General features: G+C 46.7%; 6 protein-coding genes across 9 annotated transcripts; 3 read left to right on the plus strand and 3 right to left on the minus strand.

Annotated features, from left to right (window-relative positions):
- Positions 1–7,418: 7,418 nt before the first annotated feature.
- LOC112876011 (60S ribosomal protein L23) lies at positions 7,419–10,002 on the plus strand. The gene is made up of 4 exons (XM_025940039.1): positions 7,419–7,490; positions 7,607–7,891; positions 9,601–9,642; positions 9,729–10,002. Exons 1-4 carry the CDS (start codon positions 7,478–7,480, stop codon positions 9,809–9,811), a joined length of 423 nt encoding a protein of 140 aa, XP_025795824.1. The 5' UTR covers positions 7,419–7,477; the 3' UTR covers positions 9,812–10,002.
- A 167-nt stretch (positions 10,003–10,169) lies between these two features.
- On the minus strand, positions 10,170–14,462 carry LOC112876010. 3 transcript variants are annotated; one of them, XM_025940036.1, is made up of 5 exons: positions 14,343–14,462; positions 11,184–12,002; positions 10,919–11,092; positions 10,690–10,809; positions 10,170–10,606 (listed from the first exon to the last, which is right to left on the minus strand). In XM_025940036.1, the coding sequence occupies exons 1-5, from the start codon at positions 14,391–14,393 to the stop codon at positions 10,502–10,504; spliced, it is 1,269 nt and encodes a 422-aa protein (XP_025795821.1). In that variant the 5' UTR covers positions 14,394–14,462; the 3' UTR covers positions 10,170–10,501. The 3 variants fall into 3 exon arrangements, with proteins under 3 accessions (XP_025795821.1, XP_025795823.1, XP_025795822.1); XM_025940038.1 differs by lacking the exon at positions 14,343–14,462 and adding an exon at positions 12,827–12,954; XM_025940037.1 differs by lacking the exon at positions 14,343–14,462 and adding an exon at positions 12,102–12,954.
- A 6,119-nt stretch (positions 14,463–20,581) lies between these two features.
- Positions 20,582–28,701, plus strand: LOC112876703 (pre-mRNA-processing factor 19). Its single transcript, XM_025940870.1, has 18 exons — positions 20,582–20,773; positions 20,874–20,959; positions 21,050–21,121; positions 21,886–21,948; positions 23,045–23,131; positions 24,404–24,545; positions 24,698–24,816; positions 25,055–25,171; positions 25,591–25,686; positions 25,781–25,840; positions 25,930–26,004; positions 26,657–26,761; positions 26,856–26,972; positions 27,068–27,145; positions 27,223–27,319; positions 27,559–27,610; positions 28,124–28,194; positions 28,284–28,701. The coding sequence occupies exons 1-18, from the start codon at positions 20,761–20,763 to the stop codon at positions 28,412–28,414; spliced, it is 1,581 nt and encodes a 526-aa protein (XP_025796655.1). The 5' UTR covers positions 20,582–20,760; the 3' UTR covers positions 28,415–28,701.
- Positions 28,702–32,995: 4,294 nt separating this feature from the next.
- Positions 32,996–35,194, plus strand: LOC112873125 (54S ribosomal protein L19, mitochondrial-like). The gene is made up of 2 exons (XM_025936146.1): positions 32,996–33,176; positions 34,443–35,194. The coding sequence occupies exon 2, from the start codon at positions 34,455–34,457 to the stop codon at positions 34,920–34,922; it is 468 nt and encodes a 155-aa protein (XP_025791931.1). The 5' UTR covers positions 32,996–33,176; positions 34,443–34,454; the 3' UTR covers positions 34,923–35,194.
- A 443-nt stretch (positions 35,195–35,637) lies between these two features.
- LOC112876187 lies at positions 35,638–38,153 on the minus strand. Of its 2 annotated transcripts, XM_025940241.1 has the most exons (7): positions 37,932–38,153; positions 37,684–37,801; positions 37,520–37,563; positions 37,204–37,314; positions 36,596–36,688; positions 36,393–36,511; positions 35,638–36,018 (listed from the first exon to the last, which is right to left on the minus strand). In XM_025940241.1, the coding sequence occupies exons 1-7, from the start codon at positions 38,015–38,017 to the stop codon at positions 35,894–35,896; spliced, it is 696 nt and encodes a 231-aa protein (XP_025796026.1). In that variant the 5' UTR covers positions 38,018–38,153; the 3' UTR covers positions 35,638–35,893. The 2 variants fall into 2 exon arrangements, with proteins under 2 accessions (XP_025796026.1, XP_025796027.1); XM_025940242.1 differs by lacking the exon at positions 37,204–37,314.
- A 23,134-nt stretch (positions 38,154–61,287) lies between these two features.
- LOC112872840 (uncharacterized mitochondrial protein AtMg00810-like) lies at positions 61,288–62,256 on the minus strand. The gene has a single exon (XM_025935878.1). It carries the CDS (start codon positions 62,254–62,256, stop codon positions 61,288–61,290), a length of 969 nt encoding a protein of 322 aa, XP_025791663.1.
- Between the last annotated feature and the right edge of the window lie 7,859 nt (positions 62,257–70,115).

A 70,115-nucleotide genomic window follows, 5' to 3' on the forward strand; every position in this document is an offset into this window, starting at 1 on the left:
AGGGTTTAGCTAGAGGTGGTGGTCCACTTGTTTTCCTCTAGGCTTGTAGAAAGGCTCATCATGATGAAGCTTTCCGTGGGATCAAACTTGACAAGTAGATCTTAAATTCTCGCTATGCATTTCTTGTCATATAGTTGTGCATCTCATGTTTACCTTTCTTTCGCATGTGTTTGTAATTTGCATTATCATTGCATGCGTAAAGGTCACAAAGGAGATCACTTGATGAAGATGAGACTTGTTTTACATGCAAGATCTTAATTCATGAGAAGTGAAGAGAGTAAAGTGTTATGTGCGTTATTGCCTAGTGAGCAATGTCAGTGTGAGTTTGAAGCTTTTCTCCTTCAATATTCCTATGACATGGCTCATACATTTTAATTTGGCGCTTTGTCTCTCTTGCGACTTATCCTTGATTTTGAAAAGAAAAACTATTTAAGTTATTAAACTATCCTATTTTGAGGGGTAAAGTCGCCTATGCAAGTCTATTAACTTGAGTTTAGTTGAATCTTATAAGTTCATTGGACTTAGCATAGAAAAGTGAGCTGAGGGAGGGTTTTTGGGTTCACCGGTTAAACCGACGTTCAATGGATCTGTACCCATCGGTTTAACCGGCGTTACTAAGTGTCAGCCACAGCTCAGTCATTTCAGGCGTTCAACCGGCGTATACAAAGCTTGCAGCATCGGATCAACCGATGAACAGAACACAATTCTGACCTGAAAATCAACTGTTATTTGCATCGTTCAACCGACGAGTTCATTTTTCAGATCATCGGTTCAACCGACGTACAGATACAGATTTGGCTGGGTTTCTGGGAAACTACACCGATGCAATCAACCGGTGTTCAAAACCTAAGCGTCGGATCAACCGGCGATAAGAAAAACTGCGGGGTCCACATGTCATATTTCCCTCTTGACCGGTCACAACCCTTCACTCGCGTTCGTGTCTAGCGCGTCTTCTCGCCTTCGCCCTCACTGCCGTCACCGCCGTCCGCCGCCTTACGCCACCGCTCGCCGCCGCTGTCGCCGTCCACCACCGTGCCGCCGCCGCCCGCCGCATTCCCGCGCCGGCCGTCGTCGCACCACCGCCTGTCGCGCCCGCGCCGCCGCCACCGTCCTTCACCATCTGCCGCGCGCGCACCCGTGCCACCGCCGCTTTGCTTCGCCCGTACGCGCCGCCATCCGCCGACCGCACTCGACCGCGCCGCTGTCCGCCGCCCACACGCAACCACCGGTCGCTGCCCGCACACACACCTTCACGCCATCACCCGTGCGTCGCCAACACCACCACGCCTTGCAACGCCTTGCATTGCCCTTGCGCCACCGCGTCGACGTCACTGCCGTGTCACCGCGTCTTGTTGCTATCTGTGATCGTGATGGGCCGTGACAAGAGGAAAGGAAAGGAGGTAGTGGTCGAGGAGCCCGCGCGCAAGCGGACTCGCGCAGCGAGAGAGGCCGAGAGGGCCGAGATGGTGGCTAAGGCCGCCGAGGAGCAGGCGTCTGGGCGTGCTCGTCCGTTCGCGATCAGGGATCCGGCAGCCAGGGGCAGAGGCAGAGGCAGAGGGATGGGCCGAGTCAGAGGTGCCAGGGCCACCAGAGCCACAGCCGCAGCAGCAGCAGAGTCAGAGCAGTCAGTCTCAGCGGCAGAGTCCGATTCAGTTTCAGAGTCAGAGCAGTCAGAGCAGTCTCAGGGGCAGGGTACACAGCAGTCACCAGCTCTACGACGTTCTGGCCGCACCCGGCAGACGTCCTCCGCAGAGGAGACTCCACCTGCGACCGAGCGTCGCACCGGACCTAGGACGCGAGGAGGCCACCAGCCACAGGAGCCTCGCAGGTCCACAGCAGCAGCAGCAGCAGCTCGACGAGCCGAGGCCCTAGCGGCCGAGCGCGCAGTGTTCCGCATGGACACTGTCGTGCGTCTGGAGCCAGGTGTGCTGCTCCAGAACTTGACCAAGGCCAATGCGGCAAAGGTCAAGAGGCTCAGGTGGAGTGTACAGGAGGAGGAGTGGTTCCCGGTGACACGAGACAGCAGGGTCGATCGTAGATTCTGGACGCTACTTCAGGCTAGTTTCTACGAGACCTATCAGAGGCGGGGCCACAGGATTTTCCCTCACCGAGTACTGGACTGGGTTTCACTGAGGACAGCTGCAGGGGGAGCCGATGTCCGCGAGCACTTCGATCACTTCAGAGGTCTGCCCAGGTTGCTCTCGATTGAGAGGAACAGATATATTGAGGACTGGGTCAGAGTTTTCTACGCCACAGCTTGGATTGCCCCAGAGCGCAGAGCAGTTCACTTCATGTTTGGGGGGCAGGTGTTTGGTTTGTCCAGGGCGACACTCGCAGGGATTCTAGGAGTTGACTTGGTTGACGTCTCCCTGCACGAGATGGTATATGGTGATGCTGATCCACCGCGCAGAGCCATGATTGGCGGAATAGCACCTTCTCACGAGGCTATCTCACAGTGCTTCCGCCAGCCCTTCCCGGCTTCCTACGCCAGAGTTCCCAGCCTGCTGACCCCAGAGGCTTACGCAGTTCACATGGCACTCCGGAGGACTTTGCTCCCGAGGAGTGGCTACCTAGAGGGGTTCACTGGTCTGCAGCAGCTGCTACTACTTCACATCCTCACTCACGAGCCGTTCGATATTGTTGATTTTATTCTGGCAGAGATTGAGGATGTCATCACTGATGGGATGGGAGTCGTGCGTCAGTTCTCATATGCTCACTGGATCAGTTTTATTTGCTCCATGATTGTGCCAGCTGAGTCACCCATCAGTGCTGTCTACAGACAGGACGAGACTCCCTGGTTTCCAGTTTACCGACCGACTGCACCCTCAGACAGGAGGAGAGGGAGACAGGCAGATCGTGCTGCCATGGCACGATTGTCACCAGAGGTACAGGCCCGAGTGGCCCAGGAGGATGAGGCACTGCTTGCCGCAGAGGCACAGCTTCCCGGAGGAGATGATGAGATTCATTGGTCAGACCTAGAGTCAGACTCCTCCGAGGATGAGGAGTACTTCCCTGCACCAGCCCCAGCTAGTCATGATCATGAGGCAGGAGGTTCCGGAGAGCCAGCTCCAGTGACAGCTGCTGCTACTACAGTTTCAGAGTCTCAGGTGTCTCAGCCGTCTGAGCTCACCGCACTTCTACAGCAGCTGGTCACACAGCAGAGAGAGGATCGCCGTGCTCAGGAGGAGGCCAGGAGAGCCCATGAGGCCCAGCTTGCACAGATCCAGAGGGAGGCCGCCCGAGAGCGAGCTGCTACAGAGGAGCGTTTCGTCGGACTTATTGACAGAGTCTCTCAGAGGACGGACGCTCAGTTTCAGCAGATGCAGCAGGGCATGATGGCGATGTTCGGGATGATTTCACAGCTATATTCTCACACCGGACTCGCCCCTCAGCAGCCAGGACAGTCAGGCCTTCAGGGCACCGGAGCACCTCCACTTGCAGTCACACCAGCTCCGGCCACTACTGCTCCAGTTTCTTCCGCGACCCTAGAGATCATGTTCTCACTGTCAGCATTACTTGGGTCTGCGAGTCGTCCTCTCTTCTCTCCTCTGCCTGCGACCTCACTCTTCCAGGAGTCACCCTCTGCAGTGCAGTCCGTTGGCCTCCCCGTCGTACCACAGCCATTACCTTCAGGGGGAGGCGGAGAGGTGTCCCTACTTCAGCAGTCGTCACAGCCGGCAGCATCAGCACTCACTACTTCAGATGTTGACACATCTTCTGCTGAGCCGGCTACTACTTCCACGGACCCTCTCCCAGGCAGTGCTAGCACCAGGGCCTCGACGACAGCCTCGACGACAGCTACACCTCCGGTCAGCTCAGCACCAGCAGGCCCATCAGATCAGCAGCTACCGTCTGTCACTGAGGATCCTCCGTCTGACGACGACGACGACGATGATGACCCGGATCGCTTCCTCGCCGTCCCGCGGCACCCGGATCAGTAGCTAGCCTTTTTGTGCTTTGATGCCAAAGGGGGAGAGGGAGTCAGGGGGAGGGTAGCTTTAGAGAGAGCTCGATCAGAACCTTGTTGTCTCTTATTGTATTATATATTGTCTTATATTTGGTTTTAGTTCATGGATATGTACATTTGTCGTTTGAGCATGCTGAGCTTTTGAGACATATCTATGGATTTCGTTTGAGCCTTTGAGCTCTTTGGTTCCTTTCTTTCGAGTTTGCCTGTGTTTATTCTTGCCATATCTTTCTCGCTCTCTCGTTATTTATGTCTGTGTTGTCATCAATCACCAAAAAGGGGGAGATTGTAAGTATCTAGGCCCTTAAGGTATGTTTCGGTGATTAATGACAACCATTATTGTGACTAATAAGTTTGTGCAGCTTTATAGATCATTATTGCTCATTTGGTTATATGTCAAAAGAGGCCCCTAATTTTCATTATTCAAAAAGGCGATCTCGGCATTCAACTCTATAATGTGTCAAGACTAAGGATCTTTCTAGTCCTAAGTGTCATAAGGTTGAGAAGGACACTTAGGTCAGTATAGGTTTTATAGTTTTGTAGTGATCGCACTATTAAGAGGGGTTTAGGCTTAGTAACTTGAGCATGGACATGGTCATTTGAAAATGGATGCACACAATGGTCACTCAGGTTTCTAGAAGCTCAAATAAGTGGTTCTCAACTTATATCTCAAAAATATTTGGATTTCATTCAAGACTCAAGTCAGAAAAGGCAAATTCAGAAAAATCCTTATCACCGGATTAACCGACGTCTAAAGTTTTCTATACGTCGGTTAAACGAGGTCACCATGTTGGGACAAGTCAATACACCGGTTAAACCGACGTTATTTGAAATTGGACGTCGGTGCAGTTGTCCAGAGACTCGGTTTTCAGTTGATCAGTGGACAAATAGACTCACCGGTTAAACCGACGCTATTTGAAATTTGACGTCGGTGCAGTTGTCCAGTGACTTGGTTTTTCAGTTGTTCAATGGATGATTACACTCACCGGTTAAACCGATGCAACGACGGTTGATCTGCCCAAGCTGTAACGGCTATTTTTCAGAAGTGACAGTTTACATACACCGGTTAAACCGATGATGACTATTGGAGGGACGTCGGATTAACCGGCGCTACGCAGTTTTTCTGGCAGCTTTTTCTCCAACGGCTCTATTCGTGTGAGCTGTCTATATATACCCCTCCAATGGGTCATTCTACTACTCTTGACACCAGGCAACATCCAAACACACATACTATAGTCAAGAGCCACCTTGAGCTTCAACATTTCATACACTTGTTCATTCAATCATTCAAGAAGCAAGATTAAGGACTTGAGTAGAGAGAAGCTTGTGTGCATCCATTCTTTGTGATTGGTTCTTGTTCAAGTGAAGGCCTTAGCTTGTTACTCTTGGTGATTGGCATCACCTAGGCGATCTTGGTGATCGAGGTGATTCTCGCGGAGCTTGCCAAGGATTGTGGAAGCCCGGAGAAGAGATTTGTACGTGGCTTGATCTCCACCACACCGGGATGGTAAACGGAGACTCTTAGTGAGCGCCCTCGTCTTGGTGACTTGGGAGGTGACAATACTCTTTGTGAGTGTCACAACGTGGATTAGGGGTGTGTGCCAACACATCGATACCACGGAAAAAAAATCCGGTTGTCCCTTGTCCACTTTTCTTTTTCAAGCATTATCTTTCATGCAATTCATTCATGTGCTTGATTTAGGAATCACTAGTTAGCTCTACCTTGCTAGGCTTTATCTCTTTTCATCTTAACTAGCTTGTGAAGGTTGTTTAGTTATCCGGTTGGTGAATTGGAGCCTTTCTAGTTTTTGCATAGGTTAAGGTTGTTTTATCTTGTTTTAGAAATTGAAAAAGGCCCAATTCACCCCCCCTCTTGGTCCATCGATCCTTTCACCCACCACGGACACACCTCCTTCACACATACCACATCGTACTTACGAGATTTGCACTCGACTGTTTTAAACTCTCGCATAAGAGAGAAACCAACACTTAACGGCTTCCTTCACCTCTTCAATTGAGTGGTACCACGCACCCTGGATAATTTCATTCTCCCTGCAATCCGAAGGCCCGTTAGATCCGTCATCTACGACAAGATGACTGAAGTCGCTGCTTACCCATTCTTCAGGCACATTATCATCATCATCAGACGAATCGGTATTCATTGCTTCATCCAATTCACGTTCTTCATCTTGCAGCTGTTCAACAATAAAGGGTATGTTCTCCCCTTCATCAACCATGCATTGAGGTGCTGCGGTGCCACCTGCCTCAATGTTTACCTCCTCAAATTCTTCATCAATATTTTCATCCCCCAGAGCAGCTTCAATATTTATCAAAAGGTTCTGGTGCACACTGACAAGGAGTACCAGTGGCCATTGCCAATAACTTGCATTTTGTAGATAAGTTAATCAGTCCTCGTTGCTTGCAAGTGGCATCAGCTCCCAGATCAAAGCGTGAGTGGTACGATTTATGACGCACTGAACACTCATAGTGTGTGTCTCCTGATTAATTCTTAATCCCCTCATTAACTAGTTGTATAGGGATTCAAATGTCCTCTCGTGCGGTCTGGTAATTCCTCTGACCGCACAGCTGAATTCACTTAAATCTACCCCATTCGGCCCATAAATCACATTTCTTTCTCCGTAATATATACTGAAAACATATTAATACACAACGACGACCCTAAGTTTCAGCGATTCTCAGATTATATTTTACAGATTCTAAACTATTCAGAATATAAATTATACTAAAAATAAATAAAAATACTAAAAACTATTCAAAACATAACTACTCTAAGAAATATTTCCTAGATTATAGTTATTTTCAAGTAATTATACGGCTAGAATGAGAATATACCTCCAAATCGACGTGTGAACAGGGTTTCGCCGCTTCCTCTTCTCTCTTCCTCTCCTCTCTTTCTTTTTTTTTCTAATTTTTGCTGGATAAAATAAAATTTTTAGGGCAGGTTGGGGCTTATATAGCCAGGGGGGCCTCCCGCCCGACCAAAGGGTGGGATGCCCCTCAGGACCACATCCCGCCCGTTGGATGGGCGGGATGCCCCCGCAGGGACCTCTTCGCGAATAAGATAACTTTTTTATTTGCGAAGAGGCCCTCGGGGAACCTCCCGCCCGCTGGATGGGCGGGAGGTCCCCGGCCCCACGCCTCCCGCCCGATCAGCGGACGGAAGGTAACCATTTTTCAAAATATTCCCAACCGGCACCTCTTTTCCCAATTTTTTATCTTTTTTTTAAAAAGGTCTGCAATGTTTCATGGGTCATGACAGGAACGTGCGTGGCGGCTCGGCTCGATCGGCCTCAGAGCCCAAAAGGTTGAGAAGGCCGAATTCACAGAACGGGCCTCGCGGATGCCACCAACACAGCACGCCCCTCGTGCGGCCCGCTTCCCGAGCCCAAGCCCAACTACCACCTCGCCCTCTCCCCCCTATAAGGCATGAGCCAGCGCAAACCCTAGCCGACCCCTTCTCCTCGCGCTGCCGCCGCCACCGCCGCCGCCATGTCGAAGCGCGGTACGTAGCTCCCTCACCTCCGTCCGCCCTCCCGCCGATCCGGTTCCTTCCTCCGTCGCCCGTCTCTCGTCTTTGCTAACTCAGCTGTCCACTGTGTCGGAATGGAACGCGCGCAGGGAGGGGAGGGACGGCGGGGAACAAGTTCCGCATGTCGCTGGGTCTGCCCGTGGCGGCGACGGTGAACTGCGCCGACAACACGGGCGCCAAGAACCTCTACATCATCTCCGTCAAGGGCATCAAGGGCAGGCTCAACCGCCTGCCGTCCGCCTGCGTCGGCGACATGGTCATGGCCACCGTCAAGAAGGGGAAGCCCGACCTCAGGAAGAAGGTGATGCCCGCCGTCATCGTCCGCCAGCGCAAGCCGTGGCGCCGCAAGGACGGAGTCTACATGTACTTCGAAGGTAACCAATGACGCCTCCTGGTCCTACTACCGCTCGATCTCGAGGTGCCCAACCGGAACCATAGCGGGGTCTGTTTTGATTCTTTGTTTATAATCTGTATGTAGTGTGCGTCTCTGGAGTTCTGTTGCTTGTAGTGAATTTCACTGACCGCTTTCTGTAGTAGGCACCTCATCGATTTATCTATCCTCTGCTTGGAACAAGCACCTCATTGCTTGTTTCATTCTTTTCTCTGTGGGCTTATAGTAGCATGTAATGTAATGACATTTAGTGACGGAAGGACTGCGAGGTTCTTCAGCTTTACATGGAGCAAACTCTTTCCATGTTTGCATATTCCTAAGCAAACGTCATAAATGAAGCTTCTTGGAGTTGAGGCTTTCTTCTTTGTAAGAATTTCTCCACCTGGGAGTGGTCTCATATTCCATTGCCTTGGGTAGCGGCGTTGCCGCCATTAAACTTTGGGACTGGCCATGAGACATATATTTCTTATATGCCACTATATTATGTCTCTTTCAGGGGTATCTACATTATAACTTTGTTGCACAATGTCATTCCTGAGATATCATTGTTATTTGTGCATTTAGGACATTTTGATTAGTCTATTGCTGATCCGCAGTTTGCTTGATTGTGTATGTTTGAATGTTTTACTTTGTGAATGCGATTTGCTTGATCTGCTGGTTAGAACCAAGCATTTCATAGCTTGTTTGTTCTTTTTTTTGTTGGATTTTAGTAGTATATTGAACAACACTCAATGACGGAAGGACTGCGAGGTTCTTCGGCTTTTTATGGAGCAAACTTTCCATGTTTGCATATTCCTAAGCAAACGTCATAAATGAAGCTTCTTGGTGTTGAGGCTTTCTTCTTTGTAAGAATTTCTCCACCTGGGAGTGGTCTCATATTCCATCGCCTTGGGTAGCGGCGTTGCCGCCATGAAACTTTGGGACTGGCCATGAGACACATATTTCTTATATACCACTATATGATGTCTCTTTCAGGGGTATCTATATTATTACTTTGTTGCAAAATCTCACTCCCGAGATATCCCTTTTATTTGTGCACTTAGGGCATTTTGATGAGCTTACTGTTGATTCGCAGTTTGTCTGATTGTGTATGTTTCAATGTTTTTCTTTGTGAATAGGATTTGCTTGATCTACTCTTGGCTATTAGCATTTCATAGCTTGGTTTGTTCTTTTTCCTGTTGGCTTTTAGTAGTATGGATTGAACGACACTAAATGACGGAAGGGCTGCAAGGTTCTTCTGCTATATATGGAGCAAACCTTCCATGTTTGCATATTCCTAAGTAGACGTCATAAAAGAAGCTTCTTCTTGTTGAGGCTTTCTTCTTTGTAAGAATTTCTCCATCCGGAAGTGGTCTCATATTCCATCGCCTTGGGTAGCGGCGTTGCTGCCATGAAACTTTGGGACTTGCCATGAGACATACATTCCTTATATTTCATTGTATGATGTCTCCAATGTAGGACTAGATTATTTGTTTGATACAAAATGTCAATTGTCACTATTATGTAGGACATTTCGAATATTCTCTTGTTGATCGACCTATTCGTGCATGTTCTGTTAATTAGATAGATGCCAATGTCTCCCAGAAGTTTCAGGAGGATGTACAAATCATGTTGCTGTTTATTTTAGCTGTTAATTCCATATTGTGGTATTTGACTTCAGAACTGAACAATTGTTGTAAATTGCTTTTGCAGATAATGCTGGGGTTATTGTGAACCCGAAAGGCGAGATGAAAGGTAGTGTGGCATGCTACTCGATGCAATCTCTTAATCTTGGGGTCTTGGGTGCACAATTGCTCAACACATGGTTTTTCCTTTTGCAGGATCAGCTATCACTGGACCCATTGGCAAGGAGTGTGCTGACCTTTGGCCTAGGATCGCTAGCGCAGCAAATGCCATTGTCTGATATCAGGATTTGGGGAAATTGAGAGTTTCGTGTGCTCCTTATTTAGGTTTACCTGATGCAGTTTTGTACCCGAACATCTATGGTAATGTACTTGCGAGTTATCTGTTCCTGGAAATGTTTTATGATAATTGAACTCAAGTGGAAAGCACACAATCAAGGGAGAATTGTGAACCTCCTAGTCATTTTGGCAATGGGCTGGCTGGTGCTGTGACTCTTGTTTTCCTGTCTGGCTCGGGCTCAGATTCCCATTTGTGCTTTCAGAGACTCGACGATTCAGCTTGCGTTTTCTCTGTTTGGTTTCAGTAATATAATATTTCTGGTGATGGTTTCTTAGAATGGAAACTGTCAAATTGATGGATCTGGACATGAATACCATGTGTGATCCCAGGAACTGTCTTTCTATTAAGAAGGTATATAAATTTGATACATGTTATTTTCATCAAAACTTCGAATTGCCCTGGTTCTTCTGCATGATGCAACTATGGGCTATTTGCAACAAGTTGAAATAAGACTGGCATACAGAAGCAAGACTACTAGAGTAGATCTATAGCGAGCAACTCAAGCTGCGCACTGCACTTTATAACCTATACAGTATAAATTATTCCATGGGACCAAATAACAAAAATACTGTTGAAATCTGCACAAAATTTGGAAACAGAAACGGGAAACGTTTGCCAGGTCTCGCTTGCACTACATCCAGGACTCGACCGTGTGGTTGTACATGTAGGAATTCATCCCGCTGAGGTGCGCCTGCAGGGCGTCAGTGTCGAGCATATCTTCCTCCTTCAAGCCGGCCTGGAAACAAGCAATCCGATCGTGTTCAACCAATGTCGTCCAGAATTTCATCGGATTCGTATAGTTTCGTGAGATTTACTTACAATCTGATCATATTCGTCGTGGCTCTGCATCGCCCTTGACGGCTCGCCGTAGTCGTCGTTCTTGGCGAATCTGCCGCGCACGCGGGGCCTGCTGTCCGCCAGGGTCTTCCTGCAAGCGTACTGCCATTGTTGCGGCGCAACAAGAACACAGCAATGCCGTCAGTAACATGCATGGTCCGAGGTGAATTTGAATCCATGGGATGGCGCTTGCGTTCGTGGCGTCACCTACCTTGATCTTCTTGCTGAAGTTGCGCTCGTTCCGCTTCTTGATGTACCTGTGGATCTTCTCCCGTCTCTCCTCCACGCTGATTTTTGCGATCTTGAAGCTCGCGTCCTCCAGGCTCGACGCCTCCGTCGCCGCCGCGCCCGCCGGCAGCCGCCCCGGGCTCATGCCGCAGCCCATCTGGCGCGCACCACCAAGAAACGTGTCATGCCTCGTGCATGCGTGTTGTGCGCGTTCGGTTCATGCCGCGTGTTCCGGCGCTGAGCTCTACCTGCATTTCCCCGGCGTTGACGCCGAACGCCATCTGCGCCACGGCGGCGGAGTCCGCGTCGGGGCTGTGCGTGGCGGCCAGCGCGGCGCTCGCGCTCTCCATCATCTGCTGGTACTCGCCGATCTCCTCCATCCCCATCATGGACATCACCATGCCGGTGCAGCCGGCCCCGAAGAAGCCGCCTTGCGCCGCCGCGTCCTTGCCGAAGAAGCATCCCTGCGCCGCGGTCTCCATGACGCCGGCGGGGAGCAACGCGCCGGGCTGCGGCGGCTGCTGCTGCTGCTGGCACAGGGCCTCGTCCAGGCCCACGTACCCTCCTCCGGCCATCGCCGCCGCGAAGCACTCGTCGCTGTACGCGGAGGAGGTGAGGTGCATGAGCTCGGACGCCGTGCTGCTCATCTGCGTCTGCAGAGCCGGTTGTTCAGCCGCGGCGGCCAGTGGGAGCACCACCGGGACCTGACCAAACTGCTGCTCCGGCTGGGGCTCATCCCCGGCCACCGCTGCCGCGAACTGGTAATCGATGGGGAGGAGGATCTCGGTGTCAGGAACTGGTGGATCGTCTTCCTCGAGGAGCGCCGATAGGGTGGAGTCCAGGGACGGCATGGGGGAGAAGGCCGAGGCAGCGGCCGTGGCGCCCGACGACACGTTGTCGCCGTGGCTGCAGGGCGCGGGAGGCGTCGTTACGGACGACGACGAGGCGTCCTCTGAGGACGCCGTGAACATGTCCGAGGCCGCGTTCACGGCCGCGAAGAGGTCCCCGCCGCTGCCATCGTCGCAGAAGTCGAGGATGTGCGCCGCAATGGGGCTCGAGATGTCATCCTGCGAAAATTCAGAGGGTAACCAAGAACTTGTCAGCAACATCCATTTCAGACCAAGCTTCTTTTTTTTTCATCAATAGAACAACTGTGTACTGCAAACCTGTAGTGTACAAATACTAATCGTCATGTTAATGCTAAATTGAGAACTTTTTTCAAGAACACACAAAAGATTTGCACGATTCGAGATCGAAATCGCAAACCGCTAACGACTCTGTGTTGTGAAATTATTTCTGTGATTCTTTTATAGTCTTTTCTTTCCAGGGGAATCAAATGCCGCACAATTGTATTTGCAACAGTAATGTTCCATTTGCCATCTCTCTGGGGATGGCAAGAACAGTATGAGGGTACGTATGCTGGCGAATGTTACTATTGGGATTGGGGAATTTAAGCAAAAGAGATGTCCCAATAATCAAAATTCCCGGCGAAATGGATATAAAGTTCATCCAGACCAACAAGCTAAAACAATCAAGTCGGGGCATCTATTCTCTTGGTACCGCAGGGGGGTCCAAAAGCTGAAAGATTTCTTCCTGATCTTGCTTCTTTTTTGCTTTTCTTGGATAGGCACCAAACAATTATTGCACCACATGCCCGTTGGTCCAGCAAGATCAAAGCGTGCATGGCCATTGCCGATCCAATGGATTCCCGATCAAGAACAAGCAAGGGCGACAAGGGGGTGGGGGGCATGCATGCATCAAACCATGCGTCGACCGAAAAAAAGCGTTGAAGAAAGGCCCGAAAACTCCTTTCTCAGAGGCTCTGAAACTCTCAAACAATTCCAGGGAACACATTGAATTGAGCCTAATGTTGTTAGTCCAGGAGATTTACGGCAAAGGGATGGTCGTCGTCAAGCATGGTGGATCTCCGACCCCAGAACCGCTAGGGCGAACGATTTCTCTTCTCTCTTTCGCTGTTGTTGAAGGAGGGTGATCAGATTGGAGAGGATTGAAGACAAGAAAGGATGTGAAAACTCATAGATCATGCAAATGGCAACAGCTTCTATTTATAATGCCGAGAAGACGAACAACAGAAAGTTTACAGGCTATTTATAGCCCATAAGAGACGGCAAGAACTTTGGATTCAACAAGCAAACAGTACTACTTGCTTATTTAGGAGAAGGGTTTACAGATATGTCATATTATTGGCCAAATCTTAATTTACGTGATCTTTCAGCAAAAAATCGACGGGAAATTAACTATTTTTGTGCATGCTATGTGTTGTAATATAGCTCATGAGCAACTACTTAACCACCTCTTTGCCTATCCAAGATTAGTTTCCCTTACTCCTAGCTCGGTTTTGACCGAGACATCGTTTTATTTTCTTTTACCCTTTGTAGGTAGAAAGTGGCATTTTTTTAATTACTCATGTTCATCGACAATGAAAAAATATGCTGAATTAAGCTGCGCATCACCATGCCTCGAACTAGCAGCTCGGGCAATGATTAGCACCAACTGAAAGTTCTCATGGGCAGTGATGTTTAGAGAGGCTACCAACTGAAAGTTCTCATGGGCAGTGATAACATAGAACTCTTTATATTCGTGTATAAATTTGCAAAGTATATTTTTCCATATTTTCAGATAATTCCTTGTTATGTATTGTATCGTAAGACAGAAAATATCAGTTGAAATGTTGTGTACAAGGACCTAGCTAGAGAAGAAAAGTGAAAAGACATTCTCGCTTTAGCGTGAGCATCAGCAACCCTTAGGTTGGTGACATATCAAGCCAAGCCATCAATTTTGGCAGATGCTTCTGAAGAACTAGATGCCAGACGTCACAAAAAGTAGTGAAGCGTGCACACGATGAGTACGTGATTATGCAACAAATCGTAAGCGACTCTATCTCATGATTTATTCATGTAATAGTGTAACATGATTCTCTAATAGGTCTAGAGGTTTCGACAAATAACCAAATCCTTCAATGAAAAATAGTATGGACCTTACATGAGTGTTGATGGTTGCAAAGATAGTATAGAACTACAAAGAAGGTGCACACATACTATTGCAGAATTGCATGCAATCTTCTGGAGCAAGGCGCAACATCGATAATAGCGCATATAATAGATGCCTAAAGCAAGAACTCCTAAAACAAGACCTTGTTCTTCCTCGTGAACTAAGTGAGATGATAACTTCATAGTACTTGTTAATTAGTTTAAACAAAAGCATTAAAACATTTGCTTAAGAACATGATATATCCACCTTAATAAGTTACAAAATATACACTAATTTATGAGTAAAAATGCATCTAAATTTCAATAAAATAAAAAATCAATTCAATTGATAACATCATAGTGACATTAAAACTAGGAGAGATAGACAAAATTAAAGAAGATGTTGGAGCAAATTACACTGCATATCTCATTTGAAGATGTCTTGATCCAGTTCATCACAAACATCATCTTCACCTATCAGGGGCCACTAAATCTTCCTAACGATGGTGTTAATAAGCTAGAGAAAAGGTAGAGAAGGTGTAGGAATTGAGAAACAAGGTCGTCTTTAAGACATGTATCAACTATATGAGAACACAACCAACTATATATAGAGTTTAGGCAGATGCCTTAGGTGGAGGTACCGTTTGATACCATTGCTCCTAGGTTGCATCTCCAACATAGACGTGTGTGTGACATGATTAAATTTACACCAACTAGATACTTTATTCCATTAAGTCACCGAGATCAAGTCTGATAATAATTTTTACTCGATGGCAATTTTCAAGCTGTATCCTAGCCTAGACATGTGTATACTTATCGTTGTGACAACAGGGCGTGCTGATGATTTAATAGGTTTACTTCATAATAGAGTTAAATGTTATATTTTGATCACTTGGTTGTATATATTTTACTTCATTAATGAATTACACTGAATATGAGATATTTTCATTTGTTATTTTCTAGTGATTGGTAAGTTCTCATTTGACCCAAAGTACATATTTAGTCAACCACAACATAAACAAAATCAATATATGTCCACTTCATTAAGCCAAACTCGAATTTTATTTTTCATAAAGCATACCCAATTATTTGGATAATATTATAGTTTAAAAGGGAGAAACCTTATTCTCCAAAACTTAAATTTCAATGTTTTAGATTTGTGTTATGGGGTAATGAGTATATAAGTTAAAAAAATTAAGTGTAATAAAATTGCCTTAGTACTTATATTATTATTTATGCCTTTTTATCACTACAACGTTTGTAGTTTTCTCCAACAGTTATAGTGATTGTCAACAGCCTTTTTATCACTTGTTTTCTGTAAATCTTTAAAGGTGTAAGAGGCGCGATAGCAATCTACTCTACCGCCTCTGTCTTATAATATATCTACATTACGGGTTCAAAATTTGTCTCAAATATAGTTACATTTTGAGTTATCATCCCACCTTTTACATGCGAAGGGACAAAAATACCCTTAATCCTCTAAACCCCCTCCGCATGTGAGTTAAAACGGATGTGGTCATTGACGTTAATTTTGGTGCACAACTAATCTTGCCTCAAGTTTTTGCCAGTGAAAAAAATTGCATCTCGATTGCCTTCACAATTTAACCAGGCTGAATCTGGCGCCAAATGAACTAGATTAGTGAGAACTTATTGTTATCCTAATGCATATCTAGCACGAATCTAACAGAAAGGAAACATGGGTAGAAAAATAGCGCTAGATGCGGAGCCATGCAAAGCTGATAGCGTGGCCAAGAAATTGCCGCGTGATTAGTGCACGATGCAGCGGTAGAAGTTAACCTAGAAAGCAAACGTGGGCAGAAAAATAACACTAGATGCGGAGCCATGCAAAGCTGCTATTGTGGCCAACAAACTGCCGCGTGATTAGTGCATGATGCAGCAGTAGAAGTTAACCTAGGATAATTTGATATTTTTTTTACTTTTATCTTGTGACTGTATCTGCAAGCACATAGGTTGTAGATTTTTTTTTTGTCTTGTGACTGGAACAACAAACACATTGGTCCGTATATGTGAACAATAGCTACAGGGAATTGACCCCTAAGTGCTGGCTGAATCTAGAAAATTTAATATATACGTTCAAAATATAGCTATGTTTAGAAAACTTTCGAACAGATTAAGGAGGCTGATGAAAAGAAGCCTCCTCTAGTCTCTCGAAAAGGTTGATTCTAAGCCATGTGTTAACAAAAAATAAATAGATAAAAAGTTGCACCATTTGTACCTAAAAATATGTACCACCTGTAACTAAAATACCGTACCACTACCACCATCTACAGTTGTTAGTTATTGTGAAAATATGTATTTGTTGTTTATTTTTTTCTTGCTTTCTCCACATAGATAAATTCTTATACCTCCTTTAGCAATATTCATATCATTGTTTTTTTCCTTTTCTTACCTGCTATTAGAAAATAAACATAGATATGCTCATTAATGAGCAAAACTACTACAACACTAACAGGCTATAAATCAAAATTGTCGATGATAGTTGACAAGGTCACCAAGATGGTAACAGATTGTTTGTTTCTCCACAATATCCCATATTTACTCTCTATATTTTATTAATATATTATTTTCACCATTTACTTTGTTAATAAATCTTTCACCGTCTTCTTTCTTCTTTCTTAGCCCATTGCTCCCTCCAGTCCGTTTTTTAGGCAGCTAGCTAGCGAAGGATACGTACACGAAATCTCGACCGCTGCTCCCAGGCGGGGAATAGTCATAATGGAGGTATCTCACTTCCTGCTGGTGAAAAGACAGTGGCATTAGCACGATTCGTACACATCTCTCGGTCCTTTTTTACATCTGCACGTAGAGTCCCCGCCATCGACGCGCGCACACGCGTCGCCGAATCTCACCCTGTCTCTCGCTCAAGATATTTGGAGCAGGGGCTCGAGGTATCCGGAGCCGAAAGCGGAGGCGTCGATCGGATCGGCGCCTGTACGTCCCGATTCGTACGCGAGCATCAGGCCACGAAAGCTATAGCGTGGCGCCGCCGGTGCCCCGGTCGGGAAGTCGGAGCTGACCCGGCCCGTCGCGATCGGTGCCCGGCACGAACCCCCAGGCCAGGTGATCTCCGATCCGGCGGTCGCTGCCGTCGAGCGGTCTCCGGGGACTGACGACAGCGCGCGACATGCCCCGGAGCGAATGGAACCCGGTCGGGTCGGCCTCCGCCGCCGTGGCGTCGGGGGTGCGGTGCAGTTACCGGATGGTCAAAGCTCGTACCGGCTGCGGGGCGGCGGGGTGCGTACGTGCGCTTTACGCGTTCGCTCCCACTGGCCGGCCGGAGGCGGCGAGGTCGACCGGAGACGGCAGAGACGGACAGAGATCTTCACCCCGAGGAGAGATGCAAAAGGGGACGAGACATCCGATGCGATTCCTCATCGCTATGGATTGGAGATCGACGCCGGGAGATTTTATTGCTGGACCGGATCGGAGCGTTTCGTGCAGGCAGGAAAACGGGAAAGATTTGGATCGATCGGGTCCGGAGACGAAGCATGCACAACACGTTTATCTGGTTTTTTTTTTTTTGCAGAGAGGGACTCTGCCTCAAAATTTATTTTCTAAAAATAAATAAATTTAATGATGATCCCTTTACTTTCAAAACACACGCACAAAAAAATATTACTCTTCTCTCAAAAAAAATGTTACTCCAACAGCACGCTGCAAGTACGCGCACCAATTCAACGAAACCAATGCGCGCGTGCCTTCCGGGCCGGCCTTATCTTTTCCGATCCTCGCGCATGCAGCGCACGCACGGATCGCAGCTAGCGCCGGCTGGGAATCCGTCTCCGACGCATCACTAGGCCAACTCCCCGGACCCCAGGACACGCTCAAAGCGCCACCCTTTTCCGTTACACTGGAGGTAACTTGCACGAATAATGCACGCAAGCAGCCAAAGCCGACCCGCTGCTGTCAAACTTGAGATGAGAGGTAAGAGCCGTGGTACGTGTAACGAAGATCAGAGATGCATGCGCCGATGTGCGGGGCTAGGCCACCCAGCTCAACGATACGTGTGGAGGTTTGGGAGCCATCGACGTGACACTGACTGAAGCGCCGTTTTGCGTGGAAAATAGAAAGGTGCAAAGTTCGTATGGGCTAGAAAACAAATTTTATCTGTAGTATCCGCCTCTTTCTTGGTAAAAATGCATATGCGGTAATCCGTATTTATTTTCTTTTCGCACAAACCATGCATGTGTGTTTGAACAACCACTATATATATAAATAGGAGTAGAACCTTTAATTGTGTTTCCCTATATTCTTCTTAAGTGTAGTATTGCTGGTTGCAAAACTACAATTCTCCCCTCCATATCTTCGTCGTCTCTCCCTACTTTGAGGTTCGTGCAAAACTCTAATACTTTTACTTTTGCGCACTCGTGCATTTAAAAATTACGAAAAAGAATTTTATGAGTACATGTACACGATGGTAAAATACGCATCTCGTACAAATTTGTGCAAAATAAGTACAGCCTACATTCACTTTTAATTTACAGGACGCTTTGGACAGCAAGATTGAACTGGTTGCAGCTTGCAAGTGAAAAAATGATGCCTAAAACAATATATAGATTTGGCCGGATGGGGACAAATATCTACGGAATCATCCATTGCAAAAGTCTCGTCACCGCCGGTTGACAGGTTTGACGAGTATCACCGCCGGATCGTAATACGAGCAGGTGGTGATACGCATCACCACACTAAGATATTTTTCTCTCCCTCTTCTCTCCCTTTCATTATCCATTCTCGGTCCTTCTCTCTCCCCGTTTCCTCTCCTTCTTCCACACCGTGAAATCCCACTAGCGCCCCTCACTTTCCCCGCCGCCCCTCCCTTCCCCAACGCCGCCTCCCCTCCCCCTTTCCCTCTTCCCTGGCCGGGGTGTGGATCTGCAGCGGAGCAGCGTGTGGCCGTGTGGAACTGCGGTGCTCAGGGCGGCGGCAAGGAGTAGCGCGGCGGCGCATGGCAGCGACGCGGGGCGGCGGTACAAAGCCATGGTGTAACAACCTGCTAATTAACTCTTTTATGCTTTCGTTCTCACTTCACGCAAAAGGTTGCAACCGCGCACGTGCACTGGGCCAATCCTCGGCCCAACAACCACACTGGGTTGTGCTTCGCGCAAAAGGTTGCAACTGCGCACGCGTGCTGGGCCAATCCTTGGCCCAACAACAACACCGAGCTGTGCTGTTACAACATACCTACCTTCAGGACTCGACGTCCTCGTCTAGCTATTGAACAGCTTACCTGTATAGGACATGACACAGGTCAGGATCGACTTTCCTGACTACATCCGTACATCCAGTGCCGGTGTATGTGTCGTACCGTGACCACACATGATCCATACGTCATGCACAACATGCCCGCGCATCTGACCATATGCGCTTGTGACACAGCGAAAGTTGGCTCTAAAAGCAAATGTAAGTATAAGAAAATGGCTGAAGTCCACTTTACACGTTGAATGGACCACACATGCTAATTAACTTCTTGCGCTTTCGTCCTCGCTTCGCACAAAAAGTTGCGACCGGAGTTAACTAGCTTACTCAGACTACCTATTTAAGTTGGTCCGCCTAGTCAATATGGGACTAAAGGTCCTTTGCTGCTGCGAGTGCTCCTAGCACTGGTACGCGCGCTGGGCCAATTCTTGGCCCAATAGCTACACGGGCTGGGCTGTTACACTCGGCGCACGGTGGCGGCAAGGAGCAGCGCGTTGTAGTGCGGCACGAGGCACGGAGCAGCGCGGGGCCGCGGCGCACGGCGGCGGCGAGGAGAAGCCTAGGGCGGCGCACGAGAGCCTTTATATCATTTTATTTCTTTTTCTAATAAGGCATCACCATCTGTTCTAGATCTGACAGTAATACCTTACCCATCACCGTTGGCTTAAAGCCAACGAGGATCCAAACCGGCAGTGGTTACGAAGTTTACAAACCGGCGGTGATATGCCTGTTTGTAATAGTGTATGTCTCCATATAGTGCGCATAACGATAAATAATTAAGCTGTTTTTAACAGTAGTGAACGTGGGTTAATCAGGGTGTAGCCCGTCAAGGCGTGTGGCCGGACGTACGTGTAGGGGTTTGCTGTTCCATGTGATATGCGCGAGTATGGAAGCAGAAGCACGCTAGAATACATTTTAGATTGGAGATGCTGGGTGGCGTGGCATCTTCGTGGTTCGCCTTTGCCTTTTCGGTCACGAAGATGCCAACCGCGGCGCGGGCGTGCCGCTGCACGCAGGATCCGGTCCGCCGCCGGCGGCCGTGGCGAGAACGACGCCGCCGATGATGCTGGCCCTGCTGCTGCCGCGGCGATGGGGACGGGCCGACGGTGCCGTTTGAACTCGCCTCAGCTTTTGAGTTGTTTGGGCCCGCCCAACGCCACGCAGAGCGCGCAGCAGGAGGAAGGCATCGGCCCAAGGTACCTTGCTTTTCAGCCCATTTAGGTGGTCCCTTAACGGGCCAGCAGCAGTAAAGAGAGAGGATCAGGCCTACGAAGCCCAACAAAAATGTCCAGTTTGCCGGCCGTGTGCCACTCAAAAATGGCACCGCGAAATTCGCAAGGGCATGCCTGTAAGTTTCCAGAAGTTCAGAGAGCTCCCAGAAATTTCGCCCCGCCACCCGGCGCCAACTGAGGACTAAAATGAAAAAGAACCCTGGATGCCAAAATTTCCCACTCCACTCGAATTAGAACCCTAGCGGCAAAAACCTCGCTCCGCGCCGCCGCCGCCTGCTCCTCCCGTCCCGCCGCCGGCGCCGCCACCCGCTTCCGCCGAGGGGCTCGCCGTCCGGGGCGCTCCGCGCGGCGCCGCGCCTCTCTACGCACCGCCGTCCTCTGCCGCCATGATCTGCGCGAGTAAACGCCCTCCCCCTCTGCCTCGCTCTCCCCCCCGTAACCCTAGCTTGCCTGATCCGTCGCCTCGTGAGCTAACTCGTCCCGTGTCGCTTCCCCGCAGTCTCCGGCGAGGTGCCGGACGAGCCGGTGGTGTCCAAGAAGTCGGGGCTCCTCTTCGAGCGGCGGCTCATCGAGCGCTACATTGAGGTCGGTAGCTCCGTCCCAGATCTCGCGCCGCAGTTTTTTATCCGGGAAAATTGTTTCTGCTAAATTCATGAGGCGGCGGCGACGTTGCAGGACCATGGCAAGTGTCCGGTCACCAAGGAGGAGCTCAACATGGACGATATCGTGCCGATCAAGACCAACAAGGTAAGGCATCTCTGGTATGCTAACAAGTTGTTGAAACAACATTTTACAATAGCACTAGCATACGTGTGGGCTGAAGTGTATCACAAGCCATAAGAAGTAACAAATTAACAACAGGTAGCACATTGTCAGCATAACTTCCACTACTTAAGCAGGTAAAAGCCTATGAACCATACATCTGAGATTCAAAAGAAAACATAAAATATTGTGAGGTTTGGGATCAGTTCGTAGCTGCTGCATAATCTTTTATCTATTGATGTTTTCCTTGGTCGGGTGATGTGTTCACTTTAGCTGCCCAGATACAAGTGGGAAAAAATTCTGTTAGGGTTTTAGTTTACTGTCATAGGAAATTATATACATGGCCAATCCTAGATCCATATTGGGTTGTTTAATGTTTTCTTTCTCAGTATGCTGTTAGAACACTATATCCGATAGCTGCAAAGGAACATACATATGCTTAAGTTGTAGTTCTTCTGCTACTTGCAAGGCAAAAATAATTTCTAAAAAGTCGAGCTTATGAAATCCGTGAAAATTTAATTGATTCTTTTGTCTGCAGCTTTAAAACATTAGATTGCTACTCTGAAGTGTTGAAGAGCTGAATTTATAAACTTTTGCATTTACATTGATTGATGTATTTATTTTTGGACTACAACAGTTGTCTTATCACTCATTAGGTCAATGACTCTGATGGTCTCATGCAAACCTGAAATATCTTTTTACTGCTGTCCCAATATGCCAAAATTCTTAAAGAACTCTATCCTTCGCAGGTCGTGAAGCCGAGGCCTTTGCAGGCTGCAAGCATTCCAGGACTCCTTGGGATATTTCAAAACGTAAGGGGTTCCAACCTTTGCCAGTTATTTCTACCAGACATATCTTAGCATATCTAAAATCTGATTCTGAGCTGTTGATGACATTTCTTTGATTTTTTATTAGCATTTGTATCCTGTAATGCAAAAAGCGTGTGTCTGGGTACAATGCAGCATGCCCAGCGCATTTGCTCACGCCATTTTGGGCTTAAGCGCAGAGCGGCAGGGTGCAAAGTGCTTGCCTTTCCCTCCTCTGACAACCTGTGCATTTTTAACTTATCTGTGACCTGTATGCTGTTGCTATTAACTATACACGCATTTTAAATCTGCACAAGTCTAGCCTCTTCTATCCTTTTTACCGAGGTTTTAAACGGCGTTTATAGGGCCTTGCAGCGTTGTACCAGAATAGACTGTACCACTTATAGCAGCATGCATCGCCCCGCTGTAGATAGCTATAGAGGATTACAGAATCAATAGCTGGCTATTTAGGACCCTGCTATTTATATTATGGATGGACAGATTAGACAGCTCTATCCCATTGCATCCATGTTTGTCCATACTACTATTAAATTTTGCAGAGCTTACCCTCTTCTATTGTGTAGTTAGTAGCAACAGCATGTTACAGAAGCTTTATTTTCATCTACCTCCTACCAGAAAGCTGTTTTCTAAACGAAGCGCATGCTACTGATCCATAATTGTTGGGTAGGAGGCAATTCTACATGTTAACATATGCCGAATTGTGATCAATCAAATATTGCTCAAGGTTATGGAATGAATTCAAACACTACATGCTGGTGAAACATTCCTATTTAATACTTGCACATGATGTTGCTCGGGCACATGCTTTTTGCACCTTGCACCTAAGGCGATTTGAGGACCTTTCATCTCAAGTGTGCTTTCCACCTTTGGCTGCACCGAATGTTCTACTTGAAAGTGAATATGACAGTTGACCTTTTCTTATGAATAACCCTGAAATAGTTTGATGGTTCCTTACTATCTTTAATCATCATGAAATTTAATATCTTTATGCGATCCATGTCATATTACTGTCCTTCCTAAAAATTTTGAATCATGATCCTATCTAGCACTAAGCAGGACTTGTTTTTCTTGAATTTTGCAGGAGTGGGATGCTCTCATGCTTTCTAATTTTGCTTTGGAGCAGCAGCTTCACACAGCAAGACAAGAACTTAGTCATGCACTCTATCAGGTCTTTCTTTTACCTATGCATTTTCTCCATATCCTGTTTATGGAATATGTTATAGTTTGCTTGAAACAATATAACAATGTTTGTTTTTAGCATAGCATAAGTCTGTTACTTTGATTGGTCAAGGGTTTGTTTGGCTTTATTGGAGCTTCTCCATAGCTTTGTAGTTGGAGCATGGTAGATTCATGTTGAACTTACCACTTCAATTGAGGAGACTGAGTTTCCCTCCTCACACTAGTTGTGGTAGGATGCCAAATCATTCAGTAGCTGAACTATGTTTGCTCGCTCAATTCATCTTTAATGGCTTATAACTCTTTTTTGGATATGTAACCTTTGTTTGAAGATGACTTTTTTGAAACAAGATTACGATCTATATTTTGATATAATAAAAAAAGTATAGTTTTGCATGTTGCCACAAGCCCGAAGCTTACTCTGACAGTAGTTTGTACTAGATGTATTTTTTTAAATATGCTGAGATTATAGTGAACTTATAATATCATGAAAATATTTTTTTGCTGAAAATATACTCATACGTGTTTCAAAATTCAGTCGCAATATGCAAAAAGGTTTACATGGTTTCATTACTAACAACCCTAGGCATTTTTCTTATTTGTGACTGGAGGGAGTGTCAATGTTTGCATTTGTTATTCTTGTAGGTTTTCTTGCTTGTTGACCTTACGAGGAACATAGGTCTTGCATTTCAGTGCTGAAAAATAGGCTTGACTGCCAAAATTTATATTGTTTACTTCAGCAGTGCATGTTTTAATGGTTGTTGACTTAATGGCACTGGGCATTTAGCATTTATTTCTGATATTTAAATTGGTCTGTTGATTATGTTCCTGTATGCTGAACTATTGATAAGGAATTCTATTTTCGTTTCTGTTTGCATGATAAAATATACGAAACGATGACAATGGTTAATCTGCATTAATGCTCAGCTGAAACTAGGAGGCAACTAAAGTACTAAACCATAAATATTATTAGTGTAAACCGCTAATTCATTTTTAAAGATGCATGTCTAGTGGTCAACAAGTCTCTACTACCGAGTTCTTTTGGTAAAGAGCTATATCTACCTTAGTTTCTTCAATTTTTGATAGAAAAACTCTGTATGCTCACATTCTTATTACCGCTAGAATTTTCTGCTGTATCGAAGTTCAGATGTTAAACTCTTTCTCAACTAAATGGTTTGGTTATATATGTTTTTTTTTCAAAAAGAAGAAAGAAAGAACATTATCTGGTAACTGATCTGTGTACTTGCTTTTTTGTCCCTTCCAGCATGATGCTGCCTGCCGTGTTATAGCCAGATTAAAGAAGGAAAGAGATGAGGCTAGAACACTTTTGGCTCAAGCTGAGAGACAGATTCCTGCATCAGTTGTAGGAGCTGCTCCTGCAGCTGTAGTTTCCAACGGGAAAAGAGGTATCAGCTGTTCAATGTGATCCTTACTAACTTAAGCTCACGCATAAATGGAATTCCATACCGTGAGCACAACTGTATCTACAAGTTCAGATTCTCCCTATAAATTGATCATTTAAGTTTTGGGTAAAATAATTCATCTTTATTCGATACAGCAATGGAAGATGAAATTGGCCCTGATGGCAAGAAGATTCGTCCTGGTATCAACCCTGTCATGATTGAAGAACTTACAGAGTGCAATACCATGCTTTCTGCACAGCGTAAGAAAAGACAGGTATACACTGTGCTCCTTATCAGTGTTAAAAGTAGAACAAGGTCAAAAACATTCATTATGGTAGTTATACTTTATCAAAAACATTACTACTCCAGATTTAGCATTTTCATGAGCTTGCTGCAAGTTTTTAAAATATGATACATTGTTAATGTGCTAGTTCGTACCCTTACGTGGTAGGTTAAGCTTTATTTGCATTTTGTTTTTCAGTTAGTAACCATTTCTTTCTGTTTTCTCTTAGGTTCCGCCAACTCTGGCGCCGATTGATGCCCTTGAGAGATATACTCAGATCAGCAGTCATCCCCTTCATAAGACAAACAAACCAGGCATTTTGTCCATGGACATTCATCCTTCAAAGGTTAGTTTGTTACTGTGCCTTGTTCGGATATTGTTATTGCTGAACATATTGAATCACACATTGTTGTTACTGGACATATGGTTAGTTTGTGGTACTCCTCGTAAACAACCACCAATAGGGGGCATCCCATGACATTTCTTGTCATTTTGTTGCACATTTCCCTTATATCAAAATTTTTGGAGTGTACTTTGCCTTGATGTGGTATATCAGTGAACAGGAAAACCCGTGTTTTGTTCTTGAGGCAAGAGCCTTCTGCGAAAATGTTGAGTTATACTCCGCTATGTTCACTAGTTTCAGTTATCATGATGATATTATCGATGTACCTTTATATTTAATTGGAGCTTTGCTTATTTCAACTTTAGATTAGTTAAATTGGTGGAGAATTTTGTTCAGTTACTTTATTTATGATGGATTCACAGGACATTGTTGCAACTGGGGGTATTGATACAAATGCAGTACTGTTTGATCGGCCATCTGGTCAAATCTTGTGCACGCTTACTGGTCACTCAAAGAAGGTCCTTTCCCCGCTTTTTAAATTTTACTGTATCCTCTATAGTTTTTCCCAGATATCTTTCTAAGCTCGTTATAACACTATATTCCATCACACAGATAACCACTTTGAAGTTTGTTCCACGTGATGAACTCTTTGTAACTGGATCTGCGGATAAGGTAATTTCCAATTATTATGGGTTTAAGTAATCGCAGAAATAATAGGTCATAGTAATATTGGATTACTGACTTATCCTCAAATGTTGCAGACTGTTCGCATTTGGCAAGAGAGCGAGAATGGGAACTATAACTGCATCCATATATTGAAAGATCATACTGCTGAGGTTAGTATTTAGGTTGTCTGGTTTCTGTAATGGTTCTTGCATTGTTAATTCCACAATTATCCTGTCTTTGGAAGAATAGCTTCTTCAGACAGCATTGATATGCTATTTAGATTGTATGGTTTCTGTAACGGCACTTGCATTATTCCACAACTTTCCCATCTTCTGAAGACTAGTTTCTTCAGACAGCAGTTAATATGCTCCATGCATAGATCTATATTACTTTCTTTGCATTCAGATTGCCATTGCTGTAAATTTGGCAAGGCTTACAAATTTGCTATTGTTACTTTGAATATCTGATTGAAAGACTTCATGGTTTGAGGGAACAATAAACTGAGGGTAAATTTATATGGTAAATTATAATTTGCAAAATCTGATGGATACATATGATATGTTTGTATCACAAAGTCATAGGAAATATGACGCTTTTCAATCAAGTTTTCTTGATTGTTGCACTCTGAACTGTTTTAGCTAATTTATCAATGCTATTAATTACAGAAATGTGAAATGCTCCGTCTTTGTTCACTTCTATACCACAACAGTTCCTGGCACCTTTTTAGTTAGCAGGAATTGTAGTGGTACTTCAATAATTTCTTTTAAATTTTTAGAAACTTTGTTATTAAAAAGCCTATTTTTCCATTTTGTATTCTCGTAGGTTGAAGCTGTTACAGTCCATGCAACTCAAAAGTATTTCGTGACAGCTTCCAAGGATAACTCCTGGTGCTTCTATGATATTTCAACAGGATCTTGCCTCACACAGGTCACCTCCCCCCTCTACAGACATGAACACAGCACTTGCACATATTCTTACTGCACATGAATATGCAAATAAATATGTGTGATTATTTCATCAGGTTGGCGAGGCTTCAGGACAAGAGGGATACACTTCTGCATCGTTCCATCCGGATGGTCTTATCCTTGGAACTGGAACCACTGATGCTGTTGTTAAAATTTGGGATGTGAAAACTCAGGTACAATTTGGTATTATGAATCACTTTATTCAAGAATATTTTTAGGTGATCATACTCTTGAAACACGCCTGATAATGAATATTTTCTATCTGTAGTCAAATGTCGCAAAGTTTGAGGGGCATGTTGGACCAGTCACTGCTATGTCCTTCTCTGAAAATGGTTACTTCCTTGCAGTAAGTACTTTTCCATAAAAGCAGTGCACACAATGTTGAATTTATTTGGTGGCTGATATTCTCCCATTACATTGCAGACCGCTGCTCATGATGGTGTCAAGCTTTGGGATCTTCGGAAATTGAGAAATTTTAGGACCTTCTCTCCTTATGATTCAGAGACGCCGACCAATGCTGGTAAGTAGGTTGTGAGCAACCACAATGGTGCGCATGCTTGCATCTTTATAGTTAGAGCTAATTGAACAAGGTCATCTGAATTATGAAATTCACTATTGACATGTTACCTCGATATTGTACCATCCTTTGTGGAATTCAGAATGTGCCTGTTTTCTGTAGTATTTATTGTTCTTTTCAGGTGGAATTTTTTTGTTTTTGAAATGTGCTTAATCATATGATATCACTCTTTTGTCCTGCAGTGGAATTCGATTTTAGCGGAAACTATCTTGCAACTGGTGGTTCAGATATAAGGTTCGTTCCATTAACTTGATTCCTATTTGTACTGGCATTTGAGAGTAAATGAATTTCCTGGCAATGTTATTTTGGGGATTCCTATTTGTAATCTAGTTAAGGTATATGGACCTCCAGTTTGCAGGCTGGTTACTTGAGCGCCTAGTGGTTGCTGAGTTCCTTTAGATTGTTTTGCTACACTGCCTGTTACATGTTTAAACGTTGCCGACTTTCAAATTTGTTGCTTTTGATGTGTTTTATATAGTATGGTCGTACTTATTCCACGAGAGACTGCTTGAAATGCTATGGTTTCTTCCATCAAGTCACTTAAAAGTGAGATGCAATCATGCGTTGGTCTCTGGGCTTCTGGCTGGTACAGATGTTAACTTGATAGACAAGACCACACGTGTATCTGTATTATTTTTGTTGCATAAATAATATGAACTCCTTGGTCCCCATATAGAACTTGACAAATATTAGAATTATGCTTTCAGTGTTATGCCTAGTATAAATGCCTTCTGATTGTGTTTGTAGGGTTTACCAAGTAGCTAATGTCAAGGTTGAATGGAATCTTATCAAGACATTACCAGACTTATCAGGAACAGGTATATCCCTCTTTTGTCGCAATCTTTGAGTACCATCCCAACTTGGAGCACACTGATGACCTACTGTTGTGACATTTATCCTTCCACAGGTAAAGTAACTTCTGTGAAGTTTGGAGCCGATGCGAAGTACATTGCCGTAGGTTCTATGGACCGCAACCTACGGATATTTGGACTCCCTGGAGATGACCAAATGGAGGAATCAAACACAGCAGCCGAGTGAGGAAAACCATTGTACTTGATTTATTTCTTTTTGCGATGCTCCTGCTGTCGTTTGATGATAGGGCTGCGTGCGCATGGATACATCACCACTACAAGAGGGAAGGAAGATCCTCGCAGGGAGCATTGGTCTCGGCTTCGGTCGGTGTAAACAAGCTTGTGACATTATTGTATTGTAGGGCTTACTAATTCGTCTGATGAGGATACGATTTGTTTTGTTTTGAACACGAGTACGATGCTAAAGTTCTCTTGCGGAGAGTTAAGCGATTCAAAGGTCCTTGTTTCTCTGCATCTTTATTACATAGGCGCACTGTTTCAGTGTCTAGTTTGCTAGTGCGGCCCAAGTAGTCTGGTCGGTAACGGGCTCCGCTGCAGGTTATCCGCTGTAGCCAACGTATAGGTGTCACTGTCAGTTTGAAACCAGGGCTACAAGAATTACATTTCTATATGTTTCTTTTGTTTCTAGAGGAGTCGAAAGAACACAAACTCTTTGCGTAAATACCTACTTTGCAAGACGAGCTACTGTGCAGCTCACCATAATAGGGTCGATGTCGTTCACTGGACGCTGAGTCGCTGACTATGACCGTGTTTGGCATAGCTGAAACAGAAGCCAGTTGGTGGCTAGCTGGTCAGAGAAGCAGCTGGTTAAAGAAGCAGCTGGTCACAGACTCTGTTTGGCACAGCTGAAACTTGTTAATAAATTATTAACAATTAATATATCATACAATTAATCATAAATTACTCTTATTTAAGATAATGATAACTTAATTATAAATTAGATAGCATAATAGAGTGTCATTAGACAAATAAATTAGGCCGGCGCGGGGGCCGGAGGCCGGCGCGGGGGGCGGAGGCAGAGGCCGGCGCGGGGGCGGAGGCAGGCGCGGGAGCGGAGGAGGCCGGCGCGGGGGTGGAGGCAGAGGCCGGCGCGGGGGCGGAGGCCGCGCGGGGAGCGGAGGCAGCCGACGCGGGGGGCGGAGGCAGAGGCCGGCGCGGGGGCGGAGGCAGAGGTGGGGGCGGAGGCGGGAGCGGAGGAGGCCGGCGCGGGGAGCGGAGGTGGAGGCCGGCGCGGGGGCGGACGCAGCCGGCGCGGGGGGGCGGAGGCCGATAAGCTGCAGAAGCTGGTCCGCTCCCGCTGCTCACCGTACGCGCGTTTTGTGAAGGAGCTGCGTAAGCGCTGCCAGGAGAAGCGGTCAAGAAGCGTACCGTTTGGCCAGCCCGCGGCTTAAAATTGGTCAAAAACTGATTCACAAGCTGTGCCAAACAGGATCTATAACACAACTTGAACTTTTTTCTACTGTATGAAATGATAAAAAAGGAACTGTTCTACATTCGTCAAAGTCTAGTGATTATCTTAGGCCATAAAAATTCTTCTCTAATTATATTTGGACTAATTAGGCCATAAAAATTCTTCTCTAATTATATTTGGACTAGCAAATATGTCCATGAGTTACCATAGTCGAAGGTCCTGGTCGTGGCTGATATTTTTTTTGTGTGTGATGGGGTTTCTTTCGTCATGGATTTTGTTGTATTTTCACTTTATCATTATATTCGAGTTCTTTTAGGTTAATTATATTCGAATCCGCTTAGGTTACCATACAATGTTGTTGTTCGATTCCTATAATATACGTTTCGGGATTCAGATCCATTCTTTGGTGATGCATATTGGACAAAACTAATTTTTTTGGTGGAAATATTATGTGCTTTTCCAAAAATTTGATCCTTGGTTGAAATATCATATTGAATGACTGGTTGCCACCGCTTTTGTTTAGCATTTCCCTCATTGTTCACTATCTTTCCCCTCTATCTGCACATTTACCCTTTATGAGTTGGCGCTTTAATCTTCTGAAGCCGTGCCCCTCCCTCTCACATCTTCTCTCTTTAGGACTGGTATGGCATGATGATCCGACGGGAAGCCCTAGCTTGCATTTATGGATAATTCTAGGATTCACTTACGCTTTGTATTATCTTTTCACATTTATAACCGATCAAATCCTAATTCTATTTTTTTGATCCATCATTGGATTCGACAAACTCTACCTCCAGCACTCGCTGGCAATCTCCTGTGAGTTTCCCATTCTCTCTCTATAAGGGTTCCTCGTTCTTGATCTAGTGTTCCTTTGGATTGATCTATTGTTTACCATCAATGGAGGATCTAGACTTCAAAGATTAGGTGTATATGATCTCTAAAAATATTTTGGTATCCCGTCATATTCTAAATAGAAATTATTATGACCAGTTTGAAATATAAATTATTTCACAAACTAAATGATTATTTTCTTATAATTTTTGTGCATCGTTACATATATAATATTTATTTATGTGATTATGATATGATCATTTAAATTTAGAAATATGGTATTATAAATATAAAATGTACAAGTCAATATATATATATTGTATATAGTGTGCATTATTGTTTTGAATCTTCCACTTCTACGAAGTTTCTAAATTGTTTTTCCTTATGTTGATTCTATCTGAAAGTTCAGTATGGTTTACTACATTTCATTTTTCTTTAGGCAATAACTTCTCAAGACCATATAATAAAGATCCCACATGTCTTATGATCATCTAGTACTTTATTTATAGCTTATGTTTGTTGTTACGTAACTAGCACATAAAATATCTACCAATATGATTTTTTGCTCCACTATATAATTTTGAAACGTAGTAGTACATGTTTTCTAACACTGAGGTAGAATAAGATTCTTTTAGATGGGATAATTTGTTATAACAGTAGCAAATATGTCCGCGCGTTGCTATGTATGATACTTTGAAGCATTTTATAAACTTATCTACTTAAATATCATCATGACATAATTAAATTTCTTCAAATGACAACATCAAATTCCAAATTCCTTCAAATAAAGTTTTCATCTCTAGCTTTCATACATGCCACCCATCCTCCTTCCTTAAAACATCCTCCCGCCATCCTTCATGGTGCTACTGGTCGCGATCTTTACCTTAGCAATAACGAGGGTGCTCACCATATTAACACGTGTGCTCATTTTGACACTATGGTCTGATAAGCGAGCCAACCCTTCTTTTGTGTGGTTACCTTGCGAAGAGCGCTCCGTGTCGGTGGCATGCTCTACTTCATCGTGCTCACGCCCTTTTCCTTCCCCTCTTGCTAATAATCTCTCTATAAAGAAGATAAAGCGGCCTCAATTCCAAGTTGGAGGAGACTACAATTTAGATGTGAACTCCGTCCACTTTCAATCTTTATCAGATGAGAAGTTTAATAAACAAAATCAATAATGAACTAAGGAAACTGTCCGCTCTTTAGAAATTGATAGAGATATTATTTAAAATGTTAGGATCCAATACTTAACAAAATTGTATGATAAAAGTTAATATAGTGTAACTTTCTATACTCCCTTTTAAGAACACATTCGTTTTATTGCAAAGCACTATGCTAAAAAAAAGATCAATGTCAATAAGATGTTCCAAATGGTGCATCATAAGACGTCAATCTTTTTAATATTTCCGATACTGTCATTCGAAACATCATCTATTATAAGCACTAAATCGATGGTTGCTCCTAACTTCGTATCATTATTTTCCTTAGTCATATTTCTTAAACCAACGTCTAAAGTTGAGTTGGAGAAGATGGAGCGGTTTCCTAACTTGTTTGCTAGATATATATTTTGCAGATATGTGATCTCTTCTTCGTTGGAATTTTGCTGATTAATATTTGTATGGAATGTTATTTTATCGCCTTATTTGCTAAAGTTCCATGTTGTGTGTACCTGTGTAAAATTTAGATCAAAAGTTAATATTGAAAAAGATTGGCCCAATACGATAATATTAGAGAAGAGTCAAATTTAATTGGTATGACATATTTTATGTAGCTAACTAGATATTTTTAGTTATAAAAAGATGATCAACTATTTTATTATTTTATCTATTGTATTAGAAATAAAAGATAGGAGTATTAAAAAAAGAGAGAAAGAGAGGTAAAGAAATAAAACGCGTCATGAGTCACGGCTAGCTGATTTATACCTGCTGACCTAATAAACATTCACATTTCACCCCTATCTCTCAAGGACTATCAGAAAAGCTCGAGACTCATGAGCTATTTAAATTTAACTTGCTAAAACTCAATTCAACCTGGGCTATATTAGGAATCAAGTTGGGCTTGGACCTAACCTACAGCTCGTGACCTCCAACGATCCAAGATCGAGCTATTCGATGAAGCTCGAGTATTTCTATTTTGTATAGCATGTACATACACCTTGTTATCTCTATTAAATTTCCAACCATCCAAACTTAGAATAATATAGCTGGGGACTTAAGCCTACCGTTAGCTAGCGTCGCACAAGTTAAAATAGACACAAAATAATAAATCTAAATATCTAGATATACTTCTCTTTTCAACTTCTATTTTTATTCATTCATCGAATTAATCTGTCCTTATATGCGTGTCTTCTCGTTTACATCAATGCTGCTTACTGTGAAATTACTTTGTCGTGGTCTCCAAAAAGTTAAACAACTTAGGCTCTGGTCGATCTCGGCTCGTGATGCTCCAGCTTGAGGTGGGAGGCTCGCTCGAGCTCGGCTCATTGACACTTGACAGCCCTCCCTATCAGGGCTCTGCTCAGACCTCAGGGCCTCAGGTTCTTCTCCTCCCTCTGTTTCTTAAACCTTTCCCTTCTCTCGGACTCTCCTCCCTTGCTCTTCCTTCCCTGTCGGCGACGCCTGGGCGAGCGGCGGCGCCATTTGTTACGTCTTCGCCCAGCCCTTTGCCGGCGACGAGCATCCACCAGGTATGGCCGCCCCTTCTCTTTCATTCTGCTGTGCGAGACGGAGCACCCCTAACCCTAACAAAACTATTTGTATTCGGATCTGAATCCAGTTACGATATATTACCTACTAACTTCGATTTCGTTTGCAAGAATTATCGGGTGTACATTTGGACACCCATGTCCTATGCTGGGTCCGCCCCTGCTTCCCATTTGGATCTTGAGAGTACTGAGTAGTGACTTCTTGATTTGTTTTCCTCTTTGATTTTCTCCTCCCCTCATTCTGATCCATTGACTTGTAATTCATTTCTCGCACCACTGAGCAGTGCTAGTGCTCCACTATGGGGTCATGTAACCATTATAAATCAGGTGGAGCCAATATTCTCTGATGAGGCAAATAATGCTCACTGGAGAAATTCACTAGCTACATTAGAGTTGAAGCTGACTTGCTGCAGAAAGCAGGAAAGGGAATTATAAATTGTCCGAAGGTGTCATATGATATGCTTTGAGAGATGAGTAGGGAAGTTCAAAGGTGTCAAGAACTAGTGACAATTTCCTAAATTTGACACTGCTATAATGATATGCTACGTTAGCATTGTTGTTTATTTATTTTAGAAAAATTCTGAAACGTATCGGCGTATCGCAGTTTTTTTGAAAAATCCCGTATCCGTCCTGATACTGATACGAGTATCCGTATCTGTGCTTCACCTGACAGGAAATCTGTGTTACTGATTAACTCCTGTTGCAAATACGGCATAGGTCTCTCTAACTAGATGTCCTTTGGCTCTGTCCAGAGTCATATATTCAGTAAACTCAACAAGCCAAGTTACATTACTATTGGATCGGACAGCTGTTATACATTTCAAGAATACCATCTTTCCCTTGAAGGTTAGAGTGACATTTCTGTCTTGAAGGTCCTTTTGAGTATTGCTCTCCGCGCTTGCCATGCAGTGTTCTTGAAGGTTCACTGTAGTAGATGATTCCAGTGTTCTTGAAGGTTCATTGTAGTAGATGATTTTCTTTTATCTGTTCCTGAACGATGACTAGTTACACTGGTCATTTTGAACTTTGATTTGGACCAGATGCAGATTTCTTGACATCTGGGCCGAGTTCGATTGGGCAGGTAGCTTCAGAAATATTTCATGTGAAACTTGCTTCTTAAGCCCAAAGTGTTTCAGAACTCTGGGAATCTAATGGAGGACAGACCCTGCACTAAGTGGGATGTCATTTTCAGCTACTGCTTCACTGACTCTGAATGATGGATTGATGGAACCTTTTCTTATAATGCAGGTATTACTCTGAATGATGGCAACTCTGAAAGATGCTGCTGCAAGGAAGCCTGTACTGGCAACAATCCGTCTTATTGTTCCAGCTGGTGCTGCCCGTCCTGCACCTCCAGTTGGTCCAGCGCTGGGTTTCTATCGGCTCAATTTGATGGCTTTCTGCAAGGATTTCAATGCCAGGACCCAGAAGTACAAGGCAGACACTCCAATGCAAGTCACCTTAACTGCTTACAAGGATAGCACCTTCGAGTTTGTGGTCAAGTCACCCTCCGTATCATGGTTCCTCAAGAAGGCTGCAGGAATAGAAACAGCCAGCAGTCGCCCAGGCCACAGCAATGTGTCATCCCTCACTCTCCGCCATGTGTATGAGATTGCAAAATTGAAGCAGGCTGACCCCTTCTGCAAGCACATGTCGCTTGAGGCGCTGTGCAAGTCCATCATTGGCACAGCTAACTCCATGGGCATTGAGATTGTTAAAGATCTATGAGAAGCTTAGTCAGGAAGAATTCCGTGACATTTGTGTGTTACTAGTTTTTAGTTCGTTCTGGAGAGGTAGAACTCTGCTATCTTACTGAGCTTTCTACCATCGTGATGTCTGATGCCCTTCTGGAGTATAAACTCTTATACGATTTCTGGCATACCCTTTGGTCCAGCCTTTTTTTTTGTTCCCTTTTTGTTCTTTTCTTGGCAACTTAACTGGTATTTGTGGTTTCACGGTGGTGTTTCAAATAATACATTGCGATGCCAGTGTCTTCCACATGGATATGTTATACACCTGGAAATGATTGAAAATTGCTGACTGATATGCTCATCAGGTTCTTATGCCATAGGGCGGTCTGGAATGTAGTATTTGTTGATAAGTGAAATGCAAATCTGTAGCTCGCCTTGCCCTGTATATTTTCGACGTACTTTACTAGCCGTTTTCATGAAGCATTCAATGGAAAAGCATACACAAGGAATGAAGCATTCACTGGAAGAGCTAGCAAAGGCAAAAAGTTAACAGAAATATGCCTGACATTCAAATACATTAATCTCATTAAGAATGGTGAAGTTGACTACTTAGTTGCCACTTTGCTCCTGCCAAGGATGTTCTTAAAGCAAGACCTTGCTGCTTCATTAAATAGTTGTCAGGCACATGTAAGTTATCCAGTCCAACAACTAGAACAATTCCTGAGTTTCAGGAAAGATGAGGACATTGGAAATTTGTCAATACAACATGCTTGCTGAAGTTCAGTACAACATATCAAACCCGGTTGCGGTTTGGTGCAAATGCAAAATGCCCAATGTCAACTGGGGATGCAAAATTTCATTTACAACAAACTCACATGCACCATGTGTAACTGGTAGAAAATTGAATGCTAAACTAGCTGTTGGCCGCTTCCATCTTTGTTTCCAAATTACCTAAGGTAACTTTTCCAGATTCTTGGGCACTGAAGTGTAATAAAAAAGGGAGAAATTTTAATTGCTGATCTCTTCAAGAACAAGATATTGTAGCGCTACTGAGTATTTAGCTTTTCTTGCTTTCTTGGATTCACTTTCTGAACTGCCAATATTCTTAAGTATGTAGGATCCTGTGCCATCAGCTACAAGAGGACAAGAAATTAAATTGTTTAAACATGCTAACTCAAGCAATATTAAACCTCAATTCAGCCATGAACAACATAATTGGAACTAGCTTCTTATGAAATAAAAGAAAAGGTCACTTGGCATTTTCAATAATAAATCTGCAATTTTGTGAAGACTATTTGACAGGTAGTTTGACATGTTCACCTGGGTATTTTAAGTTGGATAAATAATATCATGCCCCAACATGCCTTCTATTCTGAGTATGTTAGTGTAAACTGTTCTACCATCTCAATGATCGAAACTTTTAAGGTAATGAGTGGCAACACAAAAAGAATTGCATAATAAAAGTAAGGACTGAATGAACAAGAATAGTGTCTACTACAGGATTTACCTCGGATTGTATATATGGAATTTATCCATCTCTTGTAAATAAACAGTAATCTTGGGGTATCACCTTGCTGTACGTCAGATAGTAATAGATTGCAAGAACCAAGGGTTCCGAGTTTTGCACTATGAAAGAGATTTAAATGGTTACTCCAAACGACAAACCGGTAATAAGAAATTCCATGATTTCTCATTGACCGCATCACTTACTTCGCATGTGCAATAGCATTGTGGCACAAAGCTAATACACGGACCATTGCCAGATCTCGAGCCCTAGTAGTTCCATATTTTTGCTGGCAGCTCCTATTACAGTTTCAGCCAGGTCAGAACTACCTATATAGAAAAATGAAGACTGCAAGTCTAGAATTTAATTCTACTATTGTGTACTGGTGTATAACTTTTTTGTATAGCGGAAAGTGGAATCAAACAAAAATGTTTTTTCAGAGGTTATATTATCCCTAAAACATAGAGAAGTAGTTGCTATAAGGAAATGCTTAACAACTGATGACAGTATTCTAAATGAGATATTCTGAACTATGGGACAATATGAAACCAAGTAATATGTACAGATGATTGAGTATAACATTAACAATTCAAGACAGAGCACACAACAAAATATCTGTTTTTCAGATATTAGCACCCTCAAATCCGTAATTTAAGTTTGCCTAGAAGAACATAGAAAGGGCATTTCAAGGTTGCTGCCTATTAGGTGTTTATGTAACAAATGCTGAATCAGACTTGCATGCCATGGCAATATGGCATGAAGTTCGCAATTTATGTAGACAAATGTCATTAACATCACAAGACAGAAGTTACACCTTTCGGAGAAGAAATCTGCAAAATCGTCAACAATGACTGCAGCGGGGAAGTTGTCAAGAAGGTGAAATGCAGCAAAGTACTTTATGATTTCATCACCATCTTCAATGTATCTAGGAGCAGATAACACATAATTTGAGCATAAATTAGCCTTCGCTGCATGAAACGGCTACCATTTTAGCAAAATTTAAACCAGAGACTAAGAGAAAGAAAAACCGGCATCACAGCCTATCAAATACACAAAGTTGCATTATCTATCACCTCATCACAACAAATATGCAGAAAAAGAACCACATCCGCAAGTCAAAGATCCCTTACTTGATTTGTATCCTCTGAAGTAAGCTCATCGATGGATCAACACCCTGGAATCAATGAGAAGGTGTGGCTTCAGAACTGAGGAACATCGGTCCAGCACGTGCAATCCCCGCAGGTTGCTCCCGTTCCCCGTAAGCAACGCTGCCAAGCAAACGAAGGCTCCTCACCTGGGACAAGAAAGGGGGGTTGCTCTCCAGCCTCTCCTTGCTGCAGATGAACACAACGCCGCGGCCGCTCTCCGCCGCGCTGTTCACCGCGAACTGGAAGAGGAGCGAGGTCTTCCCGCTGTCCTTGCAGCCAAACAGGAGCACGTCGTGATGCGTGGGCCGCTAAGGTCTGCTACGGCTCGATCCGGGCGCGGCGCGTACGCGAACGAGTTAGCTGGAGCAACGCGAGGTGAGCAAGAGGTGCGTACCAGCACGGGGGCCCCGAGAGCAGGATGATGCCGGCGTCCTCGTCCCTCCGTGGGGCGTTGGAGGTGGAGGAGAAGAACCTCTCCATCTCCGCCGGGGATTAGCCGACGGGGTGCGGAGGAGACGGCGGTGCCGGCGAAGTGTTCGACGGAATGGCACGGTGGGTGGCGGCCTCGCCCGGCGGGCACAAGCGGGAGCAAGGCCTCTGAACGAGCCGAGCTCGAGCGAGCCCAGGGCACAAGCTACAGCTAGACGGCACTTCGAGCCGAGCTCGAGCGAGCCCAGGGCACAAGCTACAGCTAGACGGCACTTCGAGCCGAGCTTGGCTTGGACAAAGCTACTGAGTTAAATCAGCTCGATAGCCGATAGGCCAAGAAAAGATGGAAATTCGGGAGTGGGTTGACCGAGTGGGATTTGTCTTGGGCCTTGGGCCTTGGCCCTTGTCGAAGCTGTGTAAAGGAAAGGAAAGAACACGCTATTGAAGCTCGCAGCTCGCAGCTCCGCTTGATTCTTAAAAGAGCCGATCTCAAAGTTGAGCTTGTGCCAACTGGTGAATCAAATTCCATCAGCTCGAGAGCGTTCCACCTTCTTTCACTGCCAGAGACTGCTCCATCTAATAAAAAAAGAGAGCTGCTACACCAGTAATGTAGTGTACGTCCAGTTTTTTTAAAAAGAATTCTCCTATGTGCAAAAGTTCAATTTACTTTTAAAGATGTTTAAGAAAATGAATACCAAATTGCCCAAATGCTCGAGGTAAATAGAAACACCTCAATAGGATAAACGAATCGAACTAGAAATACTTCAATCCACGGTCTTGTTGACCGTTGAGAAAACGACAAATAGGAATATCAGAAAAATCAAGTCAACCGCCCAATTTATCTCCTGCCGAACCCATGACAAGCACGAAGGACACATGTCATGAGGTATCCTAGCCAAGAACAGGCCAAAACACCATCAAGATTATTCAGGCATATTGAACATTTGAATGTAGAAAGTATTGAATCTAGAGTGAGGGAAGCACTAACGGACTAACACATCACTGCTCCATTACATAGTTCCACCACCATTTCTCCCATGAAGTCACCATTTCCATACTCATTTTCCCTCCTCCCCATTATTCCAATATATCACATGTGCTTCATTTATACTCAAATAACTTATGTTATGTTGGTAATATCATCAGCCCCGTTGTTGATTGCTTTTATTTTATGTTTAGAAACATCTTGTGTGTTGTAATCTTTTTTTTCATGTGTTTTGTTCTTTATGATAAAGTGAGAACGGGGCGTATAGGAACCATATCATGATATACCAACCATAGTTGAGCAATTATCAATAAATATATTATTTATCTTTGGTATCTGTACATCGTATCTCAAATGCTTGGACTTGAATGACCCACAAGTGTAAATAGTTTAAAGATTGACACAATATAGGGGTGAGGCTAAAGAATTGGTGTAGTCCCATAGGGCAATATTCATGACGATGAGAGGAGCTGAAGCTCTATAGGGTTGGCAATGCTTGTGGGGAGTAAAGTCATAGTCAAAGTAATGCCTTAATTGAACCATAAGCATTTTGGGTTAGTGGTGAAAAAAAATAAAAATATGTTCCTCATGTGCCTATATTGAAAAGCTAATGCTCATATTTATATTTTATTTTTTGCACTTAAATTTCAGTTAATTTGGATCCGCTACAATTAACGGCTTGTCCCTAGCTTGAAATTCATCCATATGGATCACAATCACATTGTATAGTTGTCTTTGGTATTACTTTCTCTGCTCTTGTCATCATCTCAATGGCAAACAAGAAGATATGAATTAATTACTTCTTCTTCTTCTCTTAATTGCCAATTTGTTGGGCTTTTGAAAAGGGAGAACTAAATATTTAGGACAAATTCCCTCAATGCCATCAGCTAAACTTCTAATCCCTTGGAAGCTACCGCAAAAATCGTTTTCTCGTGGATGCCATCAGCGCTAAAATTCCAACCCGTGAGAGCCATCGCCATTGCTTCCTTCCATTCACCGTTCCCTTGCCCTCCGTTATGACATGTGGGGCCCGATAGTCATCCCGACAAGAGAGAGAGCACTGGCGCGCAGCGGAATCGGTCGAGCACTCGAGCAGCACCTGCGACACCTCGTCCTGCTCGGCGGTGGGGACGTCAGCGCGGAGGGAACTGACCGGGGACTCGGTGGATGCGACGGAACCGTCAAATTAAAACTCTAATTAAGCGTAATGATCGTTATTTGAACATATCGGACGCATTAGCTTAACGGCTTAATTTGGCGATCCTTTCTCAACCCACGGCCCGACCGAAACAACACCGGTAGTCCCACGCGAAGGTGGGCGCAAATGGTACAACATGATATAACTTGAAAATACACAAGAGTGACAAAACGATAACAACAAGGAGTTTTACAAACCGAGTTCGAAATACATAATATTATACAAGAGTATCTGCCTTTTATACAAAATTGGATAATATGGAATCTACCCACTACCACATCCAAGAACGGATAAGAATTTCACGCTCAGCCCACGAGTGTGCAATCCCATGCACATCTAAATTTACGCGCCTGGATCCTCGATATTCCACCCCTCCGCGTCCAGCCGAACGAACTTGGCGCAACACGGACAGAAGTCTACGTGTGCGGGTTCTGAAAACATTTCTCCAACAAAACTTTGAGTATACTAATACTCAGCGAGGTTTACCCGACCAGTGGGTATAACTTAGCCCACATATCTGGACATGCAAAACATTTGGCTGGTGGTTATTTTGCAGAAAAAGCGACTAAAGAAATCCCTTACTTTCATTATTTTAGCTCCAGATTCTATTTAACTTAACTATAATCTAATCATTGGCATAACCTATCTATAGCACACATGTGAAGCATTAGCCTCAATTCAAAGTATGGATCCTCATCTATATTTCTTATCATCCCCAACATAATACTACGCTGCGACGCAGGGACCAAGGTGCTCATATCCGAGAGCGACTGACGGCGAATCGATTCGATTTAACCTTGCAAGGTGGACCTAACCAACACGGCACGCATATGCCCCGTCGGACCACACGCACCAACCTTTCCCCTCCCTGCCTCGAACTACAGAACTGCCCCACCTGCATATAGTCAGCCGAGCCCTACGAGAGACCACCAAAAGTAAACTCATGCATCCCAATTCTCCGCGGCCACTCGACTCGCCCTAAGGGGTGGGTAGAAGTTCTGTACTTCTAAAACAAGGCAGTACTCGGCTTACCGGTACTCCCGGCGTGCGGTTAGTACAATTCAAACATGATCAGCATGGCCAACAACGGCTCGGTCCTTAACCGACACAGGCGGAACTACACCTCTCCCGCCCGGTCTCAGATTTTATTCTTTCTTTCATTTCAAGACTTTCATCAATAAATTAGTAACTCATATCTGGAAACATAAAGCTATCCTATATCTCGCGAGTAACCAAAAATTACTCGACTTCTACCGAGTTCTATTAAGCATAGCATTTCTATCGTCCTATACATACTAGTACAACTCAAGGACACCTAGGGTTCATACAACTAGAGTTTCAAACAACTCCTAAACGTAATGCATAAGCAATAACTACATATATAGGTGTCGTAATTTAAAAATTAATAGGATGTGCACCGGGGCTTGCCTTCGGGCTGCTGCTCAGAGCTAGGGGCAGACGGGCTTTGGGCCGGATCCTTGCGAACCCCCTGTTGGACTTGCTCCGAGTGCTCTTTCGCCTCCGCGATCACTTCATATACGACTCCTTCGGCGGCGGCGTCTACACGTATGCACATGACATGAGAATGTATGCAAATACGATATGCAACAACAATCTTTGAAATGCCCAAGTAGAAACACTACAAATTTACCCTAAATTTACCCAGTTCTACATCCAACAGTTCTAATAAAACCCGGAATATCCGGATTCATATCCGGAGTATCCGGACTCCGAAGTCCAGAGTTTCCGGGCCTATACCTGGAGTTTCCCCCGGAGTATCCCAAACCCGGAGTATCTGTGCTTATTCCCGGAGTTTCTGGGCTTGACAGCATTTTCGCCCCAAAAACTGAAATCTTGATTTTTGGCAAAACCACTCCACCAAATTTGAAACCCTCTTGAATCCTAGTTGAAGGATGCATATAGAGATGATTGACCAAAGGAAATCACCTAGAACATCCTAAAACAACCAAATCAGCGAGCCCTAGCTTCTAGTACCTTGAGCTAGTTCCTCTCGCAAGAAAACTCGAAAACGATGTCGCCCCAAGGTGTAATACTTGTAGAAAATGATCCCCCACGCCGAGTGAAGCTCCCTTGTCCTTGGAATCAAGTTGAAATGAAAGATTTCGGAATCTAGAGCTTAGGGGAGAGGGAGAGCTCGTGAGGGAGGTGAGGGAGAGAGAGGTAACCGGAGAGAGTGAGAGTGAGGGAGAGAGAGAGAGTGATATTTTCTATTTAAAAGATTGTGGGGTCCAGATGACCACATTATGGAAATAGAAACTCCACGCCCGGAGTATCCAGGTGTTACAATCCTTCCCCCTAAAAGAAATCTCGTCCCGAGATTTAGGGTGAAAGTGCTAATTTGGAAACAATGCGGGAAAAAATCATGTACCGTGGTGAGTTTGGAGCAATTCCGGACATTTTGACTGAACAAACTCCTCTGTTTCCCAGGTAGCTTCTCGTTCGGAGTGATTGCTCCATTGGATTTTGTAGAAATGGCTGATTTGATTGCGAGTAACCCGAGTCTTGTGATCCACAATTTTGATTGGATACTCGGGATAGACAAGATCGGGCTCCAGTTGCAACTTTTCTATGTCAATCACCTTTTTTGGAACACGGAGGCATTTTCTAAGCTGAGAGACATGGAAAATATTATGAACCGCGGATAATTGGGCAGGAAGTTCCAGGCGATACGCTACCGGCCCACACCGCTCAATGATAGGAAAAGGCCCAACATAGCGAGGGGTGAGCTTTCCCTTCACACCGAATCGCTGGACTCCTTTCATTGGAGATACCCGCAAGTAAACATGGTCTCCCACTTGGAATGAGACGGATTGACGTTTCTTGTCCGCATAACTTTTCTGTCGAGATTGGGCTATTTTCAAATTCTCCTGTATGATCCGGACTTGTTCTTCTGCCTCACTGACCATCTCAGGGCCGAATACATTCCTTTCCCCGACTTCTGACCAATTCACTGGCGTTCTACACCTCCGCCCATATAGTGCCTGAAACGGGGCCATTCTGATGCTTTCTTGATAACTGTTATTGTAAGAAAATTCTGCCAGAGGTCAGCACTCATCCCACTTCTTGCTGTAAGAGAGCACACAGGCTCGAAGAATATCTTCCAGAATTTGATTGATTCGTTCAGTTTGACCATCGGTCTGAGGATGATAGGCTGAGCTGCGAATAAGCTGAGTCCCCAGAGACGCATGCAACTGTTCCCAGAAACGGGCAACAAACTGTGAGCCTCTGTCGGATATAATGGTTCTTGGGATACCATGAAGACTTACAATCCGTGCAATGTATAACTCAGCATATTGATGAGATGAATAATGGGTCTTCACTGGAAGAAAGTGAGCGGACTTAGTGAGGCGGTCAACGATAACCCAAATCGAATCATATCCCTTTGACGTGGGAGGTAACCCAACAATGAAGTCCATACTAATATCCTCCCACTTCCACGAAGGGATATCCAAGGGCTGTAGCATACCAGAAGGTTTGAGATGACTTGCTTTGACTCTTCGACAAATATCGCACTCGGACACATATTTGGCGACCTCACGTTTCATCCTGGTCCACCAGAATCGCTGTCTGAGATCTTGATACATTTTGTTACTGCCCGGGTGAATAGAATACCTCGAAAGGTGAGCCTCATCAAGAATTTGTTTCCGAAGCTCAAAGTTCTTGGGTACTACTATCCGATCTTTAAACCAAAGAACCCCCTCACTATCTCGATAGAAGCATTGCACCTGAGGATCATCCTCACTGAGCCGTTGCCTGATCTTATCCATGCCCACATCTTCTTCTGAGCCTCCACAATCTGATCTCTGAGTGTAGGTGTGAGGGTAAGACTAGTAAGTGTGCCTTCGGATACAATAGTCAGGTTTAATTTTTCCATTTCTTGGCATAAGGTTTCATGCACCACTGAGGCTGAGGTGCAACTGCAACTTGCCTTGCGACTCAGTGCATCCGCAACGACATTCGCCTTCCCTGGGTGATAATGAATCTCCAAATCATAATCCTTTATCAACTCTAACCACCGTCTATGGCGCAAGTTGAGCTCACTCTGGGTAAAAATATACTTAAGACTCTTGTGGTCCGAGTATATGTGAACAGGATTACCTAGAAGATAATGGCGCCAGATCTTTAATGCATGTACTACTGCTGCCAGTTCCAGATCATGAGTTGCATAATTTTCCTCATGTCGTCTGAGGGCTCTGGAAGCATAAGCAATTACCCTCTGGTCTTGCATGAGTACACAGCCGAGGCCTGTACCTGATGCATCACAATATACATCAAAGGGCCGAGTAATATCCGGCTGAGCCAGGACAGGGGCAGACGTCAGAAGCTTTCTCAGGGTCTGAAAAGCCTGCTCACATTTGTCATCCCAATTGAATCTCACCCCTTTCTTGAGTAATTCAGTCATGGGTCTAGCAATTTTTGAAAAGTCCGATACAAATCGGCGATAATAACCTGCTAGCCCAAGGAAACTCCGAATCTATGAAACAGATTCAGGAGTCTTCCAATTCAGGACATCCTGAATCTTGCTAGGATCAACAGAAATCCCCTTGTCTGAGATGATGTGGCCCAAGAACTGCACTTCCTTGAGCCAGAAATCACACTTACTGAATTTGGCGTACAGCTTGTGATCCCGCAGGCGCTGAAGCACAATGCGGAGATGCTCTGCATGTTCTTCTTCATTCTTGGAAAATATCAGGATGTCGTCAATGAAAATCACGACGAACTTATCTAGCTCGGGCATGAACACCGAGTTCATGAGATACATGAAATGAGCAGGGGCATTCGTTAGCCCGAAAGACATGACCAGATATTCAAAAAGTCCGTATCTGGTGGAAAAAGCTGTCTTGGGAATATCCTCAGCTCTAATCTTTATCTGATAATAGCCAGAGCAGAGATCAATCTTAGAAAATACTTTGGCCCCGAATAGCTGATCAAACAGAATATCAATTCGGGGAAGGGGATATTTATTTTTGATTGTGACGGCATTCAGAAGTCTATAGTCCACACACAACCTGAGGCTTTCATCTTTCTTTTTCACAAAGAGTGCAGGACAGCCCCAAGGTGACGTGCTAGGACGGATATAGCCCTTGTCAAGCAATTCCTGCAATTGTTTCTTTAACTCCGCCAGCTCATTGGGTGGCATCCAGTAAGGCCTCCTAGAAATCAGTGCCGTACCCGGTTGCAATTCAATGGTAAACTCCACATCACGATCAGGCGGCATTCCAGGCAAATCATCCGGAAAAATATCCGGGTATTCACATACCACTGGTATATCCTCTAGCTTCTTGCCCTCGGCGTGGTGCACCACATGGACCACCGGGGTGGAGTTCATAAGACTTAAGGCCATCGAACCATGAATAGGGGAGTTGATGTGCACAGATTGAGAAACAGTGTCAAGAACGACTCTGTGAACTCCCATCCAATTCATGCCAAGAATAATATCCAGCTTCTGGGATGGCAACACGATAAGCTGGGTGGCAAAAATCCTTCCCTGTAACTGCAAGGGTACCTGTCTAACAAGTTGATTAGTAATCAAGTGTCCCCCGGGTGAGTGAATATTATATGGCCTGGATATGCTCTCCACTTCTAACCCCAGTCTGTTTACACATCCCTTGCTAATAAATGTGTGAGATGCCCCAGAATCAAATAGTACAGTAATGGGATGTCCGTTAATAGAGAACGTACCCGACATCACTGGTGCTCCCTCAGGAATATCCTCAAGGGTGGTGTAGTGCACTTGCCCCGGCTTGAAGTGGGCCACACTCTGCTTCTGACTTTGCTGGCTCGATTGCTGGCCTTGCTTAGGTGGCATTGGGCAGTTCCGTGCAAAGTGACCCGGCTGTCCACAGTTGTAGCACGGAAACACATTGGGGCGTACCCCTTGCTGCTGCACCCAGACCTTCTGCTCATTCTGCTGAGGAACAGGAGGCCTGACTGTCCCCTGTGGCTGAGTGTATTGAGGGGGCCTGTATCCCCACTGCTGCGGCGGCTGGTGCTGAAAGGGGGCTCGCTGTGGGTCCGACTGCACTAGACGGAACCTCTGAGGGGCACTGCTAGAAGATCCCGCTGCCGGCGCCTTTCTCTTCTTTTCTGCCTTGTGAGCGAGGTGGGCGTCCTCCTGTATGATAGCCCCATTGACCAGCTCACTGAAACTGTCAAACTTGACCATTGCCAAGCGATCCTGGAGCTTACTACTGAGCCCCTGCCTGAAGCAAGCCTGCTTCTTCTCATCGGTGTCTACATGGTACCCCGCATACTGTGCCAGTGTGTTGAAGGCCTGGGAATACTGTAGCACACTGTTATTGCCCTGCTTTAGGGCTAAGAACTCTGTGAGCTTCCTTCGGATCACACCGGCTGGAATATGGTGTGCTCTGAAAGCCTCCTTGAACTGAGCCCAAGTGAACCGGGTGTCCGCGGGGAACATTGCCACATGATTCTCCCACCATGTGCGCGCGGGACCCCTCAGCTGCTGGGCTTCCAATCCTGCTTTATCCCCATCATTGTATGGGTGCAGGGTAAACTTGGACTCGATGGTCCGAAGCCAACTGTCCGCCTCTAGTGGTTCATCCGCCTTATGGAAGAGCGGTGGCTGAGTGGCCAAAAACTCCGGATATCCAGGAGCAGGTGGCTGGTGGTGATGTTCAGGCCGCGGCGCTCTGCCCTGCGCCGCAAGCTCACGGAGGAGTGCCGTCTGCTCGTCGCGACAAGTCAACATGGCCGCAATGGCCTGAGCCAAATCCGGAGGGTTCGGTGGTTCCTCCATTCTGCATTCAGCCATGGTTGGTTTAGTCCCATAATTTTGATTACAAACCATCAACCATGGAAGAATGCAGAAAGCGTAAATTAAATAAAAAAGCCAGGAATCTTTTTGCAACCAAATTCGGAGTATTCAGATTATCATCCAGAATATCCGGACACCCCAATCCGGACTATCCGGATTCTCATCCAGAGTATCCGGTTACCCTCGTGATGTTTCGCACCGTTCCCACCCCTAGTGCAGGAATTTAAATCAAATAATGACATGATGCATGACACATGATCGTCCTACGGTAACCCCTCCGCCCAAAACCACCCATATACCCACGATTCGAATACTAAATATATAGGGCTATTACGAATAAACCCGCCCACACCACCAAATAACCTTATATCTTAAGTTGAAATTTTCTTTTAATTCGTGAAAACCTCAAAATTAGTCATGCTCGTACCACCCCCAGTGTGTTTCGGCTCTAATACCAGCTGTGACGGAACCGCCAAATTAAAAGTCCAATTAAGCGTAATGGCCGTCATTTAAACACATGGGGCGCATTAGCTTAACGGCTTAATTTGGCGATCCTTTCTCAACCCACGGCCCGATCGAAACAACACCGGTAGTCCCACGCGAAGGTGGGCGCAGATGGTACAACATGACATAACTTGAAAATACACAAGAGTGACAAAACGATAACAACAAGGAGTTTTACAAACCGAGTTCAAAATACATAATATTATACAAGAGTATCTGCCTTTTATACAAAGTTGGATAACATGGAATCTACCCACTACCACATCCAAGAACAGATAAGAATTTCACACTCAGCCCACGAGTGTGCAATCCCATGCACATCTAAAGTTACGCGCCTGGATCCTCGATATTCCACCCCTCCGCGTCCAGCCGAACGAACTTAGCGCAACACGGAGAGAAGTCTACGTGTGCGGGTCCTGAAAACATTTCTCCAACAAAACCCTGAGTATACTAATACTCAGCAAGGCTTACCCGACCAGTGGGTATAACTTAGCCCACATATCTAGACATGCAAAGCATTTGGCTGGTGGTTATTTTGCAGAAAAAGCGACTAAAGAAATCCCTTACTTTCATTATTTTAGCTCCAGATTCTATTTAACTTAACTATAATCTAATCATTGGCATAACCTATCTATAGCACACATGTGAAGCATTAGCCTCAATTCAAAGTATGGATCCTCATCTATATTTCTTATCATCCCCAACATAATACTACGCTGCGACGCAGGGACCAAGGTGCTCATATCCGAGAGCGACTGACGACGAATCGATTCGATTTAACCTTGCAAGGTGGACCTAACCAACACGGCACGCGTATGCCCCGTCGGACCACACGCACCAACCTTTCCCCTCCCTGCCTCGAACTACAGAACTGCCCCACCTGCATATAGTCAGCCGAGCCCTACGAGAGACCACCAAAAATAAACTCATGCATCCCAATTCTCCGCGGCCACTCGACTCGCCCTAAGGGGTGGGTAGAAGTTCTGTACTTCCAAAGCAAGGCAGTACTCGGCTTACCGGTACTCCCGGCGTGCGGTAAGTACAATTCAAACATGATCAGCAGGGCCAACAACGACTCGGTCCTTAACCAACACAGGCGGAACTACACCTCTCCCGCCCGATCTCAGATTTTATTCTTTCTTTCATTTCAAGACTTTCATCAATAAATTAGTAACTCATATCTGGAAACATAAAGCTATCCTATATCTCGCGAGTAACCAAAATTACTCAACTTCTACCGAGTTCTATTAAGCATAGCATTTCTATCGTCCTATACATACTAGTACAACTCAAGGACACCTAGGGTTCATGCAACTAGAGTTTCAAACAAATCCTAAACGTAATGCATAAGCAATAACTACATATATAGGTGTCATAATTTAAAAATTAATAGGATGTGCACCGGGGCTTGCCTTCGGGCTGCTGCTCAGAGCTAGGGGCAGACGGGCCTTGGGCCGGATCCTTGCGAACCCCCTGTTGGACTTGCTCCGAGTGCTCTTTCGCCTCCGCGATCACTTCATATACGACTCCTTCGGTGGCGGCGTCTACACATATGCACATGACATGAGAATGTATGCAAATACGATATGAAACAACAATCTTTGTCTCGGAGGAATTCTCCAGCCGGGTGGCGGAAAGCACCCGCCTAATCCTAGTTAAGGATGGGTTTGGAGGAGACTTAGGAGCGCTCGATCGGTGGACAGATGAACACAGGAGGGACACGAAGATTTTAGAGTGGTTCGGGCCGCCGGAGCGTAATACCCTACGTCCACTATGGTATTGTATTGACTGTGAGAGCCTTGGGTAGAACTTAGCCTGGATTTGTGCTTGTGTATCTGAACCTCTTGTTCTAACGAGTGCACTCTCCCTTTTATAGTCCAAGAGGAGTGCTTACACTGAGCGAGGCCCCGACAGGTGGGCCCAGCCAACAGGAGCTGTTCTATGAGAGGTATGGAGGTCATCTCCTCGAGCTCCTCTCCGTAGTCTTCTCGATCGAGAAGTTGATGTGCGTATCTTTAGCCAGGAAATGGCCGTGTACAGCCTTGTCTTGTACAGTGTCTGGCGTCAGCGTTGCATAACAGTGAAGCCGTGCTGTCTCTGTTAGGATGGGACCTCCCGTCAGGCGCTGAAGCAGCGCTGACCCATTGCGTGTGCACTGTTACAGCGCACGCCTTAGCTTTGCCTATTACAGACCATCATCACGCGCACAGCGCCGTGATGGGACTATACACAGTCCGCGCACTGTGCACGGTGATACGACGCGCCGCCTTCAGATCAGGCAGGCTTACCGTGGTGTCAGCCTACCTGCCCCGTGTGTCAGTGGCAGGCCGCTCTTTTTGACTTGGGCGCGTCCAGCCCAGCTACCGCATTAAATGCTGGTAGGTGGAGAGGTGATCCGCAAGGAGCCTCCAGCACGCGGCAGGGCCAGCCCCGATCCCTCCGCAGGACGGCACCTGGCAGCGCCGGACCCCTTCCCGAGGGGAGGGGGGTCCGGGCCCCAAGGCCGGTCGGAGCGGGCTGGCCTGCGATGGGCGGACCATCACACGTGGCACCCCCAGACCTCTCTGAGGAGGCCGGGTCCACGGAAGCTACCTGAGGGCTCTTCCAACCTTCCTGGGGACGCGGAGACCCCTGACCCGGGGCAGCACGGGGAGGGTCCAGAGACCACGGTCCCGGCTGTCAGGCCCTGGTCGTATGCCACGCCCCCCAGAAGGCGAGGGGGAGATTACGCATTCGTGAGTTCTTAAGGGCCTGGACACCCTAGCAGGAGGTACCCCTATCTGTATGTACCGACACTTTGAAATGCCCAAGTAGAAACACTACAAATTTACCCCAAATTTACCCAATTCTGCATCCAACAGTTCTAATAAAATCCGGAATATCCGGATTCATATCCGGAGTATCCGGACTCCGAAGTCCAGAGTTTCCGGGCCTATACTCGGAGTTTCCCCCGGAGTATCCCAAATCCTGAGTATCTGGGCTTATTCCCGGAGTTTCTAGGCTTGACAGCATTTTCGCCCCAAAAACTGAAATCTTGATTTTTGGCAAAACCACTCCACCAAATTTGAAACCCTCTTGAATCCTAGTTGAAGGATGCATATAGAGATGATTGACCAAAGGAAATCACCTAGAACATCCTAAAACAACCAAATCAGCGAGCCCTAGCTTCTAGTACCTTGAGCTAGTTCCTCTCGCAAGAAAACTCGAAAACAATGTCGCCCCAAGGTGTAATACTTGTAGAAAATGATCCCCCACGCCGAGTGAAGCTCCCCTGTCCTTGGAATCAAGTTGAAATGAAAGATTTCGGAATCTAGAGCTTAGGGGAGAGGGAGAGAGAGGTAACGGGAGCGAGTGAGAGTGAGGGAGAGAGAGATATTTTCTATTTAAAAGATTGTGGGGTCTAGATGACCACATTATGGAAATAGAAACTCCATGCCCGGAGTATCCGGGCCAATGGCCGGAGTATCCGGGTGTTACAGTGGAGGTCGCCAAGGCCGGCTGGGCACGGCGGCCCTGCCCGCGGTGTGGCAGAACCAACCTGAATTATACCGGCTCAAGTACGCGAGTCCAATCCAGAGGGCTCCAACGTGCTTCAAACGGTATAATCCCTTGGCCTGTCGGGTAGCGTCCCGATAAACCACCGATACAGGATCAAATAAGGTTACCTCACACGAAGGTGAGTCCAGAGATACAATCACCATCATATTTTACATTACAGGAATTTACAATACAAGAGTTTCTTAAAGCAGTATGAAGTTCTAAATTTAGAAGAGACATTACTATTACAAACTGTTAAGGCTATGGTTTTTAGCAGCGGAAAACAAATGCGACGATTTACCACACGTCGTCAAGAGGGATGTCATGCTAAGCCCGAGCACGACATCACTTGATATCACCAATGTTGGCCGAGGGTGGATCCCATTCCACGGACCAACCATCCGGAAAAGAGCACAGGGCCAAGACAGGGGAAGAGTAGGGGCTTCAGAGACTTTACCTGAAAAACAAGTCACTAGCAAGACTGAGTATACTAATACTCAGCAAGGCTTACCCGGGATTGGGTATACTTTAGCCCGTAACTAGACTCATGAAGGCATTGTAAAGGTTGTGGGTTTATTTTTAGCTGAAAAGCAACTAAGAGTATATCTTACTTTCAAATTTTAGATTTCAGATTCTAGCTTGATTAACCATTCTAGATAAGCACCTATACTAAACAAGCAAGATAGATATTATCATCCATCAAGATTATTTCATCACCAATTACACTTTTTACTCTATGTGGTAAAAGGGATAAGCAGTCTCAATCCTCGTGAGAGGCGGACGATCCGAATCGAATTTAACCTTGCAAGGTAAACCTAACACACACGCTTGGAACATCTATAAAATGTTCCGAAGCAACCGTTTGCCTTTCATTCCGGATCATGGGCAGGCCACCACAAGCGACTTGTAGGACCGTACGCACATCACTCGTGCAGGACATACGTCTGTAGCGCGACTACAAAATCCGTATTCCTGTCTGCCATGCAGAACGTACTCCCACAGGTCGGTGCGTGAAAGAGACCAAATTAATCGAGTGGTGAAAGGTATGCCCACTTGCCGGGCCGATTGGTTACTAGGCTTACCGCTTACCATATTTCGCGGCATGTGGCTAGTACTTTCAAAAGCTTAGCCACCACTACCACATGCTGCGACCTTAACCACTTTTAACAAAACAGACAGGGTAAACATTCAGGTCATGATACAACACATGACCCTGTCCATTGTCCTTGTAGTGACTGCAGAATTGTAAACATGCAATTCCTATATCGCGCGAGTGACAGGAAATCACCCGACTTTTACCGGTCCTATTTAGCAGAGCGTTTAAGCGATAAGGACTCGGGTACAAAACATTGGATTCCTCTGATATCATGCAACTAGGGTTTCATTTCAACTCCTAGACGTAATGCAAGATATATAATATAATAATAGAATTGTAATAGATTGAAATACTGGGATATGCATCGGGGCTTGCCTTTACTGGTGGGGCTGAAGTCAGTAAGGTTAAGATCTTCCGAACTTTGGTTCGGGGCTTCAGATAATCCTTTGGTGATGTTCACTCGGTCTTCAGAAACATCCTCTGCGGACTCCTGGGAGATCTTGCAGGTACCGTTTGCGGAAGTAGTCGTATCTACATGCAATGCAAGATTACATTCAAGGCGTGCACATGAAACTATCTTACTTCACAATAAAGATGCAATTCAACACTCATTTAACACACTACTCACACAAAAACCAAAAAGTTCTAAACTAAACTTAGATAGAGCTTTAGGTGGACAACAAAGGTAGTTATAACTTAACTGAGATGTGCTTAAGCGCTATCCTAGGTAACTAGGTGCGGTTGCATCGACTTGATTACGTCATCACAACAATTGAGTGATGTACAGCCGATTGGAGTGGGGTTAAGGGTATGTGACCGATAGGTATATAGCCGATCTCTTAGTTGATAAATCGGCTGATAGAAGTGTGTGGATAAAGATGGGAAAACTAAAGATTGATCGGCTCTATTTGACCGATATGGAGAGCAACTAAAATCGGCTTGGATCGGCCGATAGCAAGAACTCTAAGATTGTGTGTATACCTTTGATACATCGACTATGTGCAGCCGATGTAGAATAGAACAAAGGAATTGTATCGGCAGTAGTCGATATTAGAAAGGTAACAACCGGATCAGCTAACCAGCCGATGGTAGAAGCATATCAAAAGAAATGCATCGGCTAACAGCTGTTACACAGAAGCATCATAGCCTCAAAGGAAACGGATGTTTAGCGGCTGAGCTGATAGCCGTTGCTGAAGCATAGCTGCAGAGATGTATTGGATAAGCAGCAAATACACACGAATTAACAAGGATCCCTATACAAAAAGGACATTAAGGAAACGGCAATCAAAACAAGGATAAGGTCTTGATGGCAGGGATATGAGCACTCATATGAAAGGATTAACTAAATATCACACATTTCCACTTGAGACATACATCCTATGGTTACTTTTCAGCTATAACACATGCATAAACACAAGGTATAAATAAAGCACACATTCCCTAATATTTAATCTAGATCACAAATTAAGACTTTCAATTCAAGAGCACAATATAAAACTTGTAGATGTGCATTGATTTGAAATAAAGGAAGCTTTGGAAATTTTACAAAGAACACCCTAGAACTTTCTAAATCAGAGCAATTAAGTCCCTGGTCGGGAAAAAACAAAGAACAGAAAGATAACAGCGATGTTCCAGCAAAGAAGTCGCGGGCATTAGAAGATTCAGTGAATCAGGGCAAACCTTGGGGTAGCCTTGGTTGTAGAGAAGAACGGATGGAAAGTGAACTCCCGTGGCGAACAGGATCGGTGATAGGAAGTGCTCGACGATGACGAGACTCCATGGATGACGAAGAAGCTTGCTGGGGATTGTAGTGGGTAGAGAATGGCCAAAGAGGTAATCCCCGTGGTGATTTGTGGTGATGGCGGTTGGTTGAGCGATCAACGAGGGTAGGAACTGCTGGATGTCGTGGACCATGGGACGAGACGATAAAGCCGGATGGGTTCGCTAAGCCGACTTCTCCGCGAACCTTAGGGTTTTCCTGCTCAGGGATTGAACTTCCTCTTCCCACGCACATGCGATGCCAAAGCCTGGCCGACCGAACACCTCTGCTCGCACAAGAAGAAACCTCCGTTGACTTGACTGCTCCGGTGCGTGCACTGCCGGCATACTTGCACAACCATTCACAAGGCTGCCGCTCCCGTTCTGCTTCCACACTATCGGCCTCCAATTTGCTTGCGCGTGGTTTGTTGCTTTGCATACGCACGCGCCTGCAGAAACGAGCCGAGTCGACCACTGGCAGAACACTTCGCTCGCATCCGCGGACATGCTAGTCCAAATCCGTTCGGACCTTCGCCTTCGCTTCACCGCCTTTCCTTTCGGTTCGTCATGCCATAACCACTCCTCCGCCTTCACGAGGACCGTGGTCTGCTTGCATTAGGGCCGTGCCTTCCGTTGTCCTCTCCTCGACGGCCTCCGATCAATGCGTTGTGCATCACTGCAGTTGGCATCACTTCTCCCGCGGCCAGCATTTCGTCGAACACCTTAACTGCATCTTCGATACGGCCACTCCTGCACCACCAAAGATCACCGTGGCGTAGTCAGGGTCGACGCCACCGTGTTCCCACATCTCGCGCAGAAGCCCCGCTACGCGCCGCCGGTTCTTGCGCAGGAGCTCGGCGTCGCTTGCTTCGGCCTTGCGGTGTCATTCCCGCACATCCATGCTCCAGCGCCCACTCTGCTCCGCCGCGCACGCGCTGCTCTACCCGTGCGCCCGCATCTGCCACACCCTCGCCGGCTCCCTGTGTCCGCGCTCCAACCGAGCCGCCCTGCATCCCCGGTTTCCCCCGCCTGGCTCACTCCCACGCGCCTCCACGCGTGCTCGCGCCACCTGGGCCTGCTCCTGCCCCGGCCAAGCCACTCGCGCGCGCGCCGCCAACCGCGCCTCCAGCGCCCTCCGCGCGCGCTCCGCCCAACACCTGCCCACACAGCCAACTTCTGTGCGCCATCGCGTGCACGCTCGCGCCACCCGCTCGGCGCCGAGCTGCTCTGCCCGCTGCGGCCGCTGCCCTGCTCCACGCCAACGTCGCCAGCGCCGCGCACCGAGCCGCCTGCGTCGCTTGCTGCCTGCGCCGTGGCTTCACCTGCACGGTCTGCTCCCACGCGCTCTGCTCCTCCCGCTGTCCGCTCGCACGCCTGGCCGCCACCCTGCGCGCGCTCCGCTAGCGCTCCGCCCGAACCGCCGCGCCGGCTTGCCTGCCTCCCGCGACGCTCGCGCGTGCCCCGCCTGGGCCCGCCAGCCCGCACCGCTCGCGCCACGCAGCGCCTCCGCTCGCGTGGGCCGCTCGCCTGCGCAGCGCGCCTGGCGCCGCCTGGGGCTGCTCGCCAGCCGCGCGTCCCGCACTAGCCACGAGCCGCCGCTCCTCCCGCGGCCGGCTGCCCGAGCCGCGCGTGCTCGCGCGCGCCTGCGCCGAGCCACCGAGCCTCCGCTCCACTCGCGCGCGCCGCCTGCCTCGGGTCCACCTGCGGAGCTGCAGCCGCGCCGCCGGCCTGCCGCCCGCGTGCCCCGCCTGAGCCGCTGCTGTCCGCCCGGCAAGCCGGCCGAGCCGCCCCCGCGCGCCCAGCTGCGCGCCTGCGCCGGGCCCGCTCGCCGCCGGCGGAGCCGCCTGCTCCCGTGCCGGCCCAAAGAAACGAGAGAGAGAGAGAAACAGAAGAAAAGGTGCGCCGCCAGTGAAGGATAAGGAAGAACAGAGAGAGGAAAAACAGAGAAGGAAGGGAACTAGGATTTTCCAAGGACTTATGCGTAATTTCAGAAAAGTACAGGGGTCTTTTTGTAAAGCATAAATTTCACATTAATCTAAAATCCAAATGAAGAAATGTCCAAAATGAAAGTTGGAGAGTTTTTCAAACTCTACAACATTGATTTAGGGCTCAAGTTTAAAAACTCAAAACTTATATCTTTACATGCGAAGTTTTGAAGAAAAGTTGGATTTGAATTACTTTTGTCCTAAAGAGTGTAACTTTATAAAATTTAGGACCTAAATGCAAGCATTTATGACATGTCATGATGACGGGATAGACACGTCATAAAGATTGGATAGACATGTCATGATGACTTGCACCTTTTACACTTTAGTCCTGAGTAATTTGAAAGTTACTTTTGTAAATCAAATATTTGCACAAAAAGACTTATACTTTTATAAAATTACATAAACACCCTTATTTTCACCACTTTACCCAAAATTTTTACACACTTCAACACACACATTTCAAATGAAACTTTTGAATAAATAAATATATATTTTTACAAGGGATAAAATAAGAAAAACATGTTTGCAAAAGTACCCTTCACTTATTTTGAAATTACCTCTTATCCAAATACATTTTGCAAAAACAACCCTAGGTTTTTCTGTATTTACAAAAATATCCCTTTTTACTTGCACAAAGCTTCACACAAACACGCACAAGCTTTATACTAACAAATACATATTTCATACTAACAAAATATATGTCCAACATTACAAGTAATTGAACTGTCACACGAGGTAGCGGCGGCGTCGGGGGCGGGCCGGGCAAGGAGGGGCCGGGCGCGGCGGCCGGGCAAGGCGACGCAACCTCCTGCTGCTCCCGTCGCAAGCGCTGGCGCTGGACCCGCTCCTCCTCCGTCGCAAGCGCTGGCGCTGGACCCGCTCCTCCTCTCCTCGGCGCGAGTGTCAGCCGATTGGGTGTCAAAGAGCAGCAAAATGGAATGTAGAGGAGGTTAATAAGATGGTAGAGTGATCAATTTTATGTAATACAAGACATGGTTTGCGAATTTCGCGGGTTGGCGGCAATGGTTTGCATGGGGAATGAACAGAAATTGTCGATGCCCGCGTCCGCTTCCGCGTTCGCATGGTCTCAGCGAAGACGCGTTCCTCGCCAGGCAGGACGCCGAATACGGAGGTGACGGGCGCGGGGACGGTGCACGAAGCGCATAGCTGGCGAAGGCGCGGGACGGCGGCGTCGAGTGCGTGGATGCGCGTGGCTGCGGCCGGAGGGGGGCAGAGATTAGCGAGGAAAAGAGAGCGAGGGGGAGGAGGGAGGGTGACGGAGACTGGAACGGCGATGGCTGTCGCAGGATGAAGTTTACAAGCCGATGACACGGGATTGGAGTTTTTTAGGTGGTTTCCGCGGGATCGAAGTTTATCGCGATGGCTTCTACAGGATTTTCCCAAACATTTATGGAATAACTTCTAAATATTTGCTACTACAGTATAGATATAGTTTCTAATTCTTTGGTACTACCTCATCGAAAGGTTCCAACTTTACCATGGGTATTCTATACTTTTCCACTATTGTATATCTAATACAATTATTGTGAATCAACTGCCAATTTAAGATCTTAAAAAATGAAACCATAATTCATACAGTAATAAACAAATGAAAAAAATATGACGTTCCTAATATAGTTTTAAGATATACCAAATAGTTGGCACCCAAAAGATATTAAAGAAGAAATGGTTTTCAAATATTTACTAACTACTACTACTTAAGGAGAACTTCCAACTTTGTTGTGACACAACACACAAGTTGAGCATGTGAAGCTTTTAGTAATTGGATGTTTTTTATAACTAATTTTGGAAGCTTTACAATAAAATAGTAGGAGATATTGGAATATATCTAAATTGTTGTGTGCATGCGAACCTCATAGTAATTGAATATTTGGCATAATTATTTTTGAAATCTTTACCACATAACTAATTTTAGAATCTTTACAGTAAAGTAGTAGACGATATTTGGAAAATAAATTGTCGCCATGTATGTGAACCTCATAGTAATTCAATATTTGGTACCACTAATTTTGTATCTTTACAACAAAGTAGAAAGATATTTGAAAGATAACAATTATTTCTATACTTGTGAATCTCGTAGTAATTGAGTACTTAGTACACTAATTTGAAAGCTTTACGTCAAGTAATAGAAGATATTTGGAAAATATGTATGCGAATCTTGTAGTAATTAAATACTTGGTACAACTAATTTTGGAAGCTTTACAGTGAAGTAATAGAAGAGATATGTATGCAAATCTCATAGTAATTGAATACTTGGTAGAATTAATTTTGGAAGCTTTCCAAGTAATAGAAGATATTTAAAACATATAAATTGTTCCTATGTATGTGAACCTCGTAGTAATTGAATACATAGTATACCGAATAATTTTAGGAAACTTTACAGCCAAGCAATAGAAGATACTAGAATCAACGCGCGGTGTTACCGCGCTTGGGCCTTTACTTGGCCAGAATGAATACCATGAGCCCGGATACATATCTGTCGATAGTAAAAATATTTAATTTAGCTTGCTAGGAAATATTGAGAAAGAAATATTCCATAATCTCGTACAATTTGCCCCTCTGTCCACTATCTCCCATGTCGTGGTCCAAGCAGCAGCCGCTTGGTGGTAACGTGGTATAGCTCCTACCGGGTATTTCCATTCTGAATATACTCTGAAAATCCTACGGTAGAAAAAAAAAGGTATATATCACACCCCAAAATTTTAATTTTAGGATGTGAATATTTTTTAAGTAAGCTTATCTGATTTCTAGACATTCTAAAAATTACCCATATTTTTGCTGGCTTTTATTCTCAATTTTCTAGAGCAAATCAAATTTTTGGAAACTTCTAAATTTCTTTTCATGAGCTCTGGATATTTTACTCGAGCTCCTCATGTCCTAAATATTCTCTAAGAATTTTTCCTGAGATTTTTGGATTAAAACTCTCTTTCTAAACTTCTTTTTCCTCTTGTATCTAATTTTTTTCCCTTCCTTTCTCTCTTCCTCTCGCTGATGGCGGGTCCCACCCCGTCATCCCTTTCCTTCAACTGAACCTGAGTTGGGTTCGAGTCCAACCAGAGCCCTAGCCCCGCCCGAGTTCCCCACGAGTTCAACTCCGTGTGCATGAAACCCTTGACCCCCACGTCCTCTCCTGCATCGCCTCTACCATCGTGAGAAATTTCAATATTTGATATCGAATTCGTACGTCTCACTTCTTTTAACACTCAAGTCTTTCAAAATATAACACTGAACATGTGAATTCTTTCTATTCGAGGGATTTCCTCTCCTTTTCTCTGTTCCTCTTCTTTTCTTTTCCCTTTTCATTTTCAAGACCCATTTTGCCCTTTGCAAAGACGAGCGGATGAAGCAGGCTCGCCGGCGGTAGCAGAACTCCTCGTCGCCGGCGGCGGAGAGAAGAGCAGCTCTCCTCCTCGAGCTAGAGTTTTGGCCCCCTTGCTGCAGCCGGCCTCGCCTCCCTTCCGACGGCGGTGGAGCTCGACTTGGAGGCGGCAGAGGTCGATTCAAGGAAGGAGAAGGCTGATTTGGCTGCTACGACTGTCGATTTTGCGCCGCCGACGGCGGAGCTCAATCCGGCAGCAGCGGAAGACGACTTGGAGGCGGAGGTCGATCCGGTGGTTCTGGAGCTCGTTGCAGCTCCACTCGGAGATGAGAATGAGGCGACGGCCATCGCGAGGCGAGAGCGAGCGCTCATTGAGAATTAAATATTCTTCAACAAGTAGGAAACGTATGCAAACAGCACAGCTCATTCCATAGCAGGTAGTCGATGTGCTTCCCATCTACAATTTCCGATTATCTATCTCCTTACTGCCGTCGGCGGGTAGGAGAATAGCTCTAATCGTTGAGCTCATGCTGTGCTCAAGTTGTAGGTGCTTGCCGGCAGGGCATGGCAGCTGCTTGTCCACCACCGGATTGGGCTGGCAAGCAACGGAGCTGCGCGGCGCCGCGTGAGCATATCTGGACGCGTGGTGTTCCGCAGCTGAAGTGCTGCTCGAGCAGCTGGTGTTGGAGTTGAACGGAGGAAAGTACGGTCAGACCTTACGGTGTAGATGATAACGCAGGGGTATCTGTGTCCATTCACTATCCGTGGAAAATGAAAAGAAAAGAAAAAGGGATACAGTAGAGAAAAGAAGAGGAAATCTCTTGAATGAAAAGAATTCGCATGCTCAATATAGTATTATATTTTGAAAGAATTGCGAATTAAGTATTAAAAGAAGTTAGACCTACAAATTCCATATAAAATATTGAAATTTAACACCCACCGCCGCCCGTCCCCTACATCGCCCTCTCGCTCTGCCAGCGCCGTCGCTGCAGTTCGGCCGAACCGAGCGCCGCCGCCCCCTTGGTTCGATTCGACCGCCTCAACGATTGCCAATCCAGTCCAGCGCCGGCTCGAGCTTCTCCCACCTCAGCTGCATCTCTCACGCTGGTTGCTGGACTTGCCCAGTGGACAGAGCAACCCTCTCCACATACAGGAACAGAATCGCTGGCGGCCACCGATCTTGGGCCGAATTCCGGCCGATTCGGTTGTACTCCGGAGATGGCCACCGCCCGGACGTTCCCCTCGCCGAGCCACACCTGCCCCGCCTCGCCTCGTCGCCAATCGATCGCTGGAGGGTCCCCTACTGGAGCAGACCGCCGCCGCCGCTACCGGCCCCGATTCCGGCCATCCCGAGGACCCCCGCCGACGGTTAGCCCCTCAAACGGAACCCCCTTGATCCCCTCACTCTTTTCCCCACATCTCCATGGCCTCCCGCGCGCCTGAACTCTGTTGGTCGCTGGACGACGGTGAACGTCGGCGAGCAGGACACGAGCAGTGACAATAGTGAACACAAGCTCACACGAGATCACTTGGACTCACAGATTTTGTGCTGCGATAAAGTGGCAGTGTTTTCTGTTCTTAGCTTTCTGTTTTATTGGAGAGCACAGAAGAGCAGCACGATCACAGCGCGTCCGTGCGGGAAATCAGCGCGTCCATCCCCACGCCTCCGCAACGGCAGCCATGCTTGCATGCCCAGGTTCGTGGACGAGCGAGTCTCGCGCCACAACCTCCTACGCGCGCGGCAGCCACAGCCCGGTGCTCGCGCGCATGCATCAACTGAAAAACAAACATGCAATCCTATCTAACATGCACAAAATTACTAACAAATTCTCCTCCTAATTCTTGTGCATGTGATTTACATCAATGACCCCGATCTTAGAACGCAACCAGCAGAAACGTTCCTTTCCCAGGGCCTTTGTCAACATGTCCGCCAGCTGCTCTGTTGTCCCAATGGACTCAAGTCGCACCCGGTCCTCCTCGACGCACTCTCTGATGTAGTGATACCTGACATCTATGTGCTTGCTGCGGTCGTGGAACACCGGGTTCTTGCTCAGTGCAATGGCAGACTGATTGTCGATCTTCAGTGTGGTTGCGCTGGCCTTCTCGCCTTTGAGCTCTACAAGAAGCCGCGCCAACCAGGTTGCTTGACGCACTCTCTGATGTAGTGATACCTGACATCTATGTGCTTGCTGCGGTCGTGGAACACCGGGTTCTTGCTCAGTGCAATGGCAGACTGATTGTCGATCTTCAGTGTGGTTGCGCTGGCCTTCTCGCCTTTGAGCTCTACAAGAAGCCGCGCCAACCAGGTTGCTTGACATGCTCCAGTAGCTGCAGCTATATATTCAGCCTCGCAAGAGGATAAAGCTACAATTCTCTGTTTCTGAGATTGCCAAGTGATGAGATTGTTGCCAAGGAAGAAGAAGACTCCAGTAGTGCTCTTCCGTGTGTCAACGTCACCGGCCAGATCACTATCGCTATAGCCAACGAGTTGTGCTTGCTTCTTCCGAGTATAATGACAGCCAAAATGCAGGGTACCAGCAACATACCTCAACACTCGCTTGACGGCTGCCATATGCTCCATTGTCGGTGCCTCCATAAACCGACTGATGTAGCCGACTGAATATGCCAGGTCTGGCCTTGAGTTCACCAGATATCGCAAGGAGCCCACAATGCTTCTATAGACTGTAGGGTCAACAGCACTGGCAGTGCTCACCTTGCTCAATTTCAGTCGTGGCTCCATTGGGACTTGACTTGGATTACACCTAGTCATGCCTGCATTCTCCAGTATCTTATCTGCATAGGCACTCTGACTTACAGTTATGCCTGTCTCTGTTTGTGCCACCTCAAGCCCAAGATAGTAGTGGAGAAGACCCAAGTCACTCATCTTGAATGTTGCCTGCATCTCTGCCTTGAACACATCAATGTCAGCTTGGTTCATCTCTACCTTGAACACATCAATGTCAGCTTGGTTCCCTCCAGTGATCACAAGATCATCCACATAAACCCCCACGACAAGGCGTTGACTCTGTTCACCGCGGAGGTAGACAGCATGCTCATAAGAACTCCTCTGGAAGCCAAGGTTCATCAGCGACTCATCCAGTTTGGAGTACCAGGTGCGTGGGGCTTGACGGAGTCCATAGAGAGCTTTGACGAGGTGCAGCACCTTGCGTTCATGCCCCTTGAGGACGAAGCCTGGGGGCTACTCAACGTACACCTCTTCCTGGAGAACGCCATTGAGGAATGCGGACTTGACGTCCATGTGATGCACTGCCCAGCCTTCAGAGGCAGCGTGGGCAAGCAATAGCCGGACGGACTCAAGTCGCGCAACTGGGGCGAAGACTTCGTCAAAGTCAACTCCTTGGCGCTGGACATATCCCTTGGCGACGAGCCGGGCCTTGTGCTTGGTGATGACCCCGGCTGTGTCCTTCTTAGTCTTGTAGACCCACTTGAGGCCGATCGGCCTCGCGTGCAGTGGCAGCTCGACCAGCTCCCAAGTGCCGCTCGCCTCGATGGACGTCATCTCGTCCAGCATCGCGTGGCGCCAGCACTCATGGAGCAGCGCCTCCTCATACGATGTCGGCTCGGCGTCGCTTGCTAGCAGCAGCCGCTCCTCCAATTCCCGTGCAGCGAGCCCGGGTGCCTCAGACTCCCCAAGCACATTGTCGACGTAGCGGAAACGAAGGGGCACACCGTCATCATGGTCGGCGTCCAGCTGCTCACTGAACCCAGCACTTGGTGGTGAGGCGAACTCGATGCCCTGCTGCGGCTGTGGGTTCGGTGTTCTGAAAGCAGAGCCGCTGGCAGGTGCATTCGCCATGGACCTATCCATGGCTGGTGGCGATGAAGATGATGATGATGGAGCTGCTGAGGATGAGCCTGACGTAGAGCCTGCAGCTGGGATGCATGTCGTCGTTGTACTGGTGGTGGTGATCACAACGGGCTCCTGAGGATCGAATTCCTGGACGATGAACTCGCCGGGGTCGACATCGTGTTCAGCGGACCAGGTCCACTGCGCCGCCTCGTCGAAGATGATGTCGCGGCTGATGTGGATACGCCGGGTTGTCGGATCGTAGGCGCGATACGCCTTGGAGCCCGGCTCGTACCCGACGAAGATCATGCGCCGGCTGCGGTCATCCAGCTTCCTCAGTTTTGGCGTGGTCACCTTGACGTGGGCGATGCACCCAAACGTGCGGAGGTGATGCACCCCCGGCGAACTTCCTGTCCAGAGCTCGTACGGCGTCTTTCCTCTAGTGGCTTTGCACGACGACCGATTTAGGAGGTACACGGCCGTCATGACAGCCTCCCCCCAGAATACGCCAGGGAGCGCCTTGGCCTTCAGCATACTGCGTGCTGTGCCCACGACAGTATGGTTCCCGCGCTCCACCACGCCATTCTGTTGGGGCGTGTACGGCGCCGTGAGCTCGCGTCGCACGCCGAGTTGGGCGCAGTTGTTGTCGGTCAAAACCCGCCGGCGGGCAGCGACAGGCAACACGAGGAGCCGGGAGGCTTCCGGGACGGCTGGTGGGCCCCGGTCCCTCGGTCAACGGCCCAGTGATCTGGCGCGCGCCCTGGCTGAGAGTCGCTAGGCGTGCCACCTGATCCTACACCCGATCAGGAAGGTGTGACGTGTCAAACTCCTGCGTGCACAGACATGTGTAAAGGTTAGTCCGAGCCGTGATCGGCTCATCACCTCCTCCCCGGTATCGGCTATGAAGAGCCGATTGTGTCAATACCGGATCGGATCTTTGGAACGGGCAACATAGGGATATATACACGTATACATTCAAATAAAACTTGCTTCATAAATAACAATCTAATCCAATCTACGACGACCAAGCTCTCACTGCACGATCGGAACATCCTACACGTAATTGAGCCTAACAAATACACGAAAGCATCGACAAAACGATCTAAACAGAGAGCAAGGAAACAACTGAAAGCCGATCCCTGACACAACCTCCATTCAAGTGATAAGCCAATACAGAGTATACTATCGGATCATTCAACTCGTTTGCAAGGCCTAATCATGCATATATCGAACCAAGCTTCTAGATAAATAGAAACCAGCCATAACAGATTGGATCTACTGATAACTACGAAACAAGACAAAACCATCGTATCCATGAACGGACACGACAATCAAACATGCGAGAGCAACATATAAAGCACGATTAAAGCACAAAAGGAAAAGATTACTCAACGCATGCCAGGATAAACAACGCTACTCGCCATCTACAAGGCTTCAGCACGAGCAACGTATGAACGAACGAGCAAGGGTAACGCTACCCCGATCACGCAGAACGTGATCGGGGTCGCATAGCACTTACCCGATGAAAACCCTAGAACAGGGGAGGCGATACGCCGAGAGTTGATGATGAATGATTCTGTTTCTTGTTTATTCATGGTACATATTTATAGTCCGCGGACTTGTTCTCTTTAACTAACCCTAACCTAACACGACACGAATCTTAACTGCTTATTCCTAATTTACACGGCCTTATGGCCTCCATCTTCCGCACGGGGCCCAATTTGCAAGCTTTGTCACGACTGCCTTCTAAGCCCATCTTGCTCCATGGCCCACTTCTGGCCCGGTCAAAATACGACGATAACACATGCCCCCCTGGTTTCGGTAATGGTAATTCCGAAATCATCATCGCCTTGACCCTTCATCTTCCGATCCGTACAACCGTGCCCTTTTGGCTTCCGATGGACGTGACTGCTCTGCGTCGGCCTCCTAGGGAACCGTTACGGTGCCGATTCATTTCAACCACTCGCTGGCTTTATAAACTTGTTTCCAGCACCTTCCCTAACCACTTTCTCTCACGACCATCGCCGACTCCTCCTCCCTTCCTTTACCATGGCCTCTTCCTCCTCTGCCTCCTCTGTTATCTCTTACGAATCCGAAACAACACGAGAACCAACTCCAGAATATGACCCAATCGCCGCTTATGAGGACCGTGCTCCCCTGCATTGGGACGCGGTGGAGTGGGACTTCCATTACCAGTCCGAGGACGACGAATCTTTGACTGATGGCGAGGATCTCGCACTCCTCCTCGGAGCCGAGCTGGAAGAAGAGGAAGACGATACCCTTTGGGGAGAAGACCTTTCTCTCTCAGAGGAAGAATCCGATTCCATCTCCTCCGAGGAAGATCCGATGGCAGGTACCTTTTTCTTCGACAGGTCATCGGACGACACTTCCGACGGCCGCGAAGGAGCCGACGATGATGACGGCTTCACCAGCAGCAGTGGCGGGGACGACGACGATAGCCGCGACGGTAGCAGCAGCAGCGGCACCAGCATTGCTCCACCGTCCAAGCGCCGCAAGGCCTCTGATGTGTACTGGTGGTAGATCGTAGCATCTCTGTTAGGTTATCTCTAGGAGTAGTTAGCTCCTCTTTTGTTCTTACTGCCTTGCTATGAATGGGATCTACTTTCGTATTAACCCCTCTTATTATGCACAGTAATTTATTCAAGAGCCGATGGCAACGCATCGGCCTTAGGGTATACCACTCCGGATCTGAAACCGCTCTTCAATTTACTTTACCTTCTGCCGGTCGATCCAGTGCAAACCTCTAAAGATCAATTCCGATCTCCTTTTCGCTCGCAAACCCTAGCCGCAAGATCTCCCCTAGTCCTTGAGACACACATTCGATCTTGCGCCGCCAACCCTAGATCCACTCTCCGGGGTTTCGATCCAAGCTTTCCGATGGCGGGATCCTCGCGTACCGCCGCCGCCGCTTTTGGTCTGAAGGTAAACTCCGTCCCCCATTAATTTAATGCAGCGACCGCACATTTTTTACCGCGCAGTTAAATGACTTTTCCCTCGGCAATCTTGATTTCTTGGGGTTTTTCAGGCTTCCAACATCTTCTTGCCACATTCTTCTTCCCCCAATTCCTTTTGCCTTGGACCTCGCTCCTACGAGAAACCCGTAGATCTGATCTCGTGTGAGGCCAACCGGATCCCCTTTGTGAGCCAGGATGTAGACCTAGAATCTTGGTCGGATAGCCTCCGCGCCTGGCCAAACCCCCCTGAAGGCTGGACGGCTTGGTATAATAGGGTAGCGAACACCTACCAGCCCTTATGTGAATCAATCGGGATAGCCGATGCCCTGTCTTTATCCCTCTCCCCTCTTGAGAAAGATGAGAACCTTCTGAAGACCATCGGCTATTTCTGGTCTGATGCCTTGAATTGTTTCCTCTTCGGGCATAGCCCATTGGCACCAACACTGCTAGATGTTGTGATGATTACCGGCCTAAACATATCTTCAGCCTGCCCTTCTGCTTACAGCCTCCATGTGGTCCCTTACAAACTGTCTTCAAAAACTGAATGCACCAACTGGAGCACATACCTGAGCCAACACCAGAAAAGCAAAGGCCCTGTATCGGAAAAGGAGCATACGGCCTTTCTGAACCTATGGCTTGAACACTTCCTCTTCTGTGGTCCTTCCCTTGCCCCGACCAGGAACTATCTTCCCTTGGCTTATGAACTGGCCAAAGGTCAACCCATTGGCCTCGGCAGACTATTTCTGGGGGAACTCTACCATTATCTCCATCTGATGACTTCCAGCCTTCTTACCCAGAAGAAAATTAGAACTGGTGGCCCATGGTGGTTCATTCAGTTGTGGGCTCGTTTTTATTTCCACAATTCTGACCCTGATTTTCCTTCCTTGGTCGGCAATTCCTTCCCTGATCTGAGTGGGAGACAGATTAGATGCACTAGTTTCGGGCAGGCCCTATACAGTCTCCCTGGTGGGAAATTGAATCCTCCAGATGCTTCCCGTTGGTTCAAGATTTTCTATAAAGGCCTTGATAACCCAGATTTCCTTCCTTATGCCGATTCTGAGCTCTTTGAGAACCCGGCTACCTTCCGTTTGGCTGATATTGCCAATGATGCTGACACCAGGCATCTTTATTCCATCATGGTCCGGCCCTGCCTTCTCCCAGTTGGCATGAGCACCTCTAACCGGATTCTTAAACCCAGTTATGAGTTTTATCAGCCGGTCGTAGCAGCCCGGCAATTTGGCCTTGCGCAAGTGCCTCCCCACTTCCTTCTCCACCTGCTAACATCCAGCAGGGTGGATCTCCCTGACGCTCTGACCGCTCAGAGGTGCTATAGCCTGTTCACAGACCTGTCCTTGTCTGTCCCTGCCAACTTTACCTTCACCTCCTCGGCTGTCGACTTTGATGGATGGTGGACGATGTGGAAAACTTATGTTTTCCGAAGGGCTCTGGGTCCGATGCTACAGCAGATCGACCCTGAATATGACATCCCCGATGGAGAGGTACCGCCTTTTCGGATTAACATTCCTTCTTTAAACTCTTGCTAGATCCCTCCTGAATTCGCCTTATTTCTGCAGCAAGAAGATGGCCCAGAGCCGACGAACGAGGATGGATCCCCTTTTTGCTTCCGAGCGGTCGCTCCTGTGGTCCTTTTTGGCAGGAACGCACCCCCTCCATCAAAGAGTGTGATGCAGATTCAGCCGAGCACCGCCAAGTTGACTCCCAAGCGAAAACGGTTTTCTGAAGCTGCTGCCCCCCGGGCCTGCGCTAAGATGAGGAAGACTCTCGTCAGAAAGATCCGGAAGGAAGCCGCGCCGTCTTCCCCTAATTCACCATCTCCAGTCACCATCCAGGTTCAGCCCCTCTTCTCGCTTTGCGATCGGGTTTTTGTTCATATCCCTTTTAATGACACTCTCTTTTCTTGTAGCCTGCCGTTGTAGAAGTCTCCAGCGGGGAGGAACCCCCGTGTCAGAAAGGTTCGTCTTCGGAGGTGCCAGAGGACGTGGATGCACCCATCAGGGCCCTGATCACCCTCCGTGATCCTGGTGCGTCAAACTTGGAAGGCCCTTCTGCATCGGCTGCTGCCCCAGCTGCTTCGCCAGGTCTGCAGGTCGTCGGCTCCTGTCTGGAAGGACCCTCTCCTGCCTCAGCTATTGCTGATTCCCCTGCCCGAGAGGTACGCTCAGCGGAGCCGATCGCCATTTCATCGGCTGTTGCTTCTGTAAAGCCGACTGCTGCCCCATCGGCTGTCACTCCTCCCTCTGGAGGTGCAATCCATATGGCCTTTGCCGCCACCGCTCATTCCTCGGAAGGGACGCCCTCCCGGGAGCCGATCGCCCCTTCATTGGCCATCGCCGCTTCCTTCTCGAGACAGGTACATTCTTCTCTTTGTAGCCATTTGGTCTTTTTCGTAATGCCTGTCTCACCCTCTTCTCCTTCAGAACCTGGATCTTTCGGAGCTTCTTGCGTTTGACCCTGCCACGATTGGGTCAACCATATTGGAGGCCGATGATTCTCCCTCAGGCCTAACCAGCGCTGCCGATCAACTTCTCTGTGTGAAGGATCTTCTGTCGGGTTCCATCTCCGCCTTGATTCAGGATTCCAGTGCAATCAAGCAGATCCTCGACGAGGTTAGCTCCCAGCTCCCTGTAAGCCTCCAGGTCAAGCTCTTGCCAGCAGGGTATCTTTCTTCCTTTCAAACGAAAGTGGCAGAGGCTCGCCGCAGGATCGAGACCCGGCGTTCCCAATTGCTCTTAAGGACCATTATCGCCGAGATGTGTCAGTCGATCAACAAGAAGAAGGCCGCACTCGACGCCAAGATCGACACATCTGCTTCTGCCCATCGGCTTCACCTCTTGGAGAAAGAACTGGAAGACCTTGAAGCTAAGGTCCAGGCCACCAAGCAGCGCATCCAGGAGGAGAAGAATCTCATCGCGGGTTCCAAGCAGGAGGCAGAAGTCCTGACCACTGAGCTGAAGACAGACTTGGCCGAGCTGAACAGCTTGAACAAACAGGTGGTGCCTGGGGCAGACGAAGAGGACGAAGCAGTGCTTGCTGAGGTTGACCGCATCCGTCTTGATGCTATCGCTGCTATCGACGCCTTCCTTCTGCAGCCCTGTCCGAGATAAACTTTGCGTTTGTGTGGTAAACCTGTGGTGTTTTTATGTAGCGAACCTAAAGTCGATGGTGGCACATCGGCTGTTTGATAACCTGCGATGCTTGATTGCCATAAGCACACTTCTAAAGTCGATGGCACCGCATCGGCTGTTCTAATCTGATCGAGCCGATCAATACTTATTGGTCTTTCTCCGTTTCCTGTATTGCCAACGCCGATCGTCGTCGACTCAGCCTCTGCCCCCCTACTTAGCTTGCTGGTTGCATCGGCTTGTGGCCTGATGGGTATCATCGGCTTCATTGTTCATTAGCCCACATACTTGGGAAGTACTTCTTAAGGTGTTGGCCATTGACTGTTACTGGGAACTTAACGCCGTCCAATTCTTCAAGCATGTACGCGTTCCCAGGTAGGATCTGGTCAACCCTGTACGGCCCGTGCCAATTTGGAGACCACTTGCCATAGGCCGCGTCTTTAGTTCCCAATGGTAATACTGCTTCCCAAACCAAGTCTCCCACTTGAAACTCCTTTGGCTTAACCTTTTTATTATATGCACGGGCCACTTTAGCCTTATTCTCCTTGATCTTCTCTAGTGACCATAGCCTGAGTTCCATGAGATCTTCCACATTATCGCTCATCAGAGTAGCATATTCTTCAGCGGATAAGTCATTCTGGAATTCCACACGCCTCGATCCGGCCGTAACCTCCCATGGTAACACGGCCTCCTGCCCGTAAACCAAGTGGTAAGGAGAAGTTTTTGTCGCCCCGTGACATGATATGCGGTATGCCCAAAGTGCTTCTGACAAGACCTCGTGCCAACGTCTAGGGTGTTCATCAATCTTCCTTTTGATCAACTTGATAAGACTCTGGTTGGACGCTTCGGCCTGTCCATTTGCCTGAGCATAATATGGAGACGATCTAATCAGCTTGATTCCCATATCAGCAGCAAACTTCTTGAATTCTTCTGAAATGAAAACCGAGCCACCATCTGTTGTAATAGTCTGTGGAATTCCGAATCTGTGAATGACGTGCTCTTTGACAAACTGAATAAC

Source organism: Panicum hallii, chromosome 9, assembly GCF_002211085.1.
Source record: "Panicum hallii strain FIL2 chromosome 9, PHallii_v3.1, whole genome shotgun sequence".
NCBI classification, from domain to species: Eukaryota; Viridiplantae; Streptophyta; class Magnoliopsida; order Poales; family Poaceae; genus Panicum; species Panicum hallii.

Excerpts from the sequence above, each read along its gene's own strand:
- LOC112876187 (XM_025940241.1), bottom strand. The coding sequence starts at position 38,017 with ATGGAGAGGTTCTTCTCCTCCACCTCCAACGCCCCACGGAGGGACGAG. Across the intron at positions 36,512-36,595 it reads AATGCTATTGCACATGCGAA|TGCAAAACTCGGAACCCTTG; the intron begins GTAAGTGATGCG and ends TCTCTTTCATAG. Across the intron at positions 36,019-36,392 it reads TTCCATATATACAATCCGAG|CTGATGGCACAGGATCCTAC; the intron begins GTAAATCCTGTA and ends GTCCTCTTGTAG.
- LOC112872840 (XM_025935878.1), bottom strand. The coding sequence starts at position 62,256 with ATGAACCTTGGCTTCCAGAGGAGTTCTTATGAGCATGCTGTCTACCTC.
- LOC112876010 (XM_025940036.1), bottom strand. The coding sequence starts at position 14,393 with ATGATGTTTGTGATGAACTGGATCAAGACATCTTCAAATGAGATATGC. Across the intron at positions 12,003-14,342 it reads CTTCAAATGAGATATGCAGT|GATGACATCTCGAGCCCCAT; the intron begins GTAATTTGCTCC and ends GAATTTTCGCAG. Across the intron at positions 10,810-10,918 it reads ACTTCAGCAAGAAGATCAAG|TACGCTTGCAGGAAGACCCT; the intron begins GTAGGTGACGCC and ends CAACAATGGCAG.
- LOC112876011 (XM_025940039.1), top strand. Across the intron at positions 7,892-9,600 it reads AGTCTACATGTACTTCGAAG|ATAATGCTGGGGTTATTGTG; the intron begins GTAACCAATGAC and ends TTGCTTTTGCAG. Across the intron at positions 9,643-9,728 it reads CCCGAAAGGCGAGATGAAAG|GATCAGCTATCACTGGACCC; the intron begins GTAGTGTGGCAT and ends TTCCTTTTGCAG.
- LOC112876703 (XM_025940870.1), top strand. Across the intron at positions 21,122-21,885 it reads TGCCGATCAAGACCAACAAG|GTCGTGAAGCCGAGGCCTTT; the intron begins GTAAGGCATCTC and ends TATCCTTCGCAG. Across the intron at positions 26,005-26,656 it reads TGAAAGATCATACTGCTGAG|GTTGAAGCTGTTACAGTCCA; the intron begins GTTAGTATTTAG and ends GTATTCTCGTAG.
- LOC112873125 (XM_025936146.1), top strand. The coding sequence starts at position 34,455 with ATGATGGCAACTCTGAAAGATGCTGCTGCAAGGAAGCCTGTACTGGCA.